The 60948-nt window shown below is 45.6% G+C and overlaps 4 protein-coding genes across 4 annotated transcripts; 2 read left to right on the top strand and 2 right to left on the bottom strand.

Moving 5' to 3' along the window:
• The first annotated feature begins 1816 nt into the window (after window positions 1-1816).
• LOC146196978 (neprilysin-1-like) lies at window positions 1817-8702 on the top strand. The gene is made up of 3 exons (XM_084597104.1): window positions 1817-1855; window positions 3042-3271; window positions 6959-8702. Exons 1-3 carry the CDS (start codon window positions 1817-1819, stop codon window positions 8700-8702), a joined length of 2013 nt encoding a protein of 670 aa, XP_084453230.1.
• A 2689-nt stretch (window positions 8703-11391) lies between these two features.
• LOC146196977 (uncharacterized) lies at window positions 11392-19875 on the top strand. Its single transcript, XM_084597103.1, has 4 exons — window positions 11392-11641; window positions 13216-13443; window positions 13925-14137; window positions 17505-19875. Exons 1-4 carry the CDS (start codon window positions 11435-11437, stop codon window positions 19470-19472), a joined length of 2616 nt encoding a protein of 871 aa, XP_084453229.1. The 5' UTR covers window positions 11392-11434; the 3' UTR covers window positions 19473-19875.
• Window positions 19876-21402: 1527 nt separating this feature from the next.
• Window positions 21403-33692, bottom strand: LOC146196976 (uncharacterized). The gene is made up of 3 exons (XM_084596425.1): window positions 33533-33692; window positions 32168-32457; window positions 21403-21586 (listed from the first exon to the last, which is right to left on the bottom strand). The coding sequence occupies exons 2-3, from the start codon at window positions 32436-32438 to the stop codon at window positions 21483-21485; spliced, it is 375 nt and encodes a 124-aa protein (XP_084452551.1). The 5' UTR covers window positions 32439-32457; window positions 33533-33692; the 3' UTR covers window positions 21403-21482.
• Window positions 33693-44213: 10521 nt separating this feature from the next.
• Window positions 44214-52855, bottom strand: LOC146196975 (uncharacterized). The gene is made up of 3 exons (XM_084598691.1): window positions 52700-52855; window positions 46030-46395; window positions 44214-44597 (listed from the first exon to the last, which is right to left on the bottom strand). The coding sequence occupies exons 2-3, from the start codon at window positions 46352-46354 to the stop codon at window positions 44380-44382; spliced, it is 543 nt and encodes a 180-aa protein (XP_084454817.1). The 5' UTR covers window positions 46355-46395; window positions 52700-52855; the 3' UTR covers window positions 44214-44379.
• Between the last annotated feature and the right edge of the window lie 8093 nt (window positions 52856-60948).

The following is a 60948-nucleotide window of genomic DNA, read 5'->3' as shown; positions in this document are numbered from 1 at the left end:
CTTAGGAAAGACACCGAGTACGCCCCATCCCTTTAGGCGGCCTCTTTCGGGCCCCTGATGCAGTCATATGAATGCATATATGTATGCATATGTATATGAAAATGCACATGCAGTCATATGCGATGCAGCATATATAATGTTGAGGTCACTACAGAAACGGCATTGGGTCTATTGCGATGTTTTTTTATAATTTTTACTGTTAAACATTTTTAGTGTTTTTATTTTTCCCTCTTTATTTGTATATTTTAAAATTTATTTTTGTTATTCTATTTTGTCTTGTTATTTTTGGTTTTTATTTTATTATTTTATCCCACTAATTATCACTAATTATCAGGGATTATTAATTTATTAGTGTGTTATTACCATAATCACTCTGTATAATATTACCTACTCCACTAATGCTTTCATTAGTAATTGGATCACAGGAAAGGAAAGGCGCAGTATCTGTGACGCACATCCTGAAGGCCCGGTTAGACCTCGCGAAAAGTAAGTAAGAAATAGTGCATTCGCACTAAAAACGGTACCCCGACGACACCGACTTGCTCGGATGCGCACACGCCTAGAACCCCAAGGATGAGGGAGGGTATCGGTTGACTAGACATTCATTGCGCACACTCCAAAGAGCAGATAGGCGCTATCTAAGCTGGAAGTAGAACCGAAATAAAATATAAGACATCAATGCGTCTATCTTTTTTTTTTTCTACCAGGAAAATTTTGTCCACATTTGACTTTCGGTGCAGTTCTGGAATATCCCCCCCCCCCTCCCCGCCATCTCCCCCTCCCCACATTGCCGGTAATTTTGACTTGCGCGAAGAGGTGGGGGGGAGGTGAGAGAAGGGGGGGGGGGGGGGCGATCGCTTGCTCAGAATTTTACGGTAGGTGTGCACCGTGCCCGCGTTTCCGGTCAGGTTTTGTTGGAAGCGTTTTAAACGTGACACAGAGAGAGAGAGAGAGAAAACTATTTGCGGGAGTAATGTTACTGGGTCTTAGTGAAAGAGCCAAGTGGCCGTTAGCTGGTGGCTAGAAAATTGTCGCAAGTTGGTATGGCGGCGTAGTTGAAGCGGAATCCATTCCTCTACGGCGTGGTCAGGTGCCCGCCGAAAAGTGAGATACAAAAGCGAACTTAAAGAAAAAATATAAAAACTCGTGGAATGAGAGGGCGGTATTAATGGCGCTATCGCGTGTAATCTTAACGTGAAGCTTGAACCTGCCCTAATTTTTATCATCAATTGATAATTGATTGGTATGTTTGTTTTTGTGGGGTTTAACGTCCCAAAGCGACTCAGGCTATGGGAGACGCCGTAGTGGAAGACTCCGGAAATTTCGACCACGTGGGGTTCTTTACGTGCACTGACATAGCACAGCACACGGGCGCCTTGCTTTTCGCGTCTATCGAGAAGCGGCCGCCGAGGCCGGATTCGATCCCGCGTCCTTGGGAACAGTAGTCGAGCGCCGTAACCACTGCGCCACCCCGGCTTTTTTTTTTTCTTTATTGCATGAATTGGGTTGAATTTAATTGCATTTGGTGGCTTATTTTTGTGACAGGAGTAGCACACTATGAAAGAAAATGAACTTGTGGACAATAGAGCACGCAAGTCATAAAATCTACAGAACTGAACTTGTGGGTTGTGGCACTTCTTCGTCTACCCGCTCAAGGACAGCACGCGTGTCACGTTACACGAGCACTGCGCGCTGTTCCGAGACCCACGCTCTTCGAATGGCGCTGATCAGATGCGTTCCTCCGACCTGCGCTTTTCTGGCACCGAATGTGCGTTGCATCTTAACCTGGGCCTTCATTCTTCTACCCGTGGCAGCGATGCTTCAAGAAGGCATGGCAACCGAGCTGCCGGTGCAGGTATGGCTCTTCTGCATGGCACTGTTTGGCTGCCACGCCTAACGCGATAGCGTCAAATGCTCGGTTCACCGAAAGCCTGGCGCCGGCGTTGTGAGCGAAAAACCACGATCATGGCTCTGGCAGGCGGTAGCTGGCAGCAGATCTGGTCGAGGTATCCGGATACCTGACATTACGTTTGGCCGGAGCTGCCAATTCGGGCCTCTCCTTTCATATGGCAGGATGATATCAGAATCAGCCTGCCAGGACGCTTCCCCTAGGCTACGCAGGCACGTTCATACGGCTCGGTTAAATCGCAGTTTTATGCATGGGCTGGTAGCCTACGTTATTGACTCACACTTTTAAGGGTGGAGATTAAGTGACCTTCGTGATTTTCTTCCCAAATGACTTGAGGCATTAGTGACGATGGCCAGGTGTCGCACCAGTCGTTAGGCTGTTGTTCATCATCGCTACTTCGGTCATCTGAAAAGTCTGCGAATGATTGTCTGCTGGATTTTGCAGGACGGAAGAGCGTGGAACATTCCTGCAGTGCTTCAGAAGCATAACCATAGAGATAACGGGGGAGAAGCTACGCACGTTAAAAAGATAAGTTGCTGGTAGTTCAACGCAAAAATATGCGCAGTTGCATCCTTCGTATCTTGGTGGAGCACAAAGTTGGCCTGATATATTCTCTAAGAGTTGCGGTAGTATTGGAGCGAAAATAGGGGAACGTATATATTTGTAGGGTAGAAAATAGCAGTAGCCGTTAATAGTAGAAAACGTTAATGATGCTTTTGTCGAGTCCAGTTATGAAAGCGGATATAGATTAATAGCCCCTGGAACCAGTGGAGTACCGATGTATCCGCTTTCCATTGACTAGTTTATTTGGACGGTGTGCGTAAGCAGAACAAAAACGAAACGTTCGAGGCGAGCTCGAGTGAAAGAGCTCAGTCGACTAAGAGCAGCTTTATTCTTAAATCCCATACATTTTGGGGCTCTGTAACAGAATGCCCTTCAGGATAACTGGGGAGAACGCTGTGCGATGTCTGTGCACGTTTAGAAACCCAGGTGGTCCAAATTTCCGGAGCCCTCCACTACGGCGCATCTTATAGCCTCAGCCGATTTGGAACGTTAAGCCCCATAAACCGAACCAATAACATTATAGGGAGCTTGATTCTTGCACGCTTGCCGGTTTTTCGTTTTCTTTCAGATGGACACATTATTATCGCCGCTCGAGGCATCGGCAGCTGCAGCCACCAAAGAAAGGTTTCCACAGCCAGCTGGGCTCTGGTCCGTGTCGCTGGCGGTTGTGAGCATGGGCTTCTTGTGCTTCGTTATCGCCATCGGCGCTCTGTATTACCTGCTACCGGGGAAAAGCACCCCGTGCTCAACCGTCGCCTGCGCAGAGTTCGCCAAGCTCCTCAAGTCATCGATGAACAGGTGTCGCGAACGTTCCTTTTACCAACAACATTGCCAAAAGTTACCTCGTCGCTGTGCACAACCAGCGCCGAAATAATAGTAGTAAAAGTTATATGCTAAATAATAACTTTAATAATTAACACTTCAATTATAATTAATATATTTAATTACACGTAATTATTAATTAAATACTAAATTTTAAATAATTAAATAAATTAATATATTTATATTTAATTATTAATTAATACTTTAATATTAATATTAATTTATAATTAATATTAATAACTTTAATAGTTAATAATAGTAGTAAAAGCTGCACATGCAGGCGTTGTTCTTCCTCACCCTCAGCACCAAGCTAGTTCAGCCAGGTCCCGATCATGGGAGGGGGTGGGAAAGAAAACAAATTGCAATGCAACCGGGCAGGAAAATAGGCAGTGGGAAAGGTTGACATTGGAGGAAGGGCAGTTGGAACTTGAAGAATCGCGGTGGCATTTGTACAGATATAGCCGTGCGGCGTGATGAGCGTATTCAGCTGTATATCTGTCGAATGAGATAAGCCTTCCGCACAGGTAGACTAGGACGAGAGTCGGTGTAGAGCTCACGGCGGCGGGGCAGCATTGTAGTATTCTTTGATGGTGACGCGAAGAAAGTCTCAACCCGCCCTCCAAAGACTTGGGTCAGAGGATGAGCAGTGCCCTTTTAAGAGTTTCATGGGCGAGCTGGCTAGCCAACTCAGTGCCGTCAATCCCAGAGTGTTCAGGAATACATCGGAGGAAGGCAGGGCAAGGCTGCAGCGAAAAAATTGCAGCTCCGAGATGTGAGCACTTTTTGTAAAACCGTGGTGCAGCTTCTGCACCTCTGTTTCGCTTCTCACTCTCGTCTGACATTTCTGAGCAACGTATAGTGGCGCACCTTTGAATGACTTTCCCCTGCCCGAGATAGGGCTCCGATTAATCGAACCGTGCAATATAACTTTCCAAAAGGGTGGTTATCGCGGCGATGGTGCATGCAGTTCCACGTTTTGAAATCCAACATGATATATTAAGAGATTAGTCTGGTTACTGTAGCTTACAGAAAGTACAGTGATATCTTAAGAGATCTGTTCAGCAGCACTGTCTTATCGTGCGGATCGTAGTTTAGAGACTGCCACGCAACCAAGGAGCTTATCAAAAAACTTCTGGAGTGAAAGGAGCGCCCGTCGAGTGAAGCCTTCGCGACACCTTCTTGAAGGGAGCAGAAAAACGAGCCGGTTGCCGCAGAGCGTACGGAAAACTGGGGGTTGTTCGAGTGCGCGACATGAAACGCGATCAAGACAAATTTTCTTGGTTAATGAATGGCTTGCGGTTGTATGAACCATGTCAAAATGACACCAGGTGTCACATTTCAAAAATTGCGTTCGTTAAACCTCACTCCGAACTGGCTTCGCTCCTTGTATTGCGGCGCGTACGTGTTTATTTTCTGCTAGGTTTCCAAATGATCCTGAGGCTCGAGCACTTTAGGAACTAGCTGTTTGCTGCGAGGGCTGGCATGCAAAAGGCGGAGACTGCTTGTCTTCGGTTCATTTTATTCCCGAATTCTTTGAAGAGTAGATAAACGGCACGTAGAGCGTATGCGTCACGCATACGCTCTATGCCGCGGCTCTGTTATTCCCGGAGCAGCTGCAGGCGCCCTAATCATTATCATAGGCTTAGCACAGTTTTTTCTCTGTATTAAATTATAGATGGCTGATGAATCTGCGCTCGATTATAATAGGAAGCTTATACAGAGCTTTCGGTAGCAAAACTGTCGCCGCACCCCAACATTGAAAAAAAAAAAAAGTGTAAGAAAATAATGGAAGCATTGTGTGGGGCTTGTGAGGCAGTGGAGTCATATGTCGTGCACAGGAGTGACGTGCTTCGGGTAATGTGTGGATGAAGATGGATGGTGGGTCGATTAAGGCGGATTAGGTCGAGAAAGTTTAAGGTTTTATTAAGTTATATTAAATGTGAGTTAACATAAGGGGCGAATTAGGGCGTATTACATGTAATTAAGTGCGATAATGTTAGATTAGGGTGGATTAAGTTGGATTAGGCGGTTTAATTAAGCTGGATTATATATAAGTTTATGTGGAATTAAGGATGATTACTTTGGATTCACTTAACTTATGGCGGATTACGTTTGATAAGAGGTGATTACGCTTGATTAAGAATGATTAGGCTGGGTTAAGGGTAATCATGTTGAATTATTCTGGATTAGGTCGGATTAAAGGTGACTAATTTGGGTTATGCTAGATTAAGTTATATTAACGAATTGATTTTGCATTGATAGCATGTAAGTAGTGTCCCTCTACATTAAACGTAAAATTAAGCAATTGGTAATTAAGCGAGCAAAAAAGAGCTAGGCTGCATCTGTTGCAAGCAGAATTTGAAATCATTCAGAAAATTCCTTTTAAAATAAAGCACCTAGTCCAGGAAGTGGTGAGCATGCCGCCGAGAAAAATATGTTTTCCCATTTGAATTAGAATCTCAAACACTACAATAGTTAAGCATTTCTACAAGCTTTGCAATTATATAGCGGAGCTCAACATAAATATCAGGATTAATCACATATAGTAAAAGAATGCAACACGCTTAATTCGAATAGCGAACTGAGGTCCGTCTTTTCAATGCTTACCTTATTTAAGAACCAATGAAATTTCGTTTGAAAGTTGAAAGTAGCTCAAAAAAGAATGTGTATAACGATAATGTCTCATTGCGATGTGCGGCTTCCTTCAAACCATGGGAATATTCATGAATAATGTACTTAGAAGAGGAAACCATGTTTTGTTTACACTACAACAGAGTACTAATTTTGAATTTTAATAATTTATTTTCTTTGTTATGAGTAGTGCAATGACATCAGTTTAGTGCAACCGTACTCGATATAAGCTTCGCTACGATATATGACATCAAAATATAGTATATATTTGAATTCTCAATCACAAATAACTAATTAGCCCTAATTATGTATGGCATGCAGTTAGTTCGGTGCTAGTATACTCGATATAAACTATCCATTGATATACGAATTGTAGTTATAGGGTGAAGTTTGTTTTTGTTCACGATTACCTTATAAGCAGTAATTAATTGGGACCTAGAATTAGCCCATTGTAGTTATACTCGACTTAAGCTATCTAACGACACATCGCATGAAGTCTAAAGTTAATAGCAGTTAATTAATTCACTATGTTTAATTAAGTCTTGCAATTAATTATACTTGACATAATCTACGCCGCTATGCAATACTAGCGTTGCTATACGACTTGTCTCAAAGGTTTGAAACTCAGGTTGAGCTGCGACTTTTGCACTGAGTAGAGCTAAAAATGCCCCCTTACTCGGCTATCGTTGAAATATTCAAAAATCCTGGTGGGTCAAATCAATTCAGAGACGTCCAGTAGGGCTCACCTGATAGCCCCCAGCATTGCAGCCCCCGGCGAACAGCACCCCCATGCGCTTGGCAGGCCGCTTCATGTCCCTTTCAACATGGCCACCGCAGGATTCACCCCAGCCCATTGGACGGACTTCCACTCCAGCAGTTTTTTTTTTTATAACCTCCTTACGTGCAACTTACGGTTCCTAAACCAGCGTCATGAATTTCCCATGCGTGTCTTTGTGTTCGTATGTGCTACGCTGAATACCATGTTAATATTTTATGAAACAACATTCATTAAAGCGCATCTAATCGTTTCAGGTCTGCGAATCCGTGCAAGAACTTCGGTCAGTTTGTGTGCGGTGGCTGGACGTATCACCACAGTGAGAAATCGGTGCGGGCGCTCTACTACAAAAAAGCCCTCGAGACGCTCATGAGGGCAGCCAGGTACGCCCAGGTGCCCCCCAGCCACCAGAACGCCAAACAGCAGGCGGCCGCACTGCTGGCCACCTGCGACAGCGTCAACAGCGGCGAGAACAACGAGATCGATATCGTCAAGCAATACCTCGCCGAGGCCGGCGTCCAATGGCCTGAGCAGCCTCCCAATCCGAATGTGCTCGACACTATTCTCTACCTCGACATCGAGCTGAACTGGGCGGCTTTCGTACGCGTCCGTGAAAGGAGAGAGAACGACCGATCATTTGTCGCCATCGCTGTGGCGCAGTCGTTCTACGTCATCAAGGAGACCAACTCGCGCCTCTTCGGGGACAATAAGCGGTCCTACTTTGACACGCTGTATAAACACTACTCGGGCCAGGAGAGCACCGATGCCGCCTACGAAGAGATTCTGCAAGTCGAAAAAGTGACTGCGCCGCTCGCCAGCCACCTCGACAAGACCGAATGGGAGCCCGTAGACGAGACGACCATGTTCCCCAGCGCCGACGTCTGGCGAGACGCGCTCAAGAAGAGACTTCCGACGTTGCTGCCTGACATCACATTCGTCACAAACGTCGCTCGGTTTCTGACGCTCTTCTTCGACACCTGGAAGCTGCAGGGAGAATTGATGATGCACATGTGCATCTCGTGGAGCGCCGTGCAGTACGCTGCCTTGTCAGCCAGCAGGCAGCTGCTCATGAACAACTACGGAAAGACGCCAGAGAAGGGCTTCGAGTTCCGCAAGCTGTGCCTCATCTTGATCTACAAGCATATGGGCGACCTGGTGTTCGCCGGCTTCGACCAGGCGGTGTTCTTCAGTCGCGTCCGCGACGACGTCAAGGATCTCATCTACGCGGTGCGCAGGAGCTTTATGGAGCGCCTGAAAAATAATCAGGTTCTGCCGCAAAAGCTGGACATGACGACGCACTGGTCTTCGGTGGAGAGTGTCCTCGCCGTACTTGAGCACCACCGCTATTTCGACTACGACGCACCTGCTCCAGGTTTCCCCGACATAAACCGCACGCACTTCGTTCCCAACTGGCGCAAGCTGGCCAAGGCATGGCGTTCGGGCGCCTTCATCACGGGCCTGCTGGATGCCAATGACATCCTCAAATACAGCTTCTTCAGCGTCGACTGGCTGAACGGCGACTTCGTGCTCTCCCCGTTCGCTCTGACCTTCCCGCTGTACGACATCGAACTCACCGCGGCGCTCAAGTACGGTGGCCTCGGCAGCCAGGTGGCACTCGCGTCTGCCGTGGTCTTGCTCCAGCGCTACATCCAGCTTGGCCAGAACGACTCGGAAACGGCCGCAGTCATGCGCAGGACGCGCGCTTGCATCGAGCGGTCGCAGCGAGGCCTCCCGGAGTCCCGACACGATGTGCTCGCAGATCTGACTTCGCTGGAGGGGCTCGTAGACGCTTTTGAGGCAGCGGACAGCAATCACAGGAGACTCGAAGGCTTCGACTATACGGCGACACAGATGTTCTTCATCGCTTGGTGCTTCATGCGCTGCGGCGAGGAGCGAGATCCCTGCTCGCACGCCTTGAGGAACGTGCGGCGCTTCTCGCAGTCCTTCCACTGCCCGAGAGGCGCGTTCCTTAATCCGACCTCCCCGTGCGAAGTCTTTTGAGTGCGGCTCGCTTTATCACATATGCGGAAACGTCGGTCGTGTATACGCACACAGGCACCTTGTTGCGTGATGATTCCAGAGGAAAGTGACTATTCGAACAGTTGTGAGGTATTTTTAGCGCTTGTTCTTGATTCAATTTTAATTATTCGCACGCGTTTTAATTTCGTATTTCTTTTGGGCGGCAAATACGGTGTTCGCAAAGGCGGAAAAAATTGCCACTGTTCGGTTTCCGTGCTCAATGAACCATAGCTCGAATGTTATTGTTACAATATTTTGTTTATATTAGGGACAATAGCGTATAGGCCCTTGAATACTTAAACTTTGAAACAGTACATGTGCACACGTTTCATCGCTGCCGTCCAATGTGAATAGTGGCCGGACCTCCCTCGTGATGTAGCGCAGCAAACTTGTGCGTACACGACTAATCGTTAAATTTTCAGAGCTGCTAAATTTGTTTGTCAGCTAACAGCTTACATTACTTTGCGCTATATACCTTCGCATTTTAATAAAGAGTACTAATGTTTTGTATGCCATCCCTAAAATAAAGTTTTTATGGAAGAAATCTGTTGAATGCCGTAGAGTAAACTGGAGTGTAGTGGTGCGTTTTTTTTTTTTTTTTTTTTTTTCAGAAAGGTGGCGACGCTAGAGGGGAGTGAGAACAGACGCATGTGACACATATTCAAAAACTTCGCATACAGAGTCCCACGATGGTGTGCATCGCTCTTATGCGATTTGGATCTAGAATGTCGTGTTGTATCCGCGACATGTTCCGAGTCGACATACCTGATCGTGGACAGGGGAAACTGGCCTTCCGCGTCAGTGTGCACATTTAGAGCCTGTTCAAGAAAACATGTTTCGTTACCTTGTAGATACATGGCGTAAGTGAAATTGGGCGAATGTTCCCAATCTCGAGTGATGATTGGATCATCTTGGAAGGTGTTTGGAATAAGCGACTTTGCCATAGCAAGCCGGTGATGTGGTCGATGGTGGGATGGTGAAAGTGTCTTGTATTTATCTCAGTTCATTTGCATGATTCCTAAAAGGTAATTGCTGTTTTGGGCACTCAAAGCTGGGACCACGCAGTCTATCCCCAGGATAGAAGAGCATTCTACAAAAAAGACTTTTCAGGGCCGCCGAAGTATTTAAGTCCGAGACAGTTGAAGCTCTTATACCGTAAGAAACAACCCCAAGTGGAACTCGTAGAAAAGAGAAGAAAATGATGCTCCTATGAAGTAGGCCATTCTAGACCTGCTGGACACGGAGTGCTGGAGGCGCCAGCTGGGCAAGGCAAGTATTGATTATTCAGAAGCTGTGGTACTTCCGGCATTTTTGAAGGACCAAGAAAGAATCATGCCGCACGTAAAGGCATGAAAACTGGACCCATCTAACGTATGATCCAGAGGCTACAACTGCCAGCCTCTGGAATTTCAATGAGATCTTGTGCCCGCCTCACTACCTTGGGGGGAAAAAAAAGGCTATCGCAAATATATCAGTAGTTTAAAAAGACATGTAAAGTTGCAGAGAAGATCTCTGCACACTCGTATATCTCGGCTGTGAGGTTTGCATTGTACAGTATGTGATGAGATGGAACCGGGTCGCGGTCCCAGGAATCGGTTCTAGGAGGAGTGGTCGTTACAGGAAAAAGAAAAAAAGAAAATAGAAACAAATTTCATTGTTTACTTTTATTTGTACAGCACTTTCGTTCCCCTAGTTGTTGAAGAATAAATGGTGATCTACATAGATGCAATCACAGCAGCGATGGGGGCTAGTTGGTTAAACTTTTTGAAAAATTGCTCGTTACAGTATGAAACAGACACCTGAGGAAACGGGACAATGAACTGACGCGCTTGTCCTGTGTACGTTGGCTGTCCTGTTTCCTCATACGTCAGTTACATGTACTGAAGCACGCAGTTTCTCCAAACTACATGGATGTTTTACCATAATTCAGGCTTTGATATTAACAGCTCTGAGAGAAATATTGATGTATGATTAGTTTACATTTATGTGACAATGTTATAACTTGAATGATATGGTTGGTTGGTTCGTGGGGTTTAACGTCCCAAAGCAACTCAGACTATGAGAGACGCCGTAGTGGAGGACTGCGGAAATTTCGACCACCTGGGGTTCTTTAACGTGCACTGACATCGCACAGCACACGGGAGCTTTGCTTTTCGCCCCCATCGAAACAATGATAGAGCCTGTCACGAAGCGCATAAATAAATGCAAGCGAAGAGTAAATGATAATACGCATCTTTAATTATATAGTTATTCCTTCGAATAATTTAGCATATAAATATGCGTCACTTCGGTTTTCTTTCTCTTTTTCTGTAAAAGTGGTCAATGACACCAGATGTGTCAACACGAACATTTGTGCGGACGTGACACTTTTTGGTGCTGACTTCTTTTCGAAACAACTAGAAGTAAACAATATTTCTTCACTAAAATGCCTCTCGGAGATCGCCAACTGCGATATGGTAGGCACTCATTCGTAATTTACAGAGGGAGGGCATCACTCCATATGCGGGATTTAGCCTCACCTGTGGAAATTCTTTTGTATATATGCCACTACATCTTGGCCAATCCCCCCATGGGGGTACGTGCCATGTATCAAGAGGTCAAGAAGAAGAAGAAGAAACTCGCGTGGGGTACGTGCAGGCTGACCCCGCGCCCGATTTCACGTTCGGCGCTCAGAAGAAGCTACGACTCCGCCGCCGTCACCTGTGTCTTACGACATGCATAAAGAGGAGAAGGGCAGCGAGCTGACGGGCAGCAGCCGGTCGTCTCGCAGGAGCGACCGTCACAAGAAGCCGCGCCGCCTCCGCTCGCAGCGCCTGTCTGCTGGCCAGGTTGAGCAAAGGGTCACGGAGCCGCCGCAGGCTAAGAGAGATGACACATCCATGGCCAAGTCCGAGGAAGCACCCACGGCTATCACTCAAGAGGTAATTAAATTGATATATTGGCTAACACACGTTTGCGCGCCCGAGGAACAACGTCAAGCTATGCGTTAGGCATTACGAGCAGAGGGAGGGCTGCTACGCGCACTCTGACGAGCAAGACATTTTACAATCATATGTTTAAATTTTTAGACAAGCGCCCGTCTTATTCACCAAATTTCGCGTCCTTCATAGGAGATGTCACCTTGGGACGTCAAATACCATATACCCTACGTGCTTATCCTGGTTTGGACATATAATGGCTCCTAGTGGGATATTTTGTGTGTTCTTCAGGTTGTGCAAGTCTATGAAAAAATTCCCATAAACTAAATAACACTGCGTAACTTTGTTCAGACGCCAACAACGGCTGATTTCTTTTTAGGGCCTATGTTGAGTCACTTGTTGAAGCTCGCGAAAGTGAAAATGGAGAATAACTACACGTCGTGCAAACTCTCAGGTTCGGCACGTGATGCTTCAGCAACGTCGCCCCTAGCGGCTCGATGTGACCGCTGAGGGCGACCGGCAACAGCTTTTATTCCCCGAGTTTCTGCATGAACAGATGTTTACTTTGTAGTCCGGCTGAATGGGATTTGATAAGGTCTACCATCCATTTGACTTGCGATTACGCGTACACTGATCATCGCGTGTAAACTTCACGGTGAAATTTGAACGAGCTGCAGGAGGTGTGACGCTATCCGCGAAGGCGATCCGCCCTTGAAGAAATTGTCGCGCTCCACAGCTGCTGCTTGTCGCTTTCACCTCTGTCCTCCCGCAAGAAACGTGGGAACTGATGCAGTGACCTCTCTTGTCATTCTAAGCACAGCCAACCGCACCAAAACTTACCGGGACATCCCGAACTCCTCTCGAAAACAAGGAAGCGTGGTATACAAAGAGCCAGTGGTGCTGGCTCATACACAACCAAAGTCATGGCTGTTACCGGCGCCAATGCATCCTCGTGACGCCATGGGTAGCCGATCGTCTCTACAATGTGACCACGTCACCTCGCGATGTCATGAATCACGCGATGCGTTGAAGAAGTGTTTCTCTAGATGACTTCACTTAAGGTTAAAAGTCAAGGTTGTCCGTCAGTTCGAATTTGAAGGCTTGACCTTGAGACTAACTGAAGGTCAAATGCCCACGGAACGACACAAACTCTGCTTTTGTCTTTATCGCTCTAAAATGGAGGTAAAATCCGGGTCTAACTTCACGGGAGACACATGTGCTATCGCATTCCCTCTTATGCGGGTACACTGTTGATTGAGTGGCCTGTATGCGGTTGGTGCATTTGTTCGAACAAACTTTTCCAAGAAATATTTTATTTCTGACTGTCCATCAGTTTTCTCTCTACTTTCCTATTTTTTTTTTCTAACCACTTGTTCGGCTGTGAAAATAACATCCTTTCAAGGCATTGACAAACAGGAGAGAACGAGCATAGTCGGAAAGCTGTTTGATAGATGACCCTTGAAACCGAGAGAACAACGCTGACATGGTAGGACATACGGCTGTATAGTACATCGTATATCATGCCACATATATACGTATATATCTGTTACGAGGACGAACTTTTCAAATTTCTGCAGCCACTGGGGCTTCCGGTGAATAACCTTGACGAAAAAGCGACGACGGGTCTCGAAACGCTGCCGCAAGAAGGGCCTACGCCTTCTGAAGTTCCGGTCGAGGCCCTGAAGTCAAAGCCGTCAACATCCAAGGGGTCCTCCGCGTTTCAGACGCCAATGGCGTCTGAGGAACCCAAGGCAAGACCCAGTGTCGTCCAAGAGGATGCCAAGATGTCTCCTACAAACTTTGGAGTAAGGAACACTTGACGCATTGTTTCGCACCCTGGGAGACTTAACGCAGGATGATGCGATCGAGCATTGGTATTTCGAATGATGCAGATAGTTTTTTTTTATGTGTGTGATTGCCCTGCGTTCACCAGTTTGCCCTTGCGTTTTTGTTTTTCAGCATGCTTAATCAATATTTTGGCCGAGCAAATAAACATTTACCCAATCTGAAATACGAGAAAGTAAGATTCCGGAACTTCCTAGATAAAAGCTGCTGAATGCTCAGCAGTCTTTATTCAAGTGATGAACCACCCAAGAGATCCTTATACCCCATACCACAGAGTACCATGCAAGCAAAGACCCCTCCTCCTTCCTTAACCAAAAACAAAAACTACATTCGACTCAGTTTTCTTTTTTAAATAAAACACCGATACCGATACCATGACACACCATGTTCATAAGGTATGAACTATTTTGACGACAAGGAATTATCAACAAACTTCCGCAGGCAGTGGAACTTCCGCCACATATCTCAGGCGAAGGAACGGCCACGAGTCTTGAAAAATTACTGCCGCAGACAGAGACTGAGCCTTCACAAACTCTGGACCGGGTCCTGGGATCAACGTTGACGGGTCCCGCAGAGATATCTACTTTGCCAGCACGAACGGGGATCGAAGAATCCGAGAAGGCAAGATCCAATGTCGGCGTAGAGAACTCCAAGGTATATTTCATGAATACGTAGCGGCACGTGTACGAGAAACAATTGCTTATTACTACGCACTCTGAGCAACTTTTGTTTATCGGGAATTCGCTCGACGCCAAAAACTTATACTGACTGGTAGAAACAGACGGAAACGCCTGCATACCCGCTGCCAAAATAGCTTGATTTAGCCTTTTGTTTGACTTTTTGTTCCTCAAGTTTGCATCCCCAAAGGCAACGAAACAGTTTATGTACTATGTACAGGGTCGTCCACTCTAATAGGTGAACACGCGAAGAGGTGGTTTTCTTTGAAGCTCCGTTGCATCCATTATAGCCACGCATCGAAGAAAATTTGAGCCGGCATTGAGGGATCCGCAGATGGCGCTTCGCATGGTCTACCACTTAAATTTATTGCTGGGCCCACGGCCTCCGACATCACTCCCGCACACGGGGGGCAGTGATCTCGGAGGTCATGCTTGGCCGGGTCGGACGCAATGACGCTTCGAAGAGGGCGACCACGTTCTCGCGTGTTCGCCCTAATAGACGACCGTGTACATAACGTACTTCTATCAGACGTCCCAGCAAAAGATAACTAAGCTATCAAAAAGGACGGAGGGTCCTCGCACAGCAAAGCCAAATGTGGGCTGCTGAGGTTTGCATTACATAGTGTGAAGTATTTTCTCTTCCTTCAAATTTTATTATCGGAACACTTAAATTCTTGGCTGCAGGATGAAAAAATCAACTTAGAAATTGTTAACCGTTATTAAACACACCTAGCTGACTGAAATGATTACATCGTACCAGTTATATGGCTTTCGCTACAGTACAATACAAATACAGTAAATACAGTACAGGAAAATACAGTATAACAGTTGCATCTTACTTGTACTCATTTATGGGGCTGAAACGTGGAGGCTAACGAAAAGGGTTCTACTTGTTGAGGACAACTCAGAGGGCTATGGAACGAAAAATGGTAAGGGTAACATTGAGATAGGAAACGCCCAGATTGGATCAGAGAACCAACTCTAGTCACTGACATTCTAGTGGAAATCAAGAAGAAATGGGCAAGGGCAGGACATGTAGTGCCAAGAGAGGATAACCGATGGTCGCTTAGGGTAATAAACTGGATTCTAAGGGAAGGAAAGCTTAGCAGGGTTGGCCAGAAAGTTAGGTGGGCGGATAAGGTTTAGAATTTCGCACGGGTCAAGGGAATGCAGCTAGCACAGGACCGGGTTAATTGGAGGAATATGGGAGAGACCTTCGCCCTGCAGCGGGCATAGTCCGGCTGATGAGGAATGAATAATTCACCAACCATCAAAGAAAGCTACCACCTGACAACTGATGGCCGGTATATATCTATCATTCAATGCACACGAAGGGTCCCGTCAGGCGCAGTACTTCAACGAAAAGCGGATGCTGTCCTCTGAGATGCGCCTTGAGGCGCTAGAGCAACGCCGCTTGTCGCGAGAGAACGTTTTAGGTTTTGCAAGTTACCTTTTTGGGGCCATTAAAGTGAAACGCAGTACGTACACGACTCCTGTTCTTGCACAAACATTTCAGCCAACTCTTTTTCAAGAGGACTGCGAAATCTGAACAGACTCTTGATCCTCGACATCATTTAAAAAGTTTGCTAGCGAGCTTTTTAAATATAACTTCTGAGAGCGAAAAAGAAGTAACACACGATTCTTAACAGCCTTCTGACCTGTATTTGGCTAGGACGCTCCGTCATTTTGACTGGCATATCTGGTGAAAGTGACATTATCTTAGCGCCGCTTAAAGGACAGCTCCGGGGCTTTCTTTTTTTTTTTTTTTTAATATAGATTTGCGTGTCCTAATAAAACTTTTGCCGCGTGTTTTCCTCTCTCTCTCTCCCCCTTTCCGCAAAGTTTGGGATGTGCGCTGAATATCACTGAGGATATAGATTTTGAAGTTTGGAATGGCGTCAGTTCGGGTGGCTTATGCAGTTAAAATTGCATTTTCGGCACAATAAACAACACTTCCTAATCTTATTCTTCTAGTTATTTCCCTTTTATAGTCCGGATCTGCGGTTACTACCTGTCCCAAGTAAGCATATTAGCCTAACAACCTCTAGAAAACTTCTGTCTGTTCCTTTCCGAGGCTGCTGAACATTACGTTATTCTTCTGCATATAAATTTTTTGGCCCGGCTTCCTGCTTTTCCTATCTAAGTCATTAATCGTTCGTTGCAGTTCATGCCTTGAGTTACTCAAAAATGCAATGTCCTCAGCGAATCGCATATTACTGATGATAAGATTAGGATGGAGCGCATTTGGCAAGTACTCGCATATTATGACTAGACGCTTACCAGTATCGATAAAGAGGAATGTATATAACATTTGCACCTTACCTGTACTCACCTATGGGGTGGAAACGGAGAGACTAACTAAATGTGATCTACTTAAGTTGAGGACAACCCACGGAGCAATGGATAAGAAAATGGTGGGTGTAACGTTAAGAGATAGGAAGCGTGAAGAGCGGACCAGAGAAAGAACTCGAGCCAATGAGGTTCTAGTGGAAATCAAGAAGAAGAAATGGGCATGGACAGAGCGTGCAGTGTAAATAGAGAATTACTGATGGTCGTTGAGGGTAACAAACTGGATTCCAAGGGACTGAAAACGTAGCAAGAAGTGGCAGAAAGTGGCAGAAAGGGCGAATGATGTTAAGTTCACAGGGGTCAAGTGGATGCAGCTAACACAGGATTGGGTTAATTAGAGTAATTTGAGTGAGGCCTTCACCCTGCAGTGAGGATGATGATGAGGATGAAACATTCCTTTTATCTTATTGCGAAACTATGTTAAGGGTTGTAAAAGAATGTTATAATCGTTTTGTGAACTCGCTCATTTCCAGCCACTATTTGAGTCACTCAGCATACGTAAACGAGTGATTTTTCGATAACTATTGCAATGTCATTGCTGCGTAGAATGGAGCATCTTTTCGGGTAATGAACAATGTTTCGCTTGCTGTTTTGCTGTTACTGCAGGTTTAAAAGTGTTAAACTTGAAATCCTGATAAAGGGTTTTTGTACCGAAGACGAGGGATTTCTGGAAATTTAACGCTATATATTACCTTAAAATGTTTCCAAAGACCAGCCAAAGTGTCCATTAACAGGCAGCCATTCGAGTGCACCGAATGCTAGAGAATAATGTTGTGATTCTCCGGGTAAAAAATTATCATCCGAACTTTCGTCGGCACTACATGGTCAACCAAGCAAGCATGCCGAACGGATTCGTATAGAGACAAAGGGTCTGCCGTCGTCAGAAGATTTGGTGTCTGGCTAAAATCAAGCCATGCCATTGTTTTATTTTGAGTGAGAAATTTTTAACTGCGTTGGCGTTGATTTTTCTAATAAGCATTCTCTTTTAATTGTAGGCAAATCAAGAAAACTTTCTAGGTCTCCCACAAGTCACGGGCGAAGTTGCCAGGGAGGGCGAGCTGTTGTCGCTGGCCGCACTCCTCGTCGTTATTACGGCCGCGGTCCTTGTCATCTTCTTCGTCGTCCAATCGGCCTTAAAGCGGCAAGTGTGTACCACGAAACCATGCCAGTCGTTCGACAAGCTGCTCGGCGAGTCCATTAATGCGTCCATCAACCCGTGCGACAGCTTTGGCAGATACGTCTGCGACGGTTGGCGCACTAGGAACGTCTTCTCAGTGCGGGAGACCATCTTTCAGACAGCGCTCGACGCAACCGTGAGGTCCGTGCAGAACGCGGTCATTCCAGACACGAGCCAGAACGCCGGCGAGCAGACTGCGGCGCTGTTCCTGTCTTGCTGCAAGGCTCAGGGTGACTGGGACATGGACGAGACATCACTGGTGAGGGCGTACCTCACCGAAGCCGGTGTAACGTGGCCCTGGGTTCCCGTCCAGCCGGACGTGCTGGAGACGAGCATGTTTCTTGCTTTTGAGTTGGGCTGGCCTGCGGTCCTCGACTTCGAGTTAGTGCGCGACTCACGCACCAGTACGGTGGTAATAAACCCAGCAAGGAGCTTCACGCAAATTCTCGGGGCGGAGTTACAGCTGTGGGATGAGGGAGCTCTTAAGAAGTACTTCGAAGCTCTTGTCGAGCTTTTTTCGGGAGGAGACGGCACTGCGAACGTGACATTCAGCGATGTACAGGACACCGATCTCCTCATGGAGAAGAGGCTGAGGCGCGCCCTGGTGCGCAATTGGACGAGGCTGAAGGTGAAGAACTTGCACCCCGGCGCCGAGGCATGGACCAATGCCTTCGCTAAGCGGAACATCACGGGTAGCCTTCAGCTTGTGTCGAGCAGCTCCTCGTTCGTAGGCGAGCTGATAGCGCTATGGACGGAGTACGGTGAGGACAGGATGCACCTCTACATTTCCTGGTGCGCCGTACGGTACGTAGCACGGTTCACCAACAATAAATTATTTAGCTACATCGGCCAGAGGCTCAATTCTACTATATCTACCATGAAGGCGTGCCTCCTATTTACCCATGACATGGTAGGAGACGCCGTGTTCGTACCTTACACTGCTCAGGTTTTTCTTCCTGGCGTGCGCGCTGATGTCGCCAAGCTCGTAACATCAGTACGCAAGGCGTTCGCGCAGCGTTTCCAGAAGAATTCTTTGTTCTCCACGGACCTGACCATGATTACCGAATGGGCGTCCGTTAGCGGTGTTTTCGAAACTATCGACTACCGGCTCAAGCGGGACCTGAGCATGCCATTCAAGAGATACCAAGATATGAAGTCGTCGTTCGTGCGTAATTGGCGAAGCCTGTCTACCTTCCGGTACCTGATTGATAAAGAAACCCCCACGCACAACGCTGTCGACGCTATCCTGAAGGATGAATTCTACTCCATTTCAAAGAACTCCAAAGATTTCGTGCTCCTGCCCTTCACGCTGACTTTTCCAATGTATCACATAGACATGTCAGTCGCCATCAAGTACGGCACGTTGGCCACCCTACTGGCACGCGCGTCGGCAGAGATCGTACTGAAGAACTACTCGACGCAAACTTCGACGGGGGAGCGGATAGCCGATGCTCAAGACTGCTTCGCCAGGGACGCCCGGATACTGCCTATGGCACCGCGAGACGATGTCATGCTCGAAGTTGTCGCTCTGGAGGCCGCACTGGATGCGTTCGAGGCGGCTGTAGAAGACGCACGAAAAGGTCGCGATGGTCTTGGCGTCTACTCCGCCGTCGAGGCCTTCTTTCTATCCTGGTGCTTCACGCAGTGTACGGCACCGGCCACTCCACGCTCGGCAGACGTCGACCCGTGCTCGGCACCTTTGCGCCACGTGCAGAGGTTCTCGGACGCCTTCGGCTGTCAGCCGGAGACGTCCCTGAACCCCCTGTACAAATGCAACCTGTTCTAGTGGCGACGTAGGACGTGTCCGTTGATGATTTCCGGTTACTGGCTTTCACAGAGATATATATTTTCCTCGATACTCAGATAGTGCAGGATATTTTCAGAATTTCCAAATGCTTAATTTTGTGTGACTGGGAGCAGTGGAAACTTGAAGTGCCATGTGTATGGGACGTTCTTCAACGCAATCTAAAGTGTTGCGGAGTGAAGGTGCTTGTTGGTGTTGTTCAACGCCGGCCAGTACCGCTTATGAGTAGCCATGGACGAAAGCGGGATGCGGCTCCGCAGAATTTGTATATGTGTGTGTTGCCTCGCTGGGCAATCGCTTGGTAGTTTTCTAGAGAATGAGCAAGCAAGCTTTCTTGTGCTTTCTTTTCGCTGACCTGTTTACCATGGCCACCCGTTTTTTTTTTTTTTTTTTTTTTACGAAACTACATCCAACAAGTTTTCAGCATTAGTGTACATTCTTGTTTGCGTGTCTCGATTGTTACTGTTATACAAGCTGCAACTCTAACTGATAATAGTGAAACATTTTCAGTATAACTATTACGGGGCTACTCTTCAAAGCTTCGAGACCTCGCTTTCGGCCACATTTCTTTCCTTTGGGACCAAGCGGTAAGACGGCGAAGTCACAAGGAAGGTCCTTGGTTGATAGAGAGTGTAATTTTGAGATTCGGTTGATTATACACGTCCTTAACGCATTGTTTTTGTTGCGATCGCGGTTTTTTATATAGCGAATACGGATCCTGATCCCAGTCCTGCCTAGTGTGTTCTTGTTACGTGGTGACTGCGAACTGTGACCCTCATTGTAGGCATGTTACATGTACCATTGAGGTCTCTGAGCATGGATATCGGGACACAAAATAAGTTGACGTGGCGGCAATCCTGCAGAAGTGCTGAATTTAAGTTTTACTGGGAGAACATTTCAATAAACCTGTTGTTGATTGTGAAGTGAATTTTCTCTTATAGGATGTGGTGGACGTAATATTGGTGATCAAATTATTTTTCATAGTATATGGCGGGCTACTCACCCGTCTGAGATTCCTATAAAAGTACTCTGTCAGGTATTCCGGGCGAGGTCCAGCAGTCAAAGTCCACGGTTCCTGAGGACATCTCGGCTTTGACAGCTTAGCGATGTCCCAAGAGTGCAAGGAAACTTACTCAGGATCTGTCCAAGAAAACATCCCGTCTCCTGAATACGCTTATGGGCACACATTTCGGCATTTGTTCGGTTTAGTTTGTTACTTTATATGGTTTTTGGAAATTGCGGAATTTAAGAGAGATATTTTAAGCTAGCATCCTTAACGCTACCTCGGTGTGCAATATTTGCGAAGTGGAGCAATTAATACAGTAATTGCTACAAGTGACAGTATTGGACGCTGGGACCGGCTTTGCGGAAGGATAGCTCTCTTGTTTAGCTTAATCATTCTTAAAGACGGCGGGATTTAATCGGGCGCTAGCTAGAAATAACGAAAGAATGCTGCAAGACATTGCGTTGAGATGAGGAAAGAATGCTGTCGTCAATTCGCTGTGAGGCGGGTTCTGCCAGCCTTGCGTGTGTGTATGTTTTTCTCTATGTAACCGTTACAACTACATAAGTGGAAGCGTCGTAACATCTATTATACAAAGGGACTCTCCAAAGCTCCCAGATTTCGCATTCAGCCGATCTGCTTTAGTTTGTGAAAATGCAGGGCGAAGTGCGGGGCCACAAGCCCTGTGGTAGATAGCAGCTGGGATTTCTGGACTCTCATAGTGTGTTTGCGCGGCCAAAATGTAATGACCTTGTTTGTTTTTTGGATGCTTTGTTTTTTCCAACGCGCTATAAGCCAGTCCATTACGCTGGCAACTCTGCTGAGCGTACTATTAATCCTACGAGGTCACGAAAACTGTCATGTTTATTGCAGGACATCAGTTATCTTTTTTACTTATGACGCTGAGACTTCATTTATTTAGGCATTTATTTTTATTTATTTCAGCATTTATTTAGGGTCTAGAACTGGCTTAACATTGACAGAGAGCTCTACACAGCAACTGCCACAGGTGCAGCCGCTGCGGGCTCTGCCGCTGGTTGAGGAGCGGCTTCAGCTGGGGCGTCCTGTGCCTCTGGAACAGCTTCGGTGGCACCTGGAAGAGGGTTATCAAATGTGAGTTCCCTGACCACATCACCACCAAATTTAGCGTTCGGGTGAACCTCGAAGGAGCAATAGAATACGCAGATAAATAGGGCGATGGCTGAATTGAAATGCTCAGTTAAAGGTGGTGGTGAATTGTTAGCTTAAGTGGAAATTTCTAAACGTAACGTGCTTCCGCAATGCCACCAGGACAGTGGTTCTACATAATGCTTTCCCTACTGCTGAGTATAACCGTTTCTCTTACCCCTGAAACATGTCAGAATAGGAACTTAACGGTCACACATAACCCGCAGGGAATTGGCGGTAAAAGGGAAATGTTGATTTCTGTGATGGGTTGAAATGACTTCTTTCAAAAGGGTCGCATAATTTAGCGAAAATAGAAATACACCTTATTAATTTGCAGGCTGTCAATTATTGATGTTAAATGATAAACTTGAAGAAAGTTAAGTATACTTCAGTAATTGGAATCGAGCTGGAGCGTGAACTAAATGATTAAATCATTATCAGAAAGTGGCAGGCAGTTGCTTTAGTAATTCTTATGACCTTTGGCTTTTCTAGAGTGGCAACTTGGCGAGCAATTTTTATATTGCAGTGGCGATTGAGAAATCTAAATCGCGAGTGTTATCGAACGTGCAATGAAAAATGCAACCGAATGAATTCCGCGAGTTGTGGTTTCTCAGATGACGAAAGCAGACGCAGCTACTCTCACATGATCTTTACTTTTGGATACATCACTAACACTCCTGCGGGAATATCCTCAGTCGGTTGAGTTGCACTGAACCTGATACGTGTGTTTAGGCACGATGTGGATCTCCTTTAATTAAGGGTTACTGGCTAGTCTCCTTAGCAAGCACTTTGGTTCGATCCAGTTTGTTCATATGCACGGTTGATTCTGAAGACGGTTTTCGTATTCCGTCTTTGCATTTGTCTTTTTCGCGCCGTATTTAGGATCAGCCATGACTTCTCAGACGAAGGAAAGAAAGAAAGGAGCCATACTAGCTTGACACCTGAGGCAGTGTTCTAGAGAAGCTTGTCACTGCTGCGGCACGCTCGGAAAAATAGTGCTTCTGAAAGTGTGGTTACGCCATCTGCCGGCCAGTTCTTTCACCTTCAACTGATTTAAGTTGTCTATCCAATAGACTCAGTAAGTGTAAGGAGGCTGACTAAGTATATTAGGCACTATTTCAAGAGTTACTGATTTTCGGGCTTGATGGTGCGTCAAAGGGCGTTGATTGGCTTATTTGCTCGATCTTTTTCCCGCAGGGCGTGTTATTAAAGCCCTAACAAGCTACTTTGATGAGGCCAAAATGGGGACACAGAAAGTGGACGCGACATCTGAGGCTATTGTTGTTGTGGCTGTAGGAAGAAGCCTATAAATAAATAAATCAGTAAAAGAAAATGCACGGGTCTGCTACTGGCTCTGTAGCTGAGCCACCTCCGCTGTCTCGTGCGGACAGAAGAAACATAGAGAAGAAAAAGGATAGGGAGAGAAAGACGCGCGCCGCAGCAACAGCCGCCGTTCACCACCGAAGCAGAAGCAGTGGCGGGTGCAATGACCACCTACAGCAGATAAAATTCAGTGGCAGCCTAGCCCCCGCCGCAAGCGGCGGTGACCTACCTGTCCCAGCCCAATCAGGGCCAGGATCAGCCACCTTTCACCACCTCCCATCTGAGGCCACGAATCTTATCGCAGTATAGTAGTAGACTTTCCCTTTAAAAAACTGATTTATTTATAGGAAGGGAAAGTCGCGGTAACTGTCTCACTTGTTTTCTGTGGACAGCTCAACCGCGCCGTAAGGGAAGGGAGGAAGGTGGGAGTGAAAGTGGAAAGAGAGAAAGAGAAGCCGTAGTGGAGGGCTACGGACTAATTTCGACCACCTGGGGATCTTTAACGTGCGCTGACATCGCACAGCACACGGACGCCTCTTCGTTTCGCCTCCATCGAAACGCAGCCGCCGAGGTCGGGTTAGACTTTCCCTTACGGCGCGGGTCAGGTGTCTACAGAGAGTGTGACATATACTGTGCCTTTCCTCTCCTGTAAACCAATTACTAATGCGAACACGTTAGTAAGCTGCGCAAAAAAAAAAAAGAATAATTACTGATGATCGTGATCAATAATAATAATAACAAAATAATAGTAAATAATGAGGATGATAATAGTGGCAGTGGTAAATAAAAGTAAAATAATACAAAAATAGCAATCGAAAATAAATGAAACATAAAATAATAATAATTAAGAAATAAAAGTAAAATAATTTAAAATAAGAAATAAACAGATCACAAAGTAAAAAAATCAAAAAGTACAAAAATATCGCGGCAGCGGTAATGCTTTCGCATTGCAACGACTTCTAATTTTTTTTTAATACATGCAGATTCAATTTGTAGATATCAGTTTTTCTGAATTCTACCACTCACTTCAGGCAATGCTCATTTTAAAACAGGCCTGCCTGGCACTCGGCCGCTATAGCCCCATCATCCGCCGGACTCTACGCACTGCAGGGCGAAAGCCTCTCCCATATGTCTCCAATTAACTCGGCCATTTGCTAGCTGCATCCACTTGACCACTGCGAACTTCCTAATCTCTTCCTCCCAACTAGTTTTCTGCCGCCGCCTGGAACACTTTCGTTTCCTTCCATGGAATCTAATTTGTCATCCTCAACGATTATCGGTTATCCTCTTTGATCATTAAATGTGCTGCCCACGCCTATTTCTTCTTTTTGATTTCAACTACAATGTCAATAACTCGAGTTACTTCCTTGACCTACTCTGCACGCTTTCTGGCTCTTAAACTTGCACGGCGCCACTACCACTTTCCGTTCCATAGGTCTCTGTGTTGCCTCTACTTATGTAGAACCCTTTTCGTTAGCCTCCACGTTTCAAGGCAATAGAGTGCAGGTAAGGTGCAACTGTTATATACTTTCCACTTGGGTGATACCGGTAAGCTGCGAGTCATAATTGCAAGTACTTGCCAGATGCGCTTCATCCCACTCTTATTCTCCTAGTTATTTCCCTCTCATCGTCCGGATCTTCGATTGCTACCTGTCCTCTAAGTAGATATATTCGCCTATTACTTCCAGTGCTTCGCTACCAAACGTAAACTGCTGTTCATTTCCGAGGCTGTTGAACATTACCTTAGCCTTCTGCATAATTTTTAGGCCTAACGTGTTGTTTTTTTAGGTCATTAATCATTCTTCGCAATTCATAAACTGAGTCACTTAGCAAGGCAGTGCCATCAGCGAATCGCAGATTACTGAGGTATTCACCATCATCGCTTATCTGTACCTACTCCCATTCCAAGTCCATGAATACTTTCTCTCAGAAAGCTGTTAATAGAGCCGGTGAGATCATGTCGGCGGCAGCTTTTCGATGGAGGCGAAAAGCAAGGCGTCCGTGTGCTGTGCGATGTCAGTGCACGTTAAAGAACCCCAGGTGGTCGAAATTTCCGGAGTCCTCCACTACGGCGTCTCTCATAGCCTGAGTTGCTTTGGGACGTTAAACCCCATCAACCAACCAACCAACCAACCTTTCTTTATGGGAATTTCTTTGTTTTCTTTCTGGGAGAGCATCCACTTGAAAACTAACTTCCTTGTCGTCCTGTAAAACATTCTCTCGCAGCGTGTTCCTCGTGGGAAGGAAAATAAAAAAAATTACTTCGGCCGAGGTCGGGTGATTAGGGAGTAAGATGCAATGTTTCGTAGCATAAGACGGCCGCATGTGGGATTGTCACCTCTGCTGAGTGAACCAGTGCATTGTGATGGAGAAGAAAGAAGATTTTCAGAAGCACGCAGAAACTCTCGTGTGCAGGTTGCTGTGAATGAAGGTCAACACTATGCCTTCACTGACAGCAACATGTTCTATTTATGCGGACGTCCCGCCGGGGTGGCGCAGTGTTTGCGGCGCTCGACTACTGTTCCCAAGGATGCGGGATTGAATCCTGGCCTCGGCGGCCGCTTTTCGTTGGAGGCGAAAAGCAAGGCGCCCGTGTGCTGTGCGATGTCAGTGCACGTTAAAGAACCCCAGGTGGTCGAAATTTCCGGAGTCCTCCACTACGGCGTCTCTCATAGCCTGAGTTGCTTTGGGACGTTAAACCCCATCAACCAACCAACCAACCAACCTTTCTTTATGGGAATTTCTTTGTTTTCTTTCTGGGAGAGCATCCACTTGAAAACTAACTTCCTTGTCGTCCTGTAAAACATTCTCTCGCAGCGTGTTCCTCGTGGGAAGGAAAATAAAAATTACTTCGGGCGAGGTCGGGTGATTAGGGAGTAAGATGCAATGTTTCGTAGCATAAGACGGCCGCATGTGGGATTGTCACCTCTGCTGAGTGAACCAGTGCATTGTGATGGAGAAGAAAGAAGATTTTCAGAAGCACGCAGAAACTCTCGTGTGCAGGTTGCTGTGAATGAAGGTCAACACTATGCCTTCACTGACAGCAACATGTTCTATTTATGCGGACGTCCCGCCGGGGTGGCGCAGTGTTTGCGGCGCTCGACTACTGTTCCCAAGGATGCGGGATTGAATCCTGGCCTCGGCGGCCGCTTTTCGTTGGAGGCGAAAAGCAAGGCGCCCGTGTGCTGTGCGATGTCAGTGCACGTTAAAGAACCCCAGGTGGTCGAAATTTCCGGAGTCCTCCACTACGGCGTCTCTCATAGCCTGAGTTGCTTTGGGACGTTAAACCCCATCAACCAACCAACCAACCAACCTTTCTTTATGGGAATTTCTTTGTTTTCTTTCTGGGAGAGCATCCACTTGAAAACTAACTTCCTTGTCGTCCTGTAAAACATTCTCTCGCAGCGTGTTCCTCGTGGGAAGGAAAGTAAAAAAAATTACTTCGGGCGAGGTCGGGTGATTAGGGAGTAAGATGCAATGTTTCGTAGCATAAGACGGCCGCATGTGGGATTGTCACCTCTGCTGAGTGAACCAGTGCATTGTGATGGAGAAGAAAGAAGATTTTCAGAAGCACGCAGAAACTCTCGTGTGCAGGTTGCTGTGAATGAAGGTCAACACTATGCCTTCACTGACAGCAACATGTTCTATTTATGCGGACGTCCCGCCGGGGTGGCGCAGTGTTTGCGGCGCTCGACTACTGTTCCCAAGGATGCGGGATTGAATCCTGGCCTCGGCGGCCGCTTTTCGTTGGAGGCGAAAAGCAAGGCGCCCGTGTGCTGTGCGATGTCAGTGCACGTTAAAGAACCCCAGGTGGTCGAAATTTCCGGAGTCCTCCACTACGGCGTCTCTCATAGCCTGAGTTGCTTTGGGACGTTAAACCCCATCAACCAACCAACCAACCAACCTTTCTTTATGGGAATTTCTTTGTTTTCTTTCTGGGAGAGCATCCACTTGAAAACTAACTTCCTTGTCGTCCTGTAAAACATTCTCTCGCAGCGTGTTCCTCGTGGGAAGGAAAGTAAAAAAAATTACTTCGGGCGAGGTCGGGTGATTAGGGAGTAAGATGCAATGTTTCGTAGCATAAGACGGCCGCATGTGGGATTGTCACCTCTGCTGAGTGAACCAGTGCATTGTGATGGAGAAGAAAGAAGATTTTCAGAAGCACGCAGAAACTCTCGTGTGCAGGTTGCTGTGAATGAAGGTCAACACTATGCCTTCACTGACAGCAACATGTTCTATTTATGCGGACGTCCCGCCGGAGTGGCGCAGTGTTTGCGGCGCTCGACTACTGTTCCCAAGGATGCGGGATTGAATCCTGGCCTCGGCGGCCGCTTTTCGTTGGAGGCGAAAAGCAAGGCGCCCGTGTGCTGTGCGATGTCAGTGCACGTTAAAGAACCCCAGGTGGTCGAAATTTCCGGAGTCCTCCACTACGGCGTCTCTCATAGCCTGAGTTGCTTTGGGACGTTAAACCCCATCAACCAACCAACCAACCAACCTTTCTTTATGGGAATTTCTTTGTTTTCTTTCTGGGAGAGCATCCACTTGAAAACTAACTTCCTTGTCGTCCTGTAAAACATTCTCTCGCAGCGTGTTCCTCGTGGGAAGGAAAATAAAAAAAATTACTTCGGGCGAGGTCGGGTGATTAGGGAGTAAGATGCAATGTTTCGTAGCATAAGACGGCCGCATGTGGGATTGTCACCTCTGCTGAGTGAACCAGTGCATTGTGATGGAGAAGAAAGAAGATTTTCAGAAGCACGCAGAAACTCTCGTGTGCAGGTTGCTGTGAATGAAGGTCAACACTATGCCTTCACTGACAGCAACATGTTCTATTTATGCGGACGTCCCGCCGGGGTGGCGCAGTGTTTGCGGCGCTCGACTACTGTTCCCAAGGATGCGGGATTGAATCCTGGCCTCGGCGGCCGCTTTTCGTTGGAGGCGAAAAGCAAGGCGCCCGTGTGCTGTGCGATGTCAGTGCACGTTAAAGAACCCCAGGTGGTCGAAATTTCCGGAGTCCTCCACTACGGCGTCTCTCATAGCCTGAGTTGCTTTGGGACGTTAAACCCCATCAACCAACCAACCAACCAACCTTTCTTTATGGGAATTTCTTTGTTTTCTTTCTGGGAGAGCATCCACTTGAAAACTAACTTCCTTGTCGTCCTGTAAAACATTCTCTCGCAGCGTGTTCCTCGTGGGAAGGAAAATAAAAAAAATTACTTCGGGCGAGGTCGGGTGATTAGGGAGTAAGATGCAATGTTTCGTAGCATAAGACGGCCGCATGTGGGATTGTCACCTCTGCTGAGTGAACCAGTGCATTGTGATGGAGAAGAAAGAAGATTTTCAGAAGCACGCAGAAACTCTCGTGTGCAGGTTGCTGTGAATGAAGGTCAACACTATGCCTTCACTGACAGCAACATGTTCTATTTATGCGGACGTCCCGCCGGGGTGGCGCAGTGTTTGCGGCGCTCGACTACTGTTCCCAAGGATGCGGGATTGAATCCTGGCCTCGGCGGCCGCTTTTCGTTGGAGGCGAAAAGCAAGGCGCCCGTGTGCTGTGCGATGTCAGTGCACGTTAAAGAACCCCAGGTGGTCGAAATTTCCGGAGTCCTCCACTACGGCGTCTCTCATAGCCTGAGTTGCTTTGGGACGTTAAACCCCATCAACCAACCAACCAACCAACCTTTCTTTATGGGAATTTCTTTGTTTTCTTTCTGGGAGAGCATCCACTTGAAAACTAACTTCCTTGTCGTCCTGTAAAACATTCTCTCGCAGCGTGTTCCTCGTGGGAAGGAAAATAAAAAAAATTACTTCGGGCGAGGTCGGGTGATTAGGGAGTAAGATGCAATGTTTCGTAGCATAAGACGGCCGCATGTGGGATTGTCACCTCTGCTGAGTGAACCAGTGCATTGTGATGGAGAAGAAAGAAGATTTTCAGAAGCACGCAGAAACTCTCGTGTGCAGGTTGCTGTGAATGAAGGTCAACACTATGCCTTCACTGACAGCAACATGTTCTATTTATGCGGACGTCCCGCCGGGGTGGCGCAGTGTTTGCGGCGCTCGACTACTGTTCCCAAGGATGCGGGATTGAATCCTGGCCTCGGCGGCCGCTTTTCGTTGGAGGCGAAAAGCAAGGCGCCCGTGTGCTGTGCGATGTCAGTGCACGTTAAAGAACCCCAGGTGGTCGAAATTTTCTCCACTACGGCGTCTCTCATAGTCCTCTGACTCCTTCTCCAAATACATCATAACCGACTCGCGAGGGGCTTGTCGGAACGTCCAGCAAGGGTGGACTGCTCCCCTAGCTTACCGCATATACCACAATTGCAGTCGAGATTCGGATCCCGCGTACCGATCTCTCGTTTGGGCTCCAAGTCACCAAGGTCTCCAAGGGAACGAGGCAGCCGACGCCGCCGCCTGCGCGCTCTCTCTCCGGGCATTTCCCACGGGACCCGACGCAGACCAGGTTTTTGGTTTCAGCCCAGTTTACAAATTTAAAGAATTATGTGAATACTACAGATCTACGCACCAAACTCTTCCCACCCCGTGCAAAGGGCTGGGGAAGGCTAACGAGCGGGTGCTCCTGCGCCTGCTCACCACATACAATGTTGTGCCCGGCTACTCTAAAACATTTCGATCCGCAATTCGACGGGCTGCGCTCGCACTGTGGGGAGGTGTCTGACACCTACCACATGGTGTGGGCCTGCCAGAAAACCCCATCTTTGCCGTCTATCCCCAACCCCACTCGAGAGAACTGGGAGGCGACCCTGTCCGGCTGCTGCACCCTAGAGGCCCAAAAGGTCTTAACGCAGCGCGCCCGGGCTGCGGCAAACGCCAATGGAGTGCCTGTCTAGGCATCCCACCTAGTGTATATACCTCTATGTATTATAATAAATGTTTTCATCACCGCCACCTCTGATAGTCTGAGTCGCTTTGGGACGTTAAACCCCACAAACCAAACAAACCAAACCATTAATTCGACAGTTATTAACCGGTAAGCGAGCGCTAGAGCCCCCGCTCTCGTCGCAATATCTGGTAGACCATCCAGAGACAATCGGCCACTACACTCTTGGTTGTCTAGTCTTTCTTAAGTGACAAAAAATTCTGCATAATTTAATCATGTAATTTAGTCACAGCTTGGAAATTATTGCTATATATACTGCCATTAGCTCGGCATGAAACCTTTTGCATGGCAATCTTAAATATCTTTATGGATGCTGTCATCATTAGTTTGATGCCCTTGGGGTATTCTATTGTGCCGTATAGAACAAAATTTTTATATTCCGCTAAAATAGATAGATTCCGCCCATTTTGGTCCTCTAGTGTGCGCCATTTTTAAAGTTATGGCACTGATAATACATAATACAAACTTTATGAATGCCCTTCGTGCACACTTATTTCGCAATGATGACTGCGAGCTGTCCACTGAATCAAATGATTTCTCGTAATCGATGAATGCTATATATAGGGGCTGCTTATATTAATTCCAGGACAGAATTGTTACTCGTATAAGGGACTTCGCCTCGCGTAAAGCATGTATGAATTTGGAACCAACCGCTACGGTACACGCTTGTGCGAAAAGGCTTGTGACAATAACTTCAGGTGCCTAAATCCAAGCTTCTTCATATACCCGGGCCAGCCTAGATCCACATTACCTCTTGTAATTTAACTCTCACTCTTGAACTCCTGATAACCTTGACATGGACACTCCTCATGGACACAGATGGTACCTTTATGAATCACAAATCTTAAAAATCAAGGATTTCAGGCTTGCAAAATTTTGATAATGAACTCGAAGCAATAACATTTGGCCTAGTGTTGAACGGCGCTTGGAAGAAATCTGAGAAAGCTGAGAAGGTACTAGATAGCCATACGTTTGATGGAATGCGGAGTGTATAAGAGATTATAGATGACTGAAAGCGGTCTGGTAGTAACCTGACAATCACTGCTCTCACAACTGGGTGAATTGGAAATGCGACGCAGCTACATTTATGCTCATAGCGTCTCGTGAAAACAAAGAGTGCTTAATAACCGACACCACGAATTTGTCTCTTTATAAGTAAACCGGCGAGCATTGTTCAATTTGTCAGGGCTAAATAAAATTTTGCCGGCTGCTGAGAGCATGGACAGAGTCCCGTCCATGGGAAAGAATAAGTCCTTTAAATAAATTGATAGAGGGTAAGAGCGTCGCTAGGCAGCTACTTTTTCTTGTCCTCATAGAATTGTTGGCACATATGACGATTTAGAAGAGTGAACCCTCTATGAGCTGCAGGCAGCCTCTACCGCCTCCTGTCGCGCCAGCATGCTCTGTTCGCGGATCATTGTACTTAGTGGCCCGATTCACGCTATACTTCTGATTGATGCGCCAAGCAGTCACTGGCCTAAAAGAGCCTATTTAATAACAAGAATGAAAATTGTATTCACGTAATAAAATGAGAGAAAGTGAAGGATGAAGATGAATATTTCTGAAATAATGCTTAGGCAGTGTTCTACAAGCCCAGCTATTTGAGATACCGAAAAATCGGCACTTATACTGTGAATGTGTTGAATCGCATTCTCTATTGATTTGTGTGGCACCGTGGAGAAACAGCAGAGGGCAGGGACACAACCAATAGCGCGGTTAGCGCACGCTGGCTGAAGTAGGCCTGTACCTATGTATTACCACGTTATAAAAACAATGCATTTACTTTAACTGAAAACAAAGTTTTTGTAAGGTATAAAAAAGAACCAACATTTTAAACACAGGTGTCGCCCTCACTGGCAGATTGCGAAAGCAAACTGCAGTGCGTCGACATGGTTTTCTGGGCGCCGAGCCCTTTCACTTCAAGACGAGGATCGCGGTGTTCATTGCATGTAGACATGACAGTTTTGAGTTAAAGGGTGCAAAATATTTCTAAATGCGAAATTTTACAGGCAATAAATGCGCAATTCGCTTGCGGGAGATTATCAACTCAGCAGAAAGAGCCACAAAAACCAAATTTCAAACTGTATCTGAGCTCGTTGACATATAGCTTGAATGGCGTCAACGAGAGAATAGACACAAACACGTGCGTTGTGCTTCGTCTTTCATGTGTTTGCGTCTACTCTCGCGCTGACGCTTTAAGCCGAGTATCGCGAGGGATAAAATTTGATTGAGATGCTCCGTAGGGTCTTTTTAAGTTGTAAACGGGTTGGTTCTGTATATATACGCTACCGGGGTCACAGCCGGCGACTGCGATGGGTAGGCATTGGTTGGCAGCCGCGCTGAAGTGCTGCCCCTCGGGGCAGTCGAGCTTGAAGCCGAAGAACTGTAGGCAGAGCGAGTACTTAGAGCAGTCATCCGGATCTGGCACCTTGAGAGCCAGGCCGGGCACGCCAGGCGCCGGACAGTCGGGCGCCGCCGATAGAAACGAGGCGAAGCTGAATGACGTGACGACGGCCACACAGGCGGCCTGTATCACCATAACGACGATGATGACCTTCATGGTTGAATGAATCGGTATTCTGCGAATATTTACCAGATAGCGACGGTTAAGACACAGATGTAGGTTTTTAGTGTTAAGGGCCAATCGAACAGTTTAGGAACAGCTAGCTCTCCGATGTTTATGGATGCAAGGCCAGTCGGGGTGATGCGGATGAATATGCTTTCATTTTACTGGCTGAAGACTGACTTGGCCGCAAAGCGTCAAGAGTCCAGTACTTGATGCACACAAAAAGGACGTGGCATGAAGCTAATGCCAGTTATATTTGTACTACTTGTTTTGGTATTTCATGCAAGAAATAGGTTGTTTTAATTGAGACTGCACGCAAGTAAAAGATGATAAGGATAGTTATGGTTTGATCTGAATCTTGGTCAAATTGCACCGTGGCTTATGTGCCTTGTGCGCACAAGACGATGACACGAATGTTAAGGCGATCTTCAGTGCATCTTAGCGAAAGAGCGTCAAGACATGTTCTTGGTCCTCAAAAGTTTCTTGTTTTTCTTGACGTTGTTGTGAGTTTTGGGGTCATATATGCATTACTACGAATACTGTTAAAAAAAAAAAAAGGGAAATAGGTTCCATTCCTCTAGCTTAGTCGTTCCCAAGACAGCTGTGAGCAGTGACTGCCGTCTTTCCATTCTGTAGCATTTTCACTGTGTACTGCCTGACTGAGTGAAAGTGCATTTTGGGCTGTTTCGCGCATGCGCAGTAACCTCCACCAACGGAACGAGTATAAGTACTCGTCTGGGCTGCTTGTGGCTGTCACCCGAGGGTGGCAGCGAAAGTGGTTTGAAATATTTCTTCGCTGAATAGCTGTTGTACTACTGCGTCGATTTAATCAACCTTCGGAAACAGAATGTCAAACGAGAAAAAGGGAGACCTCGTTTATACACAACTTTGGGACAGTTCCGCTTTTACTCTGACCCGAGATATAAACTTCCGCGCAGAAAAATATCCTGGTACCCGTGGAAGAATACACTGAAAAACGCGGGTCCATTTTTGCTACGGTAGGCACGGACTGTTGGAAAACAGCGGCTCATGGACAACAACATTTTCGACATGCCGGCAGCAGACATTTATCCGCACTTCCTCCTTACCTTGTTTGTGCGTGCTTGGTGCGCTGGCGATGCTGCTTGCTATCTGAGACCGCTTGCCGGTGAAGCAACGCCCTTATAAGAGCGACGTCCGTGTCTGGAGGGATTATAAACAGTTGCCCACCTTCGGACGGCCCCTTATCTCTTGATTGGTGCAATTGGCAGAACTCATTTCCCTCAGAGAAGAAAAAAAAAAAAGGTGGTAGAAAAATGAAAGATGGGGGCACGTTCTCAGACGGCTAGTCATCTTTATGGTTCCACTGTTAGTGCTCTGCGCAGCGCAAGTAGTCCTGACGTCATGTCCTGCTTGACATCCAGTTTGCGATGCGTGCAACTAACTTACATTGCACCACATATATTATGTTGAGGCATGAAAAGGAAAGAAAAATAAAGAGCCTCTGCCCGTGCCACAAAGTATAACGGGCTTTACATTGCACCACAGGTAGCATTTTTCTGAAGGCCGGTTACATGCTTGGCAAAGAACTAATTTTCCTTGCCAAGGATGCCAAGAGGAACACATTGGCCGCCATTTTTTCAGTGACGCAGAGAGTGCTTGGAGTCTATCTGCGGGATTAAAAGATTTCCGGGCTTCGTGCCTGTGAGACCGGCCAGTTTTTGGCGAATACGCAAGGTTTGACCCTGCCAGAGATAACGTATACTACACCAGCCTCCCTTTCAAGTGTTATCTCGCGTGCAGCACCAGGCGTAACATCACGTGCGCATCTCATGTGCCCTTCGAGTCTGCCGTTGTGTGAAGATGAGAAACGATGAAGGCAAAGCGTGTTCTAATTACAGAAAATTGGGGTAGCCTTATCAAATAGGTCGTCGCTAACCGAATCGGAAAAATTCAACAGACAGCCTAGTATTATTTATTTATTTATTTATATATTTATTTATTAGTATCCCAACAAAGCACGAATAACGTATTGATCATGATCACTTGTGGTATGGCCAGTGCAACGATATAACCACATAAGAGGGCAACCGTAAACATTTTTGGCACTCCTGAAATTTCTCTGTAGAGTCCGGAACATTGCTTCACAATGACACCTGACAACATGTTAAGGCACTCGATTATTGTTCTTAGATATGAAAGTATGAAAATAATTACGACGTGGTTTTAATTGTTATCACTGTTGTTTTTCATCCGGCATCGCGCGCCGCAAAATAAAAGAGATGAAAATAAATTTTCCTGTTTTTTTTTTTTTGCTTTCTCAGGTTAGGTCTTCAATAGCATCTTTAACCTAAAGTGCACTCAACATGGGTTTAATTCGTTCCATCCCAGCTTGCTTCAATATCAATCACACCTCTAGCAAAAATTTGAAATGCAAATTGAGCAGAAAAGATTTTTGCCCACCTTACCATTTTAAACGAGGTCTAAATGACGCGCGCCCAACCAGTGTTGACCGAAATTTAATGAATTGAAAAGGTTCTTTTATTTTAAGAGTGCAACTCTAAAGTGGCGTTTTATAAAGTCGAACACCTTTCATGAGTTACGCGCAACGTGCTTGGTCACCCTGTTATACGGGACATGTTTATATGAATGTAAATTGAAGAATTCAGGAAATTCAGTAATTAAAACATTCAGTTCCTCCTGACAAGAGGACAAATTTAATCTTCCCAAAGTAAAATAGTTACGGTTGCGTGCAAGGCAAAAAGAATCACATGCACGCATATTCAGTGACATTTCCTCACTTCAAACACCAACACTATAAATTGTCTAAGTGGCGAGCGCGAATTGCTGAAGTCTAACAAACTATCTTTGGTGTTTTAGCTGAATAAATCAATCGCTTGTGACAACCTTCACTAAGCGAATTATGTAATTTGAAACGACTTTTAATATATTATATAATAGAAGCCACAGAGGCCCTAGAAGGTATATCATCGAAGAAAGTTGTAAACTAATCGATTTGAGACATATTAATCAATACCCATTGCGTTCAGCCGCATGTAGATATTGAATGTTGTTGTGCAGAGAATGGTATAAGAATCAGACAGGGCAGTTCGATAAAAACTCCTCATTCAGCAGAAACAGATGCGAAATAAAGAACGCTTTTTGTGAGGTGTTTGTATTATGTTTTGGTTAATGAATAACGTAGAAGAACTCTGCGTTTGAAAGGCAGGCGTGCATAATATTGTAAATGGACTACGACGACAAAGTGCTGTGCTCGCATGTACAAGGTGGAGAACGACGAAGTGTGTGTGATTCGTGCTGAGCCACCTACAACGAATTCTGGCCAATCCCCCACTGTGGGTATGTGCCATTACAACGAGGGAGAAGAAGAAGAAGAAGAAGCCGCTGGCACGAAGTTGGTCGTCTGGTCAGCTACACCTTTGAAAATGTCTGTAAATACATCCGTGTATCTGCGCTAAAATATTATAGGAATAATCAACGGATGTACACCCGGAGATATGCTCTTGATGTGTTATTAGCATTACGTTGCTCGAAGATACTGCACGCTAAGGTACGTTTAGGCGCACTCATTAGGTGTTGTTTGTACCGGTAGCGAATTACAATAATCGCCTACTACTGGCGCAGTACTGCATTGATGAACGATCGATGGGCCTTGATCGAACAATCGGCGTTAACGGCTATGCGCGCTGCGTCCAGACCTGTAGACCCCTGTATTTTGTAAAAAGAACTGATCTCCGGTGTACGAACATGCAGGACATGTGAAGACCTCAAATATTCACTCATTTTATTCGAGCGTTCTTTGTTTCATTCAAAACATGTTCCTAATCTAGTAGTGATACTTTCTTTATGTATCAGTGACTTTCCATGAAATGCTTGCTTTCAAAAGCCGCAAGAAGCCATAGGGCTACAAGAGCGATCCTTAGTGTAGGTTAGTGTCTCATCAGCGGTCAATTACACTTCTTCCATTGTACCTTTGTTATCAGTCGCTGTTATCAGACGCAGAATGGCTCGTAAACAAACCCAACGCACTCCACTGCGCAATGCTCCCCCGCTGCAGTGAAGTACAACTAGCCCCACAAGCTGTTATTCTGAGATATAATTCAGTGCTTATGCCTCGTGTCTTTTTTTAGTGAGCTGCTGGGTCAACAACGAATATGTCAGTAACGCTAACCCTTGTATTATAACATATGCTGGTCTTATTTGGCTCTTATCGCCACAGGGTAACGAACTTATCACGTTTTCCTTCCCGTGGAAGGCATTCACCCAGCTTCAGACAGTTCTCTCACCGTGACAGTTGTGTTGTTCCCAGAGAGCTGTCATGATTACTACACTGTCAACGGCACTGTACGACAACTTGCCGTAAGCAGTGGCATCCTCTTCTGCTGCCGCGGATAGTGGGTATCACTATTGCCATCGCCATAGCCATATTAAAGCGATAGCGTTAAAGGCTGCTTTACTGAGAAAATAAATATGGGGGACACTTAAGCTCCACCTTTAAGCGTATGACGCGATAGTGTAGGCTACCAGTCCACATTTAAAGCCCCGCTTTAACCAAGCCGTATGAACTTGCCTGCGTGGCCTATGAATAAGGTGAATGCAAGGGTCCTGGCTGGCCGATTCTGATATCAATCACCCTCCCGTATTAAAAGAGACGGCCGAGTTGCCAGCTCCTGCCAAACTTCACGTCAGGCAACCCACTTCTACCACTGCGATGTCATGTCAGATGTCAGCTACCTTCTAGCAGCGCCATGTTCGTGATTTTCGGTGAACTGGGCCTCTAACGCTATCGCGAGGTGGCTGCTCTCGGCCCTACGGGCTGGGAACCCACGAGCCTTCCTTTCCGTTAAATACTCACTTACCACTGGGGCTTCGGTATCTGCTGTGCATACCGTCATTGAACTTGCCGCCGTTTCGATGGTGGAGCGACGTGCGTGTATTTCAGCGCCGGCGTTATATGTTTAGCCTGCAGATGGGAACTGGCAGCCGACGTGCCAGAGCACTGACTCCTCGATGGTTTGTGCGACTTGACGAGGCCACGTGATAATAAAAAGTTGGTGGGAGCTGCCAACACAGGTTGCTCATCTGAGGTGCGAAGGTATTACAATCAACCTTACAGTGCTCTTCCCAGTCAGGCACGTTACTCCAAGGCTGCGAATGCACGTTCATATCGCTTCATATGTGGGGCGATACCATACGTATCGCGTCATACCTTAAAAGGCGAAGCCTAAGTGTTTTCCTTAATTTTTTTCTTCATAGTTGACGGGTGCAGGTTTGCCCAATGAACGCTCTGCCTTGGTCTTTCCTTATGACATCATTGCTGTGCTCAACGCCCCAGCTGTATGACAAGTGAGGTGAAGGTTTACTGCCACAGGCGTGAAAGCAAATGGGCTGATCAAATTCATAGAAACATAAATGTAGCAGCTACATGTTTCATTGAGCACAAAAGCAACCTTCACGCCTCTGTATCCAAGCTGGCATGATTAAAGGCTACTTATGTTAATAGACACCTTCGGTCACTTATGAGCACCAGAAAAACAGTCTGACGATTACGGTGCTCGGCAATGCGAAATTTGGTCGCACCAGCATTGGCTGCTGCATACGGAACTCGCAGTACTGAACGGCGGCGGTGAGCCTCTGCTCGCGCCCTGCGAGTTTGGCAGCAGCAGCCGGCGAAAGGGGATCAAACAATTCCGCCACTCTTTCCCTGCTCTATTCCTTCTTCATTGCTCATACTGCCGCTGTACTCTGCTTCTTGACTTCCCTCATCGCGCTCTATCCGCTGTCACCGTGCTTTCGTCCTCCGATGTGCGGCGCGTTCACCCTCTTTCATCCTCCACTGGGCTCTTTCATTCTGCTGGTTATGACAACACGAACGCGTGGGCACTCTTAAGAGCTGCGCTAAAAAAAGTTTTCCTTTCTTCTGAGACCGGATGCGTTTGTTCTTTCACTCAGTGGTTTAAGGTGTTCGGCTGCTTACCCTAAGGGCAAAGGACCAAATACCGGCCCAGGCAGCCAAGTTTAGTTGACAGCGAAATGCACAAAGATTGTCATGGGCTGTGTGGTATGTAAGTGCATGTAGACAATTCAAGCCTCATCTGGACGCGAGCACATGCTGGCCTCCCTGACAATGAGTAGGTTAATTCCTTAGCCCGAGGTCTTACTTTTCGGGCCAGAGGAATGGAGCCCCCTCTACAGGCCGAGGAGCGCCTTCTCTCCTTCCGTGATATTCTCTTGTATTACCGGGACGAACGAAGTGAATATACACCCCCAGCCCTATCTCTCACCATAGCGCAGGCCGTACACTGGCGAAGCTTGTAGACTCGGACTGCTCTACACTTCTACATGCCCGATACCCAGACCAGTTTTCCTCATCATGCAGACTCTGCGGAAACCAGGACACTTCATACACATCCTTCTTACATGCCCCACCTTTCCTCATCTCCCATAACTGAACTTAGCAGAGTCCTACTGGGAGTCTCTCATGAAGAGCACCTCAAGTCAAGACCAACGGAAGATCATTTCCAGTGCGATGAGGAGGATTGCTCTTCAATGACTTTCTTTTGCCTTATAAAGGTTTTTCCTATGTAGTAAGGGAGCACTCAAGTGCCATGCAGTATTTGTTCCAATGGCAATAAAATATTTCTACCATCACCACCAGGCGGTAGAAATTTACCCAGAGCCCCCTATATGGTGCTTCTCCGTTCTTTATCTCCTTCCTACCCTCAAGGCATAATTCAGCTTCTGCACCTCAAGTTACACTTGCGGCGTCTTTCCTTTGCTTTAAAACTATTTTACCTTCTTTATTGCGTAAACATTAATAAGCACACGGGGCAAAGTGCACCCGCAGAAAGTGTGTACGGAAAGTATGCACAGAAATAGTGTACAGAAAATATGTACGAATCTTCCACATGGGTGAAGAGTAAGACGCGCAGCTATTGGGCCACGCAGGTACTACTGACCAGATTGTTTGAAGCGGGGCTTTATAGATATTGTCTGGCAATATTTCACATAAATGGCGAGCATAAAGGGTCAGCAGAAATTGTGGAGAGAATGTCTCTGTCCAAGACCCCAAAACTGGCCATCTGGACCCCGAAATCCTGCCCTTCCTCCCTGCCGCTCACCTCTTTGATCCTTCCTCCCTGTCCTTCGCTATCAATTTATTTCCGCCGCGCCAGTTCAGGTGCTTCAGTTTTTTTTTAAATAGCAGATGCCGGGGCTGGCAAACATCTTTTACTTCCTTTCATGTTATATTGTATAAATGACCACCTACTACTAAATCCCACGAAATCTGAACTTTGGCGGACAGCTCTCGTTTCCTCAAATATTCTTTGGAAAAGCACGAATGATCGAGCAAAAAGCGAAGCCTTTTTCGCGCGTGCGACTCTACGTGCACCTCCCAACGCACCACGTGCACTCAGTCAGGATTGTAACGTCATCCACACCGGGAAGCAATCGGGAATTGGCGTCAAATTCTGAAGGTTAACCCGACTTCACAAAAACCAATAACTTTGGTTGCGGTACATCGCGGTGCATTAAGGGCAGAGTTTTGTGAATTTTGGTGGATTGAGAGTTCATTACATTGGATTACTAGAAATTTAGGCGAATTAAGTTTTATTACGGTGAACCAAGGTCGGTTTCTGCTGGATTAAGACCGTATTACGTTAGGTTAAGTTCTTAAGTACTTTGGACGGTGAAATCAGTTGGATATTAGTGGACTAAGGTGGATAAAGGTGGATTATGGTTGTTACACTTAACTAGTGAGTGAAATAAGAATTCTATGCCTTCTATTTCATAGTTATAGTATAGTTCAGTTTCATGGTTCAGTAGTCCTAGTATAGTTCTAACTGCCCGCTGTCCTTGCTATCTTTTACCCCCACACAACCACTGGCGGTTATCCCCAATTATAGTAATGGAAGCTAGAATGCAGCGCCATCTTTATGCTCTGGTGATGAGGAACTGAATATTCACAAAAAAGGACCGAATATAATATATTCTGAAAAAAAAAAATATCTTTACTAAACATCATCCTTAGGCAGGTAGCAACTTTTCAGCGCACAGTTACAAGCACGGGATGTGTTGCGCACAGAAGCAGGCATATCCTGAGTCGTGATTCACGTAGAACCAGGAACCTTGAATTTAAAGCACTGGAAAGAAAGGGCAGTTGTCTTCTCCATTCGTCTGTGATTGCTTTGTGACAAAAAGCCTGTTCAAGTCAGGAACTGTCACGAAGCGATTCTGAAGCCAGTACAATGCAGTGTTGCAGGTAACGTCACCGCTCAGGCTGTTACCGCTATATAAAAAGCAGTTGCATTTCACTTCGATTGCTCTTGCTGTGTTCGCCAGTTGCCGAATAGACACAGGTTTGTAAAGTGCTCTCTTGTTATTTCTGTTAGCGCAGGAACAAGAAACAGAAGCCTGAATATATCTATCATTGGTTGCCCCTTTAAAGAAAGGCTTCTCCGTGGTGGCTCGGTGGTTAGGGCGCTTAACTGCTGAATCCTAGACGCGCGTTCGGTCATAGCCACTGCGGCCGGCTTTCTGCAGAGGCGAAAAACAAGGCGGCCGTGTGCTGTGTGATGTCAAGGCACGGGAAATGACCCCAAGTGGTCGAAATTTCTGGAGGCCTCACCTACGGCTTCTCTCAGGGATGTTAAAAGTCCGATAGGCATTTGTTCTTGAAGAAATCGCGCTGCTTCGTTTTGGTTATCCCATGCTGGCCATTCATAAAAAATGAAGCTATATTATCTGCAGCGATTTATTAGCAATATAAAACAAACTGGAATATATAATTATTTTCATTGAAACTGGATTTCATGAACTGGAAGGGCTTTTCGACACGGTGAAACACGACGTTCAATAGTTTTTCCCTTTTTGAAGTATGCTGGTAAAAAATGAAGATACAATGCGTAAATGAATCACTTGGATGCAGGTTCTCCAATAATCAAAATGTCTAAATGTGGGAAATCTGTTCATTATTGGCTACCCTCGGCTTCCCAGCTCCCGGCACATTGCATACGTACGTCGCAAAAGGCGTTGGATCAATCTATCGAAGCCATAAATTTGGCTCGAGCGCTTAATTAACGCCAGATCAGCTGATCTTACTTGTTGCTCGAGCAGAAATGCGTACCATTTTTATTTCGCATACGTCCGTTGTTTTCGGTCGAATCAACAGAGGTCATTCGTGGGGAGAACGGATTTCTTGTACGCAGGACACACCATTCCTGCTAAGACGGGTTGAAAAAGAAAAAAATCGTGATTGAGCGCTCGTAAATCGGTGTCCGTGGCAGCCTTTTCGATTGTTGCTGCGCTTCAATTTCTGGGTTATGTGCTGAATCGTGGCGCTTTGTCGAATGGAAGCGAATGGAAGTGGTCGGAAAGCTCTACCTAACAGGACCGAAAACCCACACTTACGATCGCGTCGAAATGGGCGCCCTGTACGCGGAGACACCCAGATTGCAGCGTGCGCACCACTAGACAGCTGTAATAATAATAATAATAATAATAATAATAATAATAATAATAATAATAATAATAATAATAATAATAATAATAATAATAATAATAATAATAATAATAATAATAATTGGTTAACAGGAAGGGAAAGCCGCAGTATCTGTCCCACTTGTTTCTATGAACACCTGAACCGCGCCGTAAGGGAAGGGAGATTTATTTATTTATTTATAGGAAGGGAAATGCGCGGTAACTGTCTCACTTGTTTTCTGTGGACACTGCAACCGCGCCTTAAGGGAAGGGAAAAAGGTGGGAGTGAAAGTGGAAAGACAGAAAGAGGAGCCGTAGTGGAGGGCTACGGAGTATTTTAGACCACCTGGGGATCTTTAACGTGCGCTGACATCACACAGCACACGGACGCCTCTTCGTTTCAAGGGAAGGGAGAAAGATGAGAATGAAAGTGGAAAGAGTGAAAGAGGAGCCGTAGTGGAGGGCTACGGAGTAAACGTGCGCTGACATCGTACAGCACACGGACGCCACTTCGTTTCGCCTCCATCGAAACGCAGCAATAAAATTATTCTTCGGAGAGTTATATAATTGGTTCACAGGAAGGGAAAGGCGCAGTATCTGTCACACTTGTGTCTGTGGACACCTGAACCGCGCCGTAAGGGAAGGAAAGAAGGTGGGAGTGAAAGTGGAAAGAGAGAAAGAGGAGCCGTAGTGGAGGGCTACGGAGCAATTTCGACCACCTGGGGATCTTTAACGTGCGCTGACATCGTACAGCACACGGACGCCACTTCGTTTCGCCTCCATAGAAACGCAGCCGCCGAGGTCGGGTTCGAACCCGGGAATTCCGGCACAGTAGTCGGGCGTCTTACCACTGCACCACTTGAGAATACAGTGCACATTCACTACTGCTTTTTTTTTTTTTAAGATTCCTATCTCCACTGAGCAGCATTTATGCACTACTACAGGCAAGTTTTACTTGTGGTTTTCATCACCCAACTTCGCATAGGTAAACGTTGCTGTTGTATTCACACTCGCCTTCAAGATTATTCTGAGCGCAAGGGTTGTCATTGGGCATTAAAGTGGAAAACTAACGACCCCCCCTTGAAACACAAAAATATTAGCAAGTGAACATGAGGGGTTTCTTTCCTTTTCAGAGGGTTCAAGTGTGATGGGTGCAAAGAGTTGCTTCACGACTTTAAAGCAAACCATACGACACGAAGACCAGCTACATATATTACGCATATAAGTTGAACGCAGTATCTCTTATTATTCCACTTGTGAACGGTTCTAAGTTCTGCGATGTACAAAGACTGCCACTTTAGTCGCAATATCATTAAGCCCAGTTATTTGGCCTCTACTATTTTAGTTACAGCATGAGAACATCTTTAAATACACCTCCGAATATAACTCGTGCACATTTCTGCACTGCGGACACCGCGAGTGAAGGAGAAAATGAAGATAGAGAATACTATTTGACTGATAAGAGGGTAAATGTTTCTTTTCCTCACTAGGAGCAGAGTAAAGCGCACCATTATTTTGTCATACACCCTTTTAGTTCCCGTCATTTCTGGTATCAACCCACGATAGGAAAAATGAAAACATTACCGATACTATATGGTTATGGAAGCCATATCTGGAGTCAAAAGTCGAGGTTGGAGTAAGCTATAGGTTCGTAATGAGCTTTCGAAGAAACACTATAAGAGAGCGCCAAACATAACTGACTACTGGTTGATGTCCTTTTTTTTTTTTTAGAACCCAAGGCGCTTATAACCCAGAAAAACGCACAAAGGAGCCACCTGCACTCGTCAAAACGTACGCACGTTACATTTAGCATCCATCAGTGTGATAGAGTGACACCTTACTTCTCTAATCGAATTGCCATCACGATTCAGAGAGCGCTCAATGTGTTCCAAAGTATTCCCCTTTTCAAGAATTACGTAGAAAAAAAGTGCATCCTGCCCCCAACGACCAAATTACTGCTAAGGTTCTTGGGCTTCATGTTGAAATTATTCGTAATTTTAAATTTAATTATGTATTCAGGCACGCATGATCTTAAGTAAACGTTGATTATAGGACATTGTTGTATGTTTGCATAGGCGTAGGAGACCCGTAGTATACAGCATGGAAGAACGTCAGAGAGAGCAAAATATTCTTAGTTTTCTTAGTATTCATGACGTGCACGGGGCTGCCACGTATGCATCGCTCCAAGCAAAATGTCTGGCAACCGACATAAGGTAAGATGGAGTCCAAAGTCAGACTCCGCCCGCACCACTAATGTATCGCGGGGGGTCGCCGTGGAAGATACGACGATTTCTGTTTTTCATTTTATTTATACATTCGTACAAATTTGGCTCAAAATTACTTCCGTAGCTGCTTCCGCTGGTTCTTCGTTATAATCTTGTGGGTATGGAATGGTTGAGCCACGAAGACCCGTTAGTCGTTTCGCTCTTAGTCTCGAGCGTAGACCAAGTGACGTCTAAACCTCGGCGACGACTTCATCGGCGGAGTTCTGCACGTCCTCGACAGTTTGTCCGGCTTCACCGGCGACCTCCGGTACTTCATCGGCAGCTTCTTCGGCCTGTTCAGCAGTGTAAAGATTGGCCTCGGTCTGCAGCTTGGTTTCGGCAACTTCTCCAGCTGCTTCTTCTGTGGCGTCTTCAGCAGCGGGGGCAGCGGGAGCAGCCGTGGCAAAAGCTGCGGAAGAGAAAGACCACGGCCCGTTTAATTTCAGAGTTAAACAAGGGGGGGGGGGGGGGGGAAGAAGGGGGGAGATGGACCTTCGCTTGCGGAAAATCAACGCCTCTAATACAATGTGGGTAACAGAGAGACATGAATTAGGGCCTGTATTTTGTTATTGCTTAAGCATTACAATGCCCATAATGGCAGAAAGTGTACTGTATCACTTTCACATCGGCGTGTTGGCACAGGCTTACACTTTCTGAGCTCCCTCCGGGTACTGGAAGTTGCACCTATCACCTACACCAAAGTCCAATCCCCGGAGTCCAACAGCCACCTCCACGCAACCTCCAGACGATTGTTTTTACTACACACCGAAACAATTCCAATAGCCTTCAAGTGACCATGAAACCACAGCAAAAGCGAAGACACAAATGTCGTCCAGCAGCCGAAGCTACGTACTGAAACAACAAATGGCAGAACAGCAATTAGACTTAACGCCGGAACGCGGACGGCAGGCAGACTTTCGTTCTAACGCGTACTAACAACGCTGCCAGAATCTCATTGATCGTCTGTGCTTTTTTTAGACTTCAAGTGGTGGGTCTGCCATAGAGACCCTTCAATTCTGGATACTCAAAGGACTGTGAGTTGTTAGTACTACGAACTAGTGGAGTAGAGTTGACACTATCGCTACGCTACAGCACGGTTATCTTGCTTGCTAAGCAGCAACCGCACGCAAGTGATACGAGTTGCATGAACGCCAGCAAATGGAAACGTTAAAGGTACCTGTAAGCGATGACTGCATGCCAGATATCTAGACCTTTCTATCGATATTCCGCGCTCATATGCTATGCCACGAGACACTGAACATATGCAAGCTGGAAGGGCTGGCTCAGCACAAAGAAACTACAGCATCACGGCTAATGAATGCCTCCCTGTCACGACGTTGCTACGACTTAGGTCGCATTGTTGAGGGTAAAGGGCAGATTGCTACATTTATTATAGAATCGACGGACGATGTCTGAGACAATAACTTACAGGTAAAGAGGTGAGTATTGGGCGTGAAAGTATTAGTGGTGGTGGCCGGGGTCTTTATTTCATTGGCGTATAACTTATATGCTTATGCATCCTCAAGTGTCAACAAAGCTGGAAATTCGGCTATTAGATTTTGCATAGTTCAGTGCAGTATATGCTTCTTTGGACACGGACAGCAGTAAGGAGAAGTATGAACGAAACAAATGGGACAAGCGAGTTCTTCTGCAAGCAAGTTAATCGCTCGAGAATACTCTCTGCCCGTCGTGTGCGTCTAGTGATACCAAGTGCCTGCATGCTAATTAAATAATAAAGCAAGTAAACGCTGCTTTATTTAGGCAGGAATATTTTTATCCAAGATGTGCACCTTAACTGTAACCTGAACTTTAACTACACGCTGCCGCATGAGTTCACGCACCGGGATCGCATCCAGCCTTTTCCGGGGATGTGCAGAAGCCTTCGACGGCGCTGAAGTGCTTCCCCTCGGGACAGTCCAGCTTGAAGCCAAACGAAGTAAGGCAGAGGGAGTACTTTGTGCAGTCGTTGGGGTCGGCCACCTTAGTGGCACCTCCCATACCAACGGCGACACCATCGCAGTCGGAGCTGGCGGCTGGAGGCAGTCCGTATGAGGCTGGGTCCTTTTTCGCCTTCTTCGCTGCGACCTGCTGGAAGTTGACGGACACGACGACGACCATCACCAAAGCGACAGCCCAGACCATCCTCATGCTTTGTACGTTGACCATCTTGTTTCTTGACTATCTGGACTTGGAGTCGGTACTCACACCTGCATTCAAAGACGAATAACATCAAAAGCGCACAGAGGTGGTTAAATCGCTGCATGGTGTGTGGTTCCTGAGCAGAAGGTCGGGGTGTTGAACGTTTGTGTTTTAAGGCGCTCAAAATACGAGAATGTCCGTTAACTGAGATTTTCAGGGCGCGTTTAAGAGATCTACGTGATCGACGTAAGGGGACACTCATGGGCCGCTCCGCTGCTGTGTGTTCTGAGAAAAACGGCAATGTTAGACCTTTCTTGCCCATAGCTTTTGCAAGAAAGATTCCTATTTATTGATGAGAGGAGTGAATTTCATAGTTTGCGCCTTTTCATAAGAATAGTGCTTATTTAAAAATAAAATTTCAGTGCTTGGCAAGTTGTTTGCGTTGGGAACTCGTAGTTGAGTTGCCAGCCGAGACAGTGGACGCTGTAAGAGCTTATACCAGCCCAATAGCTCGGTAGACGGAATTACGTACATACGTTGAAATTTTTATGCGCATTGAGTTAAACTCATGTCGTTAGAAAGTTATGCAGAAATAAAAAGAAAAAGCCCTCCTCGCCTTTCAAAAATTACAGCGCAAGAAGTAAGCTTAACTTTGAAAGAACACCGAAGAAAAAAACTGGAGATTTCAAAGATTGAATACGACCTTTCAATTAGAAATTTCCGCCTTCACAGAGAGCGCAACTCTCTTCAGCTGGAAAAAGAGCAAACAATGAAATACACGTGTCGTCCCACTAACCGTTTCCACGCGTACACAGTGATGGGAGGTGACAGTTTCTTAGAATAGTTGGAGTGTTGCGCCCTTATTATGACCGTAATTTTGTGTTGCCACCGATGATGCGCTTTTATCGCACAATAAATAATATTAATAATGACATAAACAAAATATGAGGGAAAGTAAACAGTGAATTGCCAACGCCACTGGCATCAGTTGCAGCGGCGGGGAAAGGTGCTTCCATTTTGGTTTGAAATTTACTATCGATTACAGCGTGTAATAAGGTGCCTAATTTTAGCACGAAATAAAGAGATAGCATTGTCCGCCTGCCCCCTTTAAAGCGGTAAAACGGCGGGAGGACCAAAATAGAGGAAAAAAGGAATTATCTATCTATCTATCTATCTATCTATCTATCTATCTATCTATCTATCTATCTATCTATCTATCTATCTATCTATCTATCTATCTATCTATCTATCTATCTATCTATCTATCTATCTATCTATCTATCTATCTATCTATCTATCTATCTATCTATCTATCTATCTATCTATCTATCTATCTATCTATCTATCTATCTATCTATCTATCTATCTATCTATCTATCTATCTATCTATCTATCTATCTATCTATCTATCTATCTATCTATCTATCTATCTATCTATCTATCTATCTATCTATCTATCTATCTATCTATCTATCTATCTATCTATCTATCTATCTATCTATCTATCTATCTGTCTATCTGTCTGTCTGTCTGTCTGTCTGTCTGTCTGTCTGTCTGTCTGTCTGTCTGTCTGTCTGTCTGTCTGTCTGTCTGTCTGTCTGTCTGTCTGTCTGTCTGTCTGTCTGTCTGTCTGTCTGTCTGTCTGTCTGTCTGTCTGTCTGTCTGTCTGTCTGTCTGTCTGTCTGTCTGTCTGTCTGTCTGTCTGTCTGTCTGTCTGTCTGTCTGTCTGTCTGTCTGTCTGTCTGTCTGTCTGTCTGTCTGTCTGTCTGTCTGTCTGTCTGTCTGTCTGTCTGTCTGTCTGTCTGTCTGTCTGTCTGTCTGTCTGTCTGTCTGTCTGTCTGTCTGTCTGTCTGTCTGTCTGTCTGTCTGTCTGTCTGTCTGTCTGTCTGTCTGTCTGTCTGTCTGTCTGTCTGTCTGTCTGTCTGTCTGTCTGTCTGTCTGTCTGTCTGTCTGTCTGTCTGTCTGTCTGTCTGTCTGTCTGTCTGTCTGTCTGTCTGTCTGTCTGTCTGTCTGTCTGTCTGTCTGTCTGTCTGTCTGTCTGTCTGTCTGTCTGTCTGTCTGTCTGTCTGTCTGTCTGTCTGTCTGTCTGTCTGTCTGTCTATCTGTCTATCTATCTATCTATCTATCTATCTATCTATCTATCTATCTATCTATCTATCTATCTATCTATCTATCTATCTATCTATCTATCTATCTATCTATCTATCTATCTATCTATCTATCTATCTATCTATCTATCTATCTATCTATCTATCTATCTATCTATCTATCTATCTATCTATCTATCTATCTATCTATCTATCTATCTATCTATCTATCTATCTATCTATCTATCTATCTATCTATCTATCTATCTATCTATCTATCTATCTATCTATCTATCTATCTATCTATCTATCTATCTATCTATCTATCTATCTATCTATCTATCTATCTATCTATCTATCTATCTATCTATCTATCTATCTATCTATCTATCTATCTATCTATCTATCTATCTATCTATCTATCTATCTATCTATCTATCTATCTATCTATCTATCTATCTATCTATCTATCTATCTATCTATCTATCTATCTATCTATCTATCTATCTATCTATCTATCTATCTATCTAATCTACCTGTGACTTAGAAACGCCCTTCTTAAGGACAGTACGTGTAGCCTGACAACATAACTTATACAAGCAGATATGAAATATGCACTGGTTTTCACAATATTAGGACGCTGGTCCCGAGATTTCGCAGCATGTACAGAGGAGGAAAGAATGGAAAGGGGAAATAAAGAGCTCGACCCATCAGGTGATCTCACAGAGACGTACGGGCACTGGTGCCAAAGAAGACGGCTGGACGAGCTTGACGTCTGATAGGCGTTTTTTGTTCTCCGCTTTTTTTTCCGTCTCTGCCTGACAATATCGTAAAAACGACCCCGCTGATTACGTCCCTGTTTACCTGAGTACTTAGTCCTTGCTCTAATTGGCCCGAAATCTGCACAGGTACAGGTGCGATAGAGAGCTACTGCGCTAAATGGGAGAAAGAAAGCGTGACGGCAGACTTACTCAGCCCAACAGCCGAGAAACACAATGCTCATGGGTATTGCAGATATATTTTAAGCAATGCGGACAGTCGAGAAACAGAATGTTCACGGGTATCGCGGATATGCCTAAAATAAAGTAGACTTTTGTCACACAGTTTAGTCGCTTAGCATTATTTAATAAAATTTGGAATAATTATACGTTTCTTTGTCCGTTTTCGACAGCTTCGTTTTCGCCGTCACTAATTTATTTATGTTGGCTTGTGCTTTTGTATATCTGGCATATTATGGTGCGCATTTGCAACTTCTCTATGATTGCTTCATTAATGTTTCTTTCTGCTTTTATGTTTTCGTAAAATTGATTGTGCGGCGGCATTTTGTTTTCCTTACGCGAGCTGCACGTTATGCCTTGCCGGATTATTCTGGACCTCTTAAAGCCGCCAAATACCTTTTCTCTATTGAATGTTTCCCTCGAAGCCGGTAATTGAATTAAATTGAAATTGATTGAACATCACATAAACCTACAGCAAAACACTTTTTGTTATTGCTAATTGTGTACAAATAAGCACTGGTCGGCATGGTTATCGGTGAAATGTTTCATAGGGACATCAATGTCCGCCGTGCCAAATGCGGTGGAGTAATTGTCCAATCATCGACAGTCTCATTTAAAGCTTTATCTATAGTACTCTCATGGAACCTAATTAAATGCAGGGTTTTCTGTTGTTTACTTTCATTGTAATGAAATGTCGGTGAAGCGTCGGGCGGTTTCAGTATGCAGAGAAATATACAGGATTCTGTTTTCGATGCATTTTCTTCGTCAAAGCAAGTCGTAATTGTCTTTTTCGCAAATATATACATTTTTTTTATCCATGCTTAAAAGCAGTTCAAATTTCGATCCTTTATTCTAATATTTGCAAAAATTTTCTGATATTGAAAAGTGTGCGATAGAGAATTTTAGCCGCAGACTTCTTTTTGTAGATGTTTTTGTTCTGTGATTTCTACCGTATAATTCAGTCTTTGAGAACATCGGTGGAGCTACCGTCGCCGTCCCATAGAGTCTTCTGAGCTCAATTATCTGTCAAGCGGTGACATCCCCTTGGAATTCGTCCCTGAATTCCCTCAACGTGAAGTCATACTTTATTTTGCAGCTCTATATGGAAATTGGACTTTCAAAGGACAGGGTTGTTGCAGCGTGTCGTGGCCAAAAGCTATCTATGTGCTGGCAGATGAAAGGATCTCAAAGGGGCCTGGGAAGCGGTTTCCAGCGGCCCAAGCAAATTCGCTGTGTGGCCCAGGAGCACAAGCGCCCTCTAAGGACCACATGATTTACGTCTAGCCCTATCCATGAATAAGCCCCGAGCACGGAACTTGCCCATAAAAGTCATAGATAAGGCATGCATGCAAAAATTATAGATAAGGCCTATCGATGCCGAACTTCAGACCAATTCCCTGATATGCCTAACTGGTATGGTCCTATAGGCCTAAATATTGTGTCCCAGTCCACGGATATGCCCAGCCCCCGTGGGCATTATAGAGTGGATGTTTTGGGGCTCTTGTGCGGATGAGGTGAAATATAACGCTATCATTTGTTCGCCATGAAGGATTAAAAAGAGTAGTCGAGTATTTCAAAACTCTGTATCTCTGTTTGGCATAAACTTAATTCCTACGAAAGCCGGCGCGTTCGTTTTAGAATGCGACGTACGTACAGAGAGGAATGTTTGCATATGCTTACTGTGTATGCAAGCTAACACGCATAAAAACAGCCTTGGGTTCAGTAAGACAGTGTGTAATGGCTCGATCCCCTTGCCTTCTGCGTACTAACGCGATAAACATGTATAATATGAAGCGGCGTTAGAATCAGTCACGCCGATATAAGCGAAGCTGCTTTTTTCTCCGGCAGGCGCATTATGCCAGCGATAAAAGCTTAGCCGTGGCGTCGATATTAGCATTAAACAGTAGCCGACCTAAGGCAAACCACGTGGTTCACAAAAAAACGCAACAGAAGACAATTTTTTTTTAATTTTTCACAGGATGAGCAAATATTGAACAATAAACGACAGTTAAAGGACATAGAACTTAACAACTAAAATAATTTAATGGAAAAAAATCCAACTCTAGACCTATTTAGAAAAAGGAAAACTCAGAATAAGAAGGAGACCTTCTATGACAACTCAAGAGGCAGCGGTCTTCTCTTTGAAGCTAGATCAGGATGTTTTGGAACGCGAAGCTGCAAAAGGAAGTTTAATCAAGAAGATGAAACTTGGGCTATGTGCGGTGGATGCCCAGAAACAATTTAACATCTTACACTGCAGTTTCGAGGGGTCACATGATTAAAATTTGTAGCTTAAGCATAGGAAATATCTTAGCGCTAACATTTGAAACAGGGGCGTAATTAGCGATTAAAACCGCGATGACTATCAGTCTTCTCTGCACTGCAAAACGATGGGTGGGGGTTCGTGATGACGTCACTGATGACACCAGTAGATTTCCCGAATAGAAACGCTTTGTTTGACGAAGTAAAAACAACGCTACCGAAAGCAAAATCCACGAAACGTTGCTTGGCGGCATCAGAAAAGGCCTCGCAGGGTGTGCACGAAGACAACGGAAATAAGAAATATTACCGTATGTGACGTCATTACCGCGCTTTTCCGCTGACCTTCATTGATGTGGGGAGAAGCTCAAGATTTAATTCTCGATTACGTCACCAGTTTGAATGATACCGCAAAAACACTTCGCATGCATTACCTACAGCCCATATAACCTATGTAATCCTTGAATAGCGCAGAATTGTAGGATATCCCGGATCTAAAATTTCAGTAGATAAATTTGACGAGTTGTCTAAATTGAAAAGAACAAATAGAAAGGTTGACAATAATTGGCAACTATCACCACCCCGTGTCAAAGGGGAAGCTCTTAACATCCATTGACCTGTAGTTGTTCAGAAACACATTCGCTGGCTCACATAACGACTGTTGCCAGTTCTGCGCGTCACAGGCCCTGTCTTTGGCATTGCCTTGTTATTCTTTTTTTACCTGCTATAAAATTCCTCCAACTCCTCTTTGCTCTACATTTTTTTTTAGACTTTTTCTTAGCCTTCTTTCTAACTTAATTATTGGCATCCAAGTACAGTTGCATATAATGCAGTGCTCTAAGACAGCAACCTACTGGACAAATAACCGCTAATTCTAGCTCTCGCCCTTTTGGGATCCTGGTGTCACTAGCCCATAAAAAGCAGTGGTCCAATCACTATAGTGAGAATTTCTGTCCGAATTCATGAAATTAAGACGTTATTTAGCAGCGCATGACAGCGCAGGAAGAGAAACCGGCTGCCGTCCTCACCTGAGTCAATTCTCTGTCTCCTTCGGACTCACGTATGCTGGGAAAGCGATGTGACTCCAGAAGGGTGGTACCAGAGGCTTTTAAAGCGCGTACGCGATGCGCCAAAGAAAAAAGAAGAAAGGATTATCTTTATCGTCACGATACTAATTGCCCTCAGATAGAAGCAAATGAGCGCAGCGAAGCTCAGCCAGACCAAGTCCCTGTCGACATGCCAGCACTTTACGACAGGATCCGCGAATTGCGAGCTCCTTCTCTACGCACGGAGCTGACTTGACGGAACACGGTAAAAAGATATGATGAAACAAAGCCTGCCACATTTTCATTTGATTTTTTTTTTCAATGTTATCTAATCTATTCCGTCACACCAGACCTACTCGATGACTATTTCGCGGTTTTATCGTTATTATACTGCTTGGCGCAAGAATTTTGTCCCGTTGCTTTCCTTGTAATTTCTACCGTCAACCCTTTATATCTCGTTATATTCATTTCTATGATCAAAGCTTAGGACCTGCCTTGTTTTCCCCCAATAGTTTGCAATCCTCGCGATCAGGAGATAAGCCTTGAATTTGTCCTTGACCACTAAGAACAGCTTGAAAAGGGTATGGTGCTTAGTCTAAGGACACCGCATAGTTCCCCTGTTATTTTGTGGATGTTAGCCCACGTCGCGGAACAAGCAACGTTCTCCGGGCCAGCCGCAACCCGTATTTTCAAACCGTGATTCAATGATTCAGTTGCTAAAACGGTTAAGAGTAGTATTGGCAGCGGACAACCGGTCTATGTGATGAAATATTCGGTTCTTGAACCACAGGCCGGACTCCCATTATTAAACTAGAACTTTACCTCGTTTGCTCTTTTTAAGTGTTTACACCAAATAAGCCGTTTTTCACGAGGGTGTGTTGACTTGTAGATTAATTTTTGATTTTCTTCTAGAAAAAACGAAGTTCAGGCTAGCCATTAAATACAATTTTTATCGTCTTTCCTTTCATTTTAGTATACGTTTACTACAGGACACCAATAATTTATTATTTCCCCTCTGGTTGTGTGTTACCGTTTACAAGCCATCCTGGGCTGCTTTCGAGAGAAAATGTGCCGTTAAAAACATTTCATACAAGTCTGGAGATCATCCGGCAGGTTAGAGCTCTTTGCCCTTGACAGAATAGAAATACGTCGCTGCGACATCTGCAGTTATTGATGTGCATCCTCCATCTTGCGGAAAGAGCGAATGGGCCATTGGCTGTACATATTTGTTTAGTTTTCGTTTCGTTAGGTTGTCAGAAGTACCGGCACTGATCTCTCAGTGACGTATGTCGGGGAGCATAACGTAACGCTGGTTTTGGCAGAAACACGCCTCCGTGTCGCCGCTAGACTTGTCGCTTTTCCACAAACCTAGACGTGCAGGAAGAGGCGAAAAGCAGGCTTCACGGCCATACGAGGAAGAAAACGTTTTATTGAAAAAAAAAAAAAAAAAAAGAAACGGAGAATTCCAGGAAGGTCCAGATCCCCAGTCCGCGATTTCGTTGGGTAACGCTTATTCCACGCGGTCTTGCAAGTCGTCAAGGCAAATTACCCCCCCCCCCCCCCCCCCCCCCCCCCACCCGGAAAATCTTTCCCCGCTGCTTGATTCCAACTAGTGGCCGTTTTGATGGCGACCTAAGAACTGTGAACTCTAGTGTTATCTGGAAGCAGATTGCGATTCAGGCTAGTCTATGTGAAAAAAAAAAAAATAAATAAAACAAGCAGTGACGGGATCGAAGTTTGCTTAGGAAACCCGTCTGTGACGGTGATACCTACATTTTATTTTTGCTTCTTCTTGTTTTAATTTATAATTGAAAAAAAAAAGGACAAGCAGTGGCGTGATCGAAGTTTGCTTGGGAAGACCGTCTGTGACGGTGATACCTTCGTTCTATTTTTCTTTCTTCTTGTTTTAATTTATAAAATATTTGTTTACGTTTAATTCAGCCAATTTCATTGAAACTCTATAATAAATCACTATAATAATAATTTTCTCATTGTTTCTTTAAGCGGTTATAGACTGCGTAAGTGTTATAATCTTTAAGAATGATAGATCGAAGTCAACTGCTCGTATTTCAAAGAAGCCTGTACGAAACTATGCACTCTGTGAACTGGTCAGCTCAAAATTTTCAATCAAGGATGTCCATCCCGCGTGATCCGCCTTCAAATTCGTTCATCAGTAAAATGACTCCCGTCAGTCAGCATAACTTTTTTGCGGGGTCAAAATGAGGCCGGAGCTTACGACTTAAGCACTAATTACATCTCTCCCGGGGGCCCACTTTCCCCTGAGGAAAGAAAGAGAGCGAACACAAAATAAAGCAGAGACAGCAGGTAGTAATCAAGGCAATCCAAGAAATGACACTGAAATTCTACACAAAATTACCTCAGGAGGCACAAGGTAAAGTTTGTGGAATCAGAGCCAGCCCGCTCCAGGAAGACGACGTTTGGGGTTGACATCTGCAACCATTCTCTTGTGGTTCGAGAAGTGACTGGAGATGTACTCCACTGCGAATGCGCAGTGCGTGCGTTTAAGATGTCTCAAAGCTTGCTAATTATCAGCTTAATCATCGACTAATTAATTATCGTTAAATAATGTTTATACACTTACTACTACAGTATTTATCAGTACTGATACCATCCTAATTCTTCTGAAGATGATTGACCGCTGCCGCGTACCTACGGACGCAGGCGCGGCCACGCCGGCGAGTCATGAGCCATTAAATGCTTACGCCTAAATAATAGTCCAATGTACGTAATGACTGTGCCTACGCTGTGATTGATCATGATATAGGTCTCGAGCACTGAAGAATCGCGTGAAATAAATGAAGATGAAACCTAGCATGCACTTCGACTTCATCTTGCTGCCGTGCAAACTTGGAAGCTCTCGTCGGTTTGTAACGACAAGGTGCGAATGACGCCGGTATACTCTAGAAAAAAACACGCAGACACTTTATAAATAAAAAAAAACAAACAAACTCTAGTGGTGTTAGGAGCATTTGCAGCGAAGTCGCCGCTACACAAGAAGTGATGCTTTCGCGTTCAAACACGTAAGCAGTCTTAAATTACAGGCATCTTTTAGACCTTTTATAGGGCTAGTATGCAAACGCACTTTAAAATTAAATTTCATGATTGCAGAACTATTTGCCGCGAAATTATGGCGCCACAAATAATGATGCTTTCTAATCCCGGCGCGCAAGCAGTCTTAAGGGCGTCTATCGCATTTTCGGACTTTTTAAATGAATAATTAAGCTCCGGCGCCTTTATGGTAAACTAGGAATTCAAGCCTGACGTTTTTTAGGCTTTTCATTTATTCATACGATGGCTGCCTTCTTCATCCTTAACTGCGAGACATGTCCAGTGCCTCCATCAACTCCAAAAAGGAGGGCAAGGAAAACGGCTGCCGCGCAAGAATGGCTGTCATGGTCTGAACGGTGCCTGTCTGTTTAAACGCCAAGAAACAAGCAGATAGCATCTGGTTTATTCAACGAGATGGCTTGTGTGTGTTTGTGTGTGTGTGTGCGTGTGTGTGCGTGTGTGTGTGTGTGTGTGTGTGTGTGTGTGTGTGTGTGTGTGTGTGTGTGTGTGTGTGTGTGTGTGTGTGTGTGTGTGTGTGTGTGTGTGTGTGTGCGTGTGCGTGCGTGCGTGTGTGTGTGCTGAAAAATCGTGTGTTGCAAAAGAATCTCCGAACTCTAAAGCTGCGATTGTACAGAAGAAACAACCCTTTAAGGACCAATATATTAATGGGTCGAAGAAAGAAAAATACCCGTCACATTACGCGAGTCAGCTTGTCTAAAATAAAAATATAATGTCCAATGAATTTTAGACCATCTCGCGAAAAGCCTTTTAAGTGAGAAGTTAGTCGCTAGAAAAAGTGTTTCAAGTGGTGTCAATGACGTGAAGTAAAGAAGTGGAAGCTGTGACAGATTTTCTCTTCTTGGGCTCCAAGATAACCCCGGAAGGAGACTGCAGCCATGAAATTAGGAGACGCCTACTTCTGGGAAAGAGAGCCATGGCTAGCCTTGACCGCTTAGTAAAGAGCAGAGACATTAGTCTGCCAACCAAGATCCGTATAACTCGTGCTATGGTATTTCCAGTTGTGATGTATGGATGCGAGACTTGGACTGTGAAGAAGGCTGACCGCTGAAGAATTGACGCGTTTGAATTGTGATGCTGGCGGAGAATCTTGAGAGTTCCTTGGACTGCCAGAAGATCAAATCAGTCGATCTTGTCGACCATAAACCCTGACTGCTCATTGGAGGGTCAAATTCTAAAGTTAAAGCTCAGCTACTTTGGTCATCTGATGAGAAGAGAGGAGTCGCTGGAGAAAGATTTGATGTTGGGAAAGGTTGAGGGTCGCCGGAGAAGGGGTAGGCAGCGAACGCGATGGTTAGATGGCATTCTCGAGGCGCTGCAGATGAAGTTATGTGATGTTAGGAAGATAGTGGGAGACCGGAGAGCGTGGCGTGATGTGGTCCATAGGGTCACGAAGAGTCGGACACGACTGAACGACTGAACTGAACTGAACTGATAAGCGTCAAGGGCACAGGTTGGGCGAACAACAATTCAGCATTTTGTCCTACTTATTGCGAAACACTCTTCACAAAAGGAGACGCAAGGTATTGTTGTACGTCGGCGAACAGCATTGAATTCGCGCTCCCGTTTCCTTCACACACGTTCCTCGTACCTTCATACATTTTCACTAAAAGAAGCTCGTTACTGCGAAGGCATTAACAGCAGAATTTGTCTGCTAGCTCAATATGGAAATGTGTACTTGGCGTACCTTTAGTACGCCGTGACACTCAGTGACCTTTTGTGACAATAGGTGGTGAAGAGTTGAGAATACACTGAGGACCAATTCATCCAATATTTTCCCTGGTTGAATTTGATGAGCTGAATTTTTATGCTGCTCCTTAGTGGAAGAAAAATACGCATGTGCAGCATAGAAAATGTCGCGTTTCTTTCCCGTCACGTCATTTAAACTCGGACTCGGGACGTTGACAATAACGCTGAGAGAATTACAGAATCGCGCGGGCTCCACTTCGGGGGAAATAAAGTTTTCATTAATTCATTCCGCGATTGTTTTTCATGTATCATTCGTACACTTACTAGCATGAGCTTCCGTGGTCTGTTCAAACTACACGCGGCCTGAGTCACCTAACTAGATATGCAGTACGTAGCACATGCTCAATGCCTGTATGGTATTGCATACGTTACCAGCCAAACTGTCACCATCGCGCGCTTCTGTAATGCCTTAGAATGGGGTCACGTGTTTATCGCGACCGAGGCGTCTGACTGCAATATTTTGGGTGTAGACACGAGAAAAAAATGCAACGCAGTATGAGCGAGCGAGTGATCTCTACACGTGCATTATCCTCTTAAAAAATAAGGCTTCACAAAGGCTTCGATTTCAGTGAGAGCAGCCTCGTCAATGTCGTTCGCCTATGGGTACGTACTAAATAACGTCCGCATGTTTTTTTCTTTTTTTTTTGCGGTAATCACGACAGCTGCGTAGGGTGGGTGACGTAGTTCGACCTCATAAAGACTGCGATATGCGAGAGGCTTAGCGCAGACGGCCGCACCACAGACACGCAGTCGATAAGGACGTCGCAGCCTCCGGTTCTGAAACCCTGTGAGAGACAGAAAAAAAGAAACGAAAAGGAAAGGGCTGCTGTAAAGTGGACCTCTGCTCTGGAAATATTTGTCTTTTTAGGTTTATTGTGACAGGCTGTATATATACGGCCGCTTTCAGGATACATGTAAGGTGATGGTGACGCGGTCTGACCTGAGAAAACTGTTGCGTTCACCTGCTGCAATGTACAGCTGTGACGTAGTCGCATGTGCACGGTGCGCAGTGGTTAAATTAAGGCCTCCCATAGCAACATTAATACTCACCCAGTAAATAAACAATGTCGTCGTCATCGTCATCAGCATTAGCATCATCATCATCATCAACCGGACTATACCCACTGCAGGGTGAAGGCTTCTCCAAAGTTCATCCAGTTAACCCGGTTCTGTGATAGCTGCATCCAGTTGACCCCTGCGAACTTCTTAACTCCATCCGCCGACCTAATATTCTGCCGCCCCCTTCTACGCTCCCATTCCCTTGAAATCCAATTTGTTACCTTAAGCGACCACCGGTTGCCCTCTTTATGCACTACATTCTCTGCCTATGCTCATTTCTCCTCGATTTCCACTAGAATATCATTAACTCGAGTTATTACTCTGCGCGCTTTCTATTTCTTAACATTATACCTACCATTTTTCATTCCATAGCCCTCTCCGTTCTCCTCAACTTAAGTAGAAAGCTTTTCGTTAGTCTCCACGTTTCAGCCCCATAGGTGAGTACAGGTAAGATAGAACTGTTGTATACATTCCTCCTGAGCGGTACCGGTAACCTGCTAGTCATAATCTGCAAATTCTTGCCAAATGCACTCCATCCCAACCTTATTCTCCTAGTTATTTCCCTTTCGTGATTTGGGTCCGCTGTTGCTACCTGTCCTAAGTAGGCATATTCGCCTACCACTTCCAGTGGTTCGCTACCTATTGTGGACTGCTGTTCCTTCCCGAGGCTGTTGAACATTATCTTAGTCATCTGCATATTGATTTTCAGGCCTACCTTTCTGCTATACCTATCTAGGTCATCAATCACTTTTTGCAGCTTATCCCCTGAGTTTACCAAGGCTATAAGAATGGAAATGTATTTTACCAGTTTCGACAATTTGAAGGATGGATTGCGATGATTGCTCACGTGTACATAACACACACACACACACACACACACACACACACACACACACACACACACACACACACACACACACACACACACACACACACACACACACACACACACACACACACACACACACACACACACACACACACACACACACACACACACACACACACACACACACACACACACACACACACACACACACGCGCGCGCGCGCGCACGCACGCACGCACGCACACACGCGCACGCACGCACGCACGCACGCACGCACACGCACGCACGCACGCACGCACACACACACACACACACACACACACACACACACACACACACACACACACACACACACACACACACACACACACACACGCACACACACACACACACACACACACACACACGCGCGCGCGCGCGCTCGCACGGGCATGTGATGAGCAAGCTTCCTTGGACAGTAGTTTGGCTTGTGGGGCTTAACGTCCCAAATCGACTCAGGCTATGGGAGACGCCGCAGTGGAGGACTGCGGAAATTTCGACCACCTGGGGTTCTTTAAACATCGCACAGCACATGGGCGCCTTGCTTTTCGCTTCCATCGAGAAGCTGCCGCCTTATCAGCAGAAATTAAAAAACGCTACTTAGCGCTTGGGTTTGGGAACAGCTACATGGAGAACTTCCTTCATAAAAATGGTAGCGCAGACGGTCCACAGTGTGTGTGTGCGAACATGAATATGAGTATATGGCTCATCTATTTCCGTGTGAAAGACAACTTCAGGTTTTGATTGAAGAGAGACTTGAACACGTTTGACAAAATACCTTGAAGTCTACAAGAGTTGCCCCGCCGGGATGGAGTGGTTTATTTTTCTCACCTCACTCATGTCCATTTATAGCAGGCTCCCATTTCTCCTTTTCCCTTTTGTCTTGCTGTTTGAATGCAAACAGAGCGTTGAACACTACGGAATAGGAACTGAACAGAAAAGTTTAACTAGATAGAATAGAACTTAAGCTGTGCTGATAGCTTTCCGGGTAGTTAGTAATTGAAACGTAATTTAAAGTTATATAATGCGAAAAACCGTAGCCAAAAGGTTAGGAAACTGCCCAGGATGGCTATCTGTACTGGTAGCCAGGTAGCCAGGATGGCTGCCTGGCTAAAGTCCTTTCGTGCATGTGAGCACAATCAACTGAGTACCGTAGGACGAAGTAGCATATTGACCTTAGAAGCACAAATCTTTACCAGTTGGGTCACAGTCAAATAGTTTGGAATGTTCATCTTCTCCTTAGTCAAGCCAAACTGGTCCTTTTTACGAGAAGTTAACCAGGTATGCTCTGGGAGGACCGGTGATGAGGGACGGTGGAGCGAAAGGGGTAGAAAAGCGACTTATTACAAGAGACAATGTACAATTGTACATTGTCTCTTGTAATAAGTCGCTTTTATAGAGTTCGCAGAGTTCGGAGCAGTTCGGCGTCAAGGCATAGTGTACTATAGATTAATATAGTTTACTAGCA

This window comes from Amblyomma maculatum, chromosome 3 (assembly GCF_055883805.1).
Source record: "Amblyomma maculatum isolate TAMU_Amacu chromosome 3, ASM5588380v1, whole genome shotgun sequence".
Taxonomy (NCBI): domain Eukaryota; kingdom Metazoa; phylum Arthropoda; class Arachnida; order Ixodida; family Ixodidae; genus Amblyomma; species Amblyomma maculatum.
The sequence above is the reverse complement of the archived record's forward strand: the minus strand, read 5'-3'. Positions and strand labels throughout refer to the sequence as shown.

Excerpts from the sequence above, each read along its gene's own strand:
- LOC146196975 (XM_084598691.1), bottom strand. The coding sequence starts at position 46,354 with ATGGTCAACGTACAAAGCATGAGGATGGTCTGGGCTGTCGCTTTGGTG. Across the intron at positions 44,598-46,029 it reads AAAGGCTGGATGCGATCCCG|CTTTTGCCACGGCTGCTCCC; the intron begins GTGCGTGAACTC and ends TCTCTTCCGCAG.
- LOC146196976 (XM_084596425.1), bottom strand. The coding sequence starts at position 32,438 with ATGAAGGTCATCATCGTCGTTATGGTGATACAGGCCGCCTGTGTGGCC. Across the intron at positions 21,587-32,167 it reads AGTCGCCGGCTGTGACCCCG|GTGCCACCGAAGCTGTTCCA; the intron begins GTAGCGTATATA and ends ACCCTCTTCCAG.
- LOC146196978 (XM_084597104.1), top strand. The coding sequence starts at position 1,817 with ATGCTTCAAGAAGGCATGGCAACCGAGCTGCCGGTGCAG. Across the intron at positions 1,856-3,041 it reads CAACCGAGCTGCCGGTGCAG|ATGGACACATTATTATCGCC; the intron begins GTATGGCTCTTC and ends GTTTTCTTTCAG. Across the intron at positions 3,272-6,958 it reads CTCAAGTCATCGATGAACAG|GTCTGCGAATCCGTGCAAGA; the intron begins GTGTCGCGAACG and ends TAATCGTTTCAG.
- LOC146196977 (XM_084597103.1), top strand. The coding sequence starts at position 11,435 with ATGCATAAAGAGGAGAAGGGCAGCGAGCTGACGGGCAGCAGCCGGTCG. Across the intron at positions 13,444-13,924 it reads TGTCTCCTACAAACTTTGGA|GCAGTGGAACTTCCGCCACA; the intron begins GTAAGGAACACT and ends AAACTTCCGCAG. Across the intron at positions 14,138-17,504 it reads TCGGCGTAGAGAACTCCAAG|GCAAATCAAGAAAACTTTCT; the intron begins GTATATTTCATG and ends TTTTAATTGTAG.